Here is a 57,425-nt window from a genome sequence, read left to right as displayed (position 1 = left end):
AGCTGGGCCTTACACTTAGGAGCGGCATCCTGACACTGAAAATGTCAGCTTAGCAAGGAACAAAAAAGAAAAGCTTTGAGGAAAGGTGGAGAGAACAAAATGAAGGAGACTGGAACAGGAAAAGGCTCAGGGAAGGACAAACAAGGACAAGTCTGCTGGGAGGCAGGCTTTAAAACCGGATCAGAGGACATGATGGTTGGGCAGCACAACTAGTTAGCAAAGGGCGCTAAATGTCTGTGTGGACTCAAGGGGTGTGTGGAAGAGCATTACTGGGCAGAAACTGCGTCTGGCCGAGAAGTCCCCTGGGCAGAACGGAGTTGAGAAAGTTGTAAGGGGAAATATCAAATTTGCGTGCCCCACTCTTAGCCCTGCTGGGGCTTCTGCTTGTGGCCGCTGAGTACAGGACACTCACCTCCCACTGCACCGCTGCCCTGTGCACGGCACACTGCTGCCAAGCCACGGACACGTGAAAATGTCAGCACGGTCCCTTCCCACTGGGACATTAACAGGCTTGATTTTTAAGGAAAAAAATAAAAAATAAATTAAAAAAAAGATTGATGGTAATAAAAGAAACCGTGGTTAGATGTGATGTCTCTGTGTGTGTTTTCACAGTCTTTCCTCTCTGCCTCTGTCTTCCCTGTTTTCACAACAGCCGCTGCAGGTGGCTCTTGGGTGGAAGAACGAGAGCTTTGGGCAGCGCTGCCACACGGAAACGCGAAGCAAGAGGCAGCAGGCTGGCTGCTCCTGGAGGGGGGACAGCCGGGGATCGGGCTCAGGGCGATGGCGAGGGTTTTCTTGTGAAGCCCTGGAGTCCTGGCACGCGGGTGCACCCGTGGGGCTGGGAAACCGGGCAGCTTCACCCCGTGTGGTGGGACATGGGGGGATTCCGCCACAACTTCTGCTCAGGTTTTCGTTCCTCGCCCGTCAAAACACCTCGGTGTTGAAAGAGCAGCAATTCAGGTGCCTCCGGTTCCGGCTGCCGGGCAGGGCTGGGTCCCCTGGTGTGCAGGAGGGACAGGGGGGGACACGGCAGCCGAGCAGCACGGCGTGCGGGGAGCAGCCACGCGAGCCTGGGGCACGGCGTCCTGCAGGCACTGCTGGAGGAGGAGAAGAGCACGAAAACTGCTCTCAAGCGGTCGACGTTTTTTTTTTTTTGGGGGGGGTGGGGTGGGGAAAGGCTCTCTCCAGTGGGCTCCCGACTGCTGGCGCTCCCCGGGCCGGGGCGGGGAAGGGGCCGGGAAGGGGCCGGGGCCGCCCCGCCGCCCTGCGGCTTAAACCCCTCCTCCGGGCCGGTGCTCGGCGCTGCCGGCGGGACCATGTACGCCGGGAGGAAGAGGAAGAAGCCGGTGCCCAAGAGGTGGGGGCGCGGGGGGCCCGGGCAGGTGCCCCCGGAGGGGCTGGGGGCTGGGGAGGGGGCGTGAGGCTGCTCTGGGGTGAGCCCGTGGAAGATGGGGCTGGGGCCGGGGCTACTCTTTGTTTTAATCAGGGTTAATTGCGGCCAGTGCTTCGTAGGCTCCGGCGTGCTGGAAAAAAAAAAATCAGGCAGCCCCGCGCTGCTGCGGGGAGCTTGAGGCGCTCCGCTGTCCCGAGGTGCGGGGTGGGTGTAAATCCAGCTCGCCAGCAGCCCCCTGCTCCTCCACGCCTGGTCAGTGGTGCAGCGTAACGCCCCCCGCGCCATGCCTTGCTGGGGCTCCCGGCTTTGGGGTCCCCTGGGGTCCTGCAGCAGAGTCCTGCTGGCAGAAGCCAGGCAGGTGGAGAGGGAAGGGTGGCACTAGCGAGTTCCCCAGTCTCTTAGCTGTTTGCTCAGTGCTTTTTACTGATTTTAAAATAACGAATAAATTTGGAGACAATTTATCAGCTCGAGGAACCACGGCCGATGTTACTATCCCGCGGTACTTGCCAGGTTGCAAAAGTGCGAAGCTTCCTGCTGGGTTCCCTGTTCAAAGGGCAGGCAGGGAAAAAATACGCTGCGGCAGCGCTGCAGCCTTTGCCCCACTCAGAGCCATATCGTGAGGCTGTGTCCCACGAACAGGACAGGTGCTCAGACCTCTTCAAAATGCCTTTTCTCGCTGTTTGAGCGGGCACTGGGCTGTGTCTCTGGGTGGCAGGGCTTGGTGTGCTGTGCTCAGGTCGCAGCGCTCCCCAGGATGCCCCGTGCCGTGCCCGGGGCTTTCTTCGCAGAGAGGAAGCGTGGGCAGAGCCAGTCTTAAGGGCAGGGAGTCTGAACAGGTTAGCAGGACGCAGGTACGCATCCAGACCAAGCTCTGCTGTTTCTGTGATCAGGGGAAGCATGGTTTCCTTCAGTGCTCACCTGTGCTGGTTCTCTGGTGGCTAGTAATGTGGTTGTGCTCATGTCCGTGCCTTTCCCTCACTAAGCGTGTGCTATGGGGCTGACAGTTTTCTTGCTGTCTTGCACGGAGCCCATGAGCTGCATGGCAGAGAGTGAACAAACCTGTCACCGAAGAGCACCCAGAAGCTGTTTCACTCTGGCACCCATAAGGACGGAGAGCTGCGCAGCCTCTGGCCCTGGGAGCTCCCTGGTGCAGCATGTGCCTGTGTAAGCAGGCTGCTGAAAGAGCAGCCCAGCAGCCTTCCTGCTATTCCCTCCAGTGCTTCGGTGCTGGCTGTGCCACTCCATGTGTCCCCGAGCACTGCTGGGCTGCCCAAGAGACCCCGCTATGCCTCTGCGTTTTGCCCCTTCCCATAAAGGCAGCACTTCTTGCCCATCTCCCTTTTCTTTCCCTTTCTGGCTGCTTGTGGGCTGTACGTGGATACTGAGTATGCAGAGCACTTTTCTTTAAAGAATATCTGAAGAAACTTGGAATTAATTCACTTCTGGTTTTACTTTTTTCCTCCTCGACTCTCTCTGATAGAAAACAATATTATTTTTTCCTCCCTGATGAGTGACTGTGGTTTCAAAAGTGCTTGTTAAGCCAGTGGCTAATGGAGTACATAAAAGCACTAGTGCCAATGTGTTTTGCATGGCTTGTATGGACAAGTTTGGTGATGAGTTGCACCTAATCTGTCAGAGAAGCAGGGTATATCTCTCCTGATGCTTATCTCACAAAGCAGCATGATTGTGCTTTTCTGGAGAAATGCTGCAATTTTCTGTCCGTGCTTAGAAGAACCATCAGTAGCTCTCCACAATAAAATTTCAACAGGCACCTCACTGTATTTCATTTAATGCTCATTTCCTCTCTTGTCACACATGTGAGCAGCCCTGCCAGATGGGATTTGAGAGCAGTATTAGAGGGGAGAGCTTAAATTGCTCCTAAATACTGGCAGATCCTGTTACCCAAAGCTGCTTTATGAAGCAAGGATGCCTGCGGAGAGAGTTTGTGGTTACACAAATTACATCAAAACAATATGGGTTGCATGTTAGGGGATGCAATTTAACCAAGCACAGGATAGGGTGAGGGTTCCCTGTGAAGTCTAAAGCGCTTTTCTTCAATCTAAAAAATTTAAATCAGCATTAAAAAGCAAAAGACACAAGGTGACACCCCAGACTCATTAGTCATCAACAAACCTCTTACTGTTGTGGCTGGGGCTTCAGCTGTAGTGTGTGCAATAAGTGCAGCTGGTGGAGATGGGTCTGCAAGCCAGCTTCTGACAGACGGGAGCTGTTCTTGCAGGCTCAGCATTGCTCCTAGATCCTAAGTTAGGCATCAGATGTTGTTTTAGGTGGAAAATGCCCATTTGAAAGGATCAGAAATTAGAAGATTGGAAGAAAACAAAAAAAAATCTGCATTTTTTTTTTTTAAGAGCCTGTTTCCTAAGTGCTGTGCCCTAAGCTGCTCTGCGTAGGATCTCTTCATCCAAGTGCTGCCATTGATTTTCACGTGTGCTTTTCTTTGTGTCATCAGTTAAGGAGTAAAGCAGTGGATTCAGGCTCCAAGCACTTGCTCTGACTTCTGAGTAAGGAAAAGAGGTCTGGTTGTGGAGCTTCCTTCTGTTTAAGGTGATAAACGTGATTGTGGGAGCAGAACTTAGAGGAAACTAGCTGAAAAAAAAATGAAATAAAAATCTCTCTGGACCTTCCCACTTCCCATTCTTGCTCTTTGCTGATGTTAGTAATATCATTGCCAGTGCCTGGCCAAGGGATGATCAGTCCCTGGACAGGCAGGCAGCTGATGGGAGACCTCTGAGCTCCAGGCACCACTTGGTGTGGTGAGGATCCAGTGGGAGCACGTGGAGCGTGGCCGGGGAGGGGACCTCCTGTGTGGGATGGGCACAGAATGAGGAGGAAGAGGAGTGGGGCCAGGGGAGACAGAGCAGAGTGTGGGTGGAGGAGTCTAACTTAGACCTCTAGGAGATGCTCTGGTGGCTCAGAGGTCCCTGCCCTCAGTGTCCCTTTCCCTGCCTGGGCTCGGCGATGGGAGCAAGGCTGTAGTGCTCTGCTGAGCTGTCTCAGCCAGGCTGCATGATAAGGTTCCCAGCTGAGGCTCACTACAGCTGGAGGACATCTACCTGGGGCTGCACCAGGTGGCCAGCTGGGATGTCCCCATCTTCCCCAGCTGCTGCCTTGTGGGCTCCCTGGAGGTTGCTTTTGCTGCCGCAAGGCCTTACAGAGTTCACCTAGTGTTTTACTGTCGTGGCTGCAGTAACACCAACTCTGGGCTTGGGGAGGGTCCGTCAGACAGGCTCAGTTAATTAAACTCCTGCTTTCCCTTTTCCAGCCCCAAACCACCACCTCCTGAGGGTGTGAAGTCCAACCCCTCCAAGCGGCACCGGGACCGGCTCAACCAGGAGCTGAACAAGCTGACCGGCCTGCTGCCCTTCCCCGAAGATGTGTGCACCAGGCTTGATAAACTCTCCATCCTCCGACTGGTGGTGGGGTACCTGAAGGTGAAGAGCTACTTGACAGGCGAGTATCTTGCATAGGTGTTGCGCGGGGTGAAAAAGCTCCTGGGCTCGGTCCCTGCTGCGCTTCTGTCATCCCATCCTGAAGTGGAGTTTGCTTTGTGGTAAAAGGTGGCATCTCCTGAAGATAGGAGGATTGTTAGTCACTGTGTCAGATACTTGTATGCTAGTGCATCAGTGTTACATCTTTAGCTGTGGTACTGGCAGGAAAACATCCTGGAAAACAGGAGGAAAGTGCCACATCTCCAGAAACGTGGAGGGGCTGGCGGTGGTTGCAGGGAGGTGCTATGGCCATGTTACACCTATTCCTCAGACCATCCTTTGCTGCCATGACATGGGTTTTGTTTCTCCTCTGGAAGGAATCCCCTTCACTTCTGTATGCTGCACATCCAGACCTAATCCTCTTCAGTCAGTTATAGGTCTCTGAAAAGAAACCTCCTTGGAAAGTGAGACCATATAGCAGGATCTTGGGCACCTCCTTCTCCAGGAAGGATGTGGAGGGTGAAAGGGGAGATCTGCATGAAAATAGCTTTCTAAAAATCCTTTAAACCACTGAGGTCTGTGGGCTGCTGCATCTCTCCTGAGCTGGCATGGGTAGAAGATGCCACGCAGGGCTGCTCTGTTTGTCACACCAATGCCCTGTGGATGGCAGGTTAAGCAAAGCTGATCCTAAGGCACTTGTTCAGTTTGGCATCTCATTAGCTCATTTCTCTCCCCTTTCTTCCTTGGGGTCTTGTGTACGTTGGTGGTTTGCTGTTGTTTGTCTCCCTGGCACAGCTGGGCTCAGCTGTGGTGGATCTGTTAGGTCTGTAATGAGCATTTCTCTCAGACTGAGCATGATGCCTCATATCCGGAGACCCCAATCCAATTTTTGCTGGGTTAAGCTGATAGGCCTGGAAAGCCAATCTCCTCACAGCCTCACTAGATCCCTGCCTCCTGCTTGCAGGCTCCCCCAGCAGTGATTGCCCTCCAGATTTTCAGCAGCAGCTGATCTATCTGCAATAGCTACCACTGCTGAAAACTCCTGTGCTGGGGGCTCCCAGGTTTTTCTGCAGACCTTGGCTTTGCTCTGAGTTAACTCAGCCTTGGGCAGCAGGGCTCCCTTGTATGTGCTATGCATCAGCTGATGTGGTGCCGCCTTTACCAGCAAGAAAAATACCGAAAAGGGGAGATCTGCAGAGCTACCCTGGCTGCCCAGATCTGCTGGCCACCCTCTCACTGCAGTCATGGCACAGGGAAGTTTTGTGCCAACTGTGCTCATGCCATATGCTGCTGAGGATATGCCCGGGAGTTGTTGATGGCTCCTGAAGATGGAGCTCATCTGCTGGGATGTAGCTGTGGCATCCCTCAGGTAAGGACCAGAGCAGTTGCCCAGCTCCCTCCAGCTCCTCACTCCCACCCCCAGGTGATGGGACAGTCTTGAAGCATTGCAATGGTGCAGTGCCTCTGCAAAGGCAGGAGGGCTTTGGGACACTGGCAGACTGCGCAGTGCAGCTGTGAGCATGCTGGGCCCTCGTCCTCAACCTGGCAGTGATGGCTGGTCTGCCCCAGGTGCTGGCCTGGCCTCTCGAGGTGCTGGCTGTTCCCTGAGCACCTCAGCACATCCTCCTGAGCGTTACTGACCAGTGCAGGCTTTGCTGGGGAGGCAGCTTGCTGCACAGGGAGAGCGTGTTGCACAGGAGGGGTAATTGCTGTGTGTGTAGTATGAGATGTGTTCTGGATGCTGTTGGGCTCCTCAAAGGCCATGCTGGACTGAGAACAAGCCTTGCCAAATGTCTCTTCCTCTTGCCTGCTTTTTGCAGGACAAATCTGGGGAAGGGGATTCAATCTGTGCCCATCTGGGTGGGTAGGTCCTCGCTGACACGCGACCTAATGCTGTGACGGCAAGGTGTGATGGTTTTGGTAGGTCTGGGATGCTTCGGGTCCTTCTGTCCAAGATGGTGCTGGCACAACATTGCTTGGCTGACCTTCAAGGGGAGGCACCAGTCAGCCCTCCTTACTGGTGTGGCAGGGCCCTGTGGCTCCGGCACGCACCGGGTGATGCAGGCAGGAGGTGAGGCAGCTGTGCAGGCACTGCGCACCCGTGAGTCACCATCACTGCGTGCCCCTGCCTCTGGCAGGGCACAAACTGCAGGCTGCGGTGCAAGTAAAGCCTGAGAGGCTGCCAGGGATCGCTTTCATAACCTGGTTACAAAAGGAATTGCTCAAATGTCCTGCAGCTGGGGGAGGAATGACCCGCATTGCATGGCATGGAGCGGGGACAGGACATATGGGGCAGGGACAGGCACGTGTTTTGTCTCCAGAGCCTTCTGCTCCACAGGATGGGTGATGGACCCTGGTTGTGCTGCCTGTGGGGAGGTGAAGGCAAAGAGCATGGAGGGCAGAAAACCACCAGCATCGTGCTGCACTTAACAGCTCTTCTTGTGTCATCTTTCCTCCAGAATGAATAAGCCCAGCTCCCTTAGCTCTTGCCCCATGCCACGTCCGTGACCTGTCCCTTGGGCCCCCCAGCTGGGGATGCCTGTCCCTGTGCGGGGACCTGCCCCAAGCACTGCTCCAGCTGGGGCTCTGCCTCCGAGCAGCAGCGGTTCCTGCTGGGTCCACATTCCCAGAGCGAGAGCTGCGCTGGAAAAGCCATCATTGTGTGGATTCACGTCCAGCTGGAGACTCGTCCTCGTCTTGGAGACCCCTTCTGCCAGGCCAGTTACTCCCATTTGGTCACTCTGCCTTTGATTTCCTTTTCCCCCTGCCTTGCTTTGCCCATGTCTGCCTTGAAATTCATCTTGTTTGACTTCAGATCATTCCAACGATTCATCGAGGTCAACTTTTGTTCTGGCCCTGCCTGCTGAAGCCATGTCACTGAGAGTCATGGCAGCATGAGAGTCATCACATCGGGCGTTTTTGGGGAAGACAGCAAGCCCCCTTTTGTTGCACTCTGTGGTTCAGTTTGCGGCTGGATGCTTTCCTTCGTGCAGGCTCCCCCTTACAGCAGTGGCAGGGGAGCATGGTGTCACCTGGCGAGCACCCCTGTCACTTGCTGGCCCCTTTGCTTCAGCAGCCAGAGCCCCTCGCCTCGTCTCCAGGCTTTAACTGGTGCCATGCTGATCGGGAGCTCCTCTTTCCAAGCGCTTCTAGTCCTGGCACTTGCCCTTTCTCCTAGGCAAAGGGTTAACGTAGTCTGTGCAGAGCCAAAGTACGGGGTTATTAACCAGTTCGGCAGGGAGGCGGATGCTGGCGGGTGACCCTGAACATATGCCCCCACGGGCTGTGTCACAGGTTAAAAGTAAAAACCCCAGGTACTGCTGGAGGTGGTTCTCGCAAGGAATGTGATACCTGCCAGAAAATCTGTGTGGGGCTGAGCCCCCCGGCTTGGCTTCGTGTCTTTGGAGCAGACACTCAAAGCTCTGGGGGCAGGAGGCAGACCTGTTTGCAGGTGAATGCAGGTATGCAACAGGAATTTAGCTGATGCCCGTGTCTCTCTGCTGGAGTTCCCTCCTTGCTTTGTCAAATCTCACATGCGGCCTCCTCCTTTGTCTCCTCATTCATGACAGCAATAAGTGGGTGTCTGTGGAAAATGGGGTCCTGCACTGCCCGAGATCCCAGCCCTTGGGTACTTCAGAGCTTCTCAGTATGGCTTCTTGTTGCTGCTGGGGGCTTTCTTAATCCTTTTATTCTCAGCCCAAATGTTTGGGGGCAGACTGGTAAGGGACGAGAGATGGATGATGCTTCCTCTGAACAATCCTCTGGTCCTATCTGCATGTGTGCACCAGCTCTACTTCCCCCTGCTACCCTGATACAGCTTTTTCTGGTTTGGAAACTTTCTCAGGAAGACCCTGCAGAGGTGACAGGCCTTTGGCTGATTTCTTCTTGGTGGGGTGGAAGGATTCACGTACCTCTCAGACGGAGGGGCTAGGCTGTCCTGCAGAGCTTGCGACACCTGCTTGATTTACCAGGGAAGTTTTCCTGGAGTTTGTCCTCCGTGTGGAAGAAGTGACCACTTTCTGGTGATCCCACTGGTTGTATCTCAGACCAAGCACAGCTCTCACTTTGCGGGAACAAGCCCAGGTCCTGTTCTGCGTGTTGAACTTAGAGCTGGGTTTGCTGCACAGATTTGTGTACCTACTGTAAATGTTTACACTGACTTTTGTCAGGTTGCTTCATCTGGTGGACAAAGCAAAACAGATTTGTGATAGGTGCACGTTAAAAGCTCAGTGACCCGGAGGTGAGTACTGCTGCGTGCTAGAGCATGTCTAGACAGGGTGCTTAGCGTTGGCTGGGGTACCCCGTCCTGCTGGTGCTTGCCCTTTGCTATCAACAAACTCAAAGTAGAAAAGGAATCAATAGCAAAGCTCTCTGGGAAACTGTCTCCCAAAGCTCTGGCATCCCCATGGCTTTCTTGTTCTCACCTGGTGCCAAACTCGCATGTTCCTGCTCAGATGTCCCTGCATCGCTCCCATGTAACATCGCTTTTAGCTCATCGGCAGCTTCCTCGGGGCATGAGGAAGAGGAGGCTGCTGTACACAGTGAGGGGAGCAGCCACGGTGAGCACGTCAGGGCAGTCCTGCCTGCTCACACCTGGGGAAGGGTGACTGCTGTTGTGGCTTCTGCCTGGGATCCCAGCTGATTAAAGCAGGCAGCAGGATTGCAGCTGGAAGCTCACAAGGATTTCATTTTTGAAAGTTGAAAGAGTTTTTTGTTTTGTTTTGTTTTTGTGATTTGATCTTGGTTCTGGATCATGGGGCTGTTTGGAAAACAGAAGAAGCTATTGCAGGATAATGACTCACTGGATTGTCTTTTAAATCTGCTCTGCTTTTAAGTTTTCTCCTTCTTCCGTCTGTGCTTTAATGACAAACCAGAAAAAAATTGTAGCTTGCTGGAAATGACAAATTTCAGGCATCGAGAGGAAAGTTCTCAAAGCTCCGTGTGTCTGTAGGCTCATTTGGGGTGTGCACACATGTACTGTAACTTGTCTGTCCCTTAGTGCAAGCCTTTGAGAGCGGTTGGCTAGAATACCCTGGGCTTTCATCGAGCTCTTCTGTGATACAAAAGCCAGCAGGATCGGTCTCCCCACTCCAAGGAGAAGCGTCATGGCTGCACAAAACCAACCCTGGTGACGGCAGCACTGTCTCAGGCTTGGTGTATGGAAGATGTGTCCTGAGCCTTGGTGAGCACAGGTTTGTTGTGAGGACAGGTTTGTTCTCAAGAAGTGTGGTGCCAACACTGCTCTGCAGCTGGGAGCTGCCCTCTGGAGCTGCAATGCCAGAGCAGACCTGCAGTCCAGTTTTTAATTTCTTCCTATAGCTGGCCTGTTCTGGCTCCTTAGCAGCCTGTTAAACCATCAGAAGGGAAAGTCACTTAGAGGTCTTATCAATTCTGTAAAAGATAGATGAACGTCACTGCCAGACCTCGCACTTCTGCAAATTGCTGTTGGTGGACAGTGGTTGCCACTTGGACCTGTGTCTAACAGTCTCCTGGATAAATCTGGAGAGAGTTTGCTGATCCCCATCTTCTCGAGAGCGCATGCCCGAGGAGAAAAGCTTGGCTCTGCCTCTGCAGTGCTGCTGGATGCTCTGGGCTCTTCCTGGTGTGACGAGAGCTCCGCTTGCTGCGAACAGGGAGACCTTCTCAAAAGCTTGGATGGATTCGTTTAGTGCCGAGCGGCTTGGAAAACCTCCAGAGAGCTGGAGGTCTGTGCTGGGGTTCACTTCCTAGGGTTCACGTAACAAAAGAAGCAGATGCCGAGGGTTTCAGATCTTGGAGTGGCTGCCGATGTGGCAAAGAGCTGGCTCTGCCAAGAGGGGGAGCAGCAAGAAAATGGGGCTTGAAATGTTTTGTCGGGTGGAGAGGACATGCTCAGGGTGTGTGCTGCTCGCTTCCTGCTGTATATCTCCCCATATTAAGGTCATCCAGGTGGCAACGTCTGCAGCAGAGAAACAGTGGAAAACCCTCTCCAGGTATAAGACCACGCTCTGGAGCCTGACAAAGTTCAAGATGACAAATGGCAAATATTGGGGTACCTCCCCGTAACCCTCTGGCCCGCACCCAGCCCGGTGTCAGCCTGGCGGGGGGAATGCTGCTTTCCACATGTTTCTGAGACCACGCGGCCCAAATGTGTGCTCTTGTTCTGTTCCATCTCCTGCCAGGCCTGCCCCCAGTCTGGGCTGCTGCCTGGGAGGGCAGGATCGTGTCCTGCAGGGGCTGTGACCCCAGTGCCACACGGTAAGTCTGTCCCCGTAGCAGGCTTCATGCAACTTGTGAGCGCAGCTGGAGCCCCAGAGGTGCGTGTGGAGCTCAAGGGGCTTCTCCGAGGTTGTTGGCTATCTTGGCTTGGTGGAGAGAAGCCTGCAGGTGGGAGCTGCCCGGGTGGGACCAGCTCCGGGGGCTGTTCCTCATGCTGGTGCACCAGTGGTGTCGGGTCATGGGCTGTGGGGAGCAGTCAGTGCTGCAGCTGGCGCTGACTGATATGTGTGCGTTTATTTTTACGCTGCGCCCACGTCGTGGTTGAAACATAATTAAGATGAACTTAGGGAAAGTCTTGAAGGATGCAGCCTTTCCCTTGGGCACCCAGGGCTCTCCAGGCAGCTGTGATGGGAACTTCTGCTTGGTCTGTGCTGAGCAAGAGTTCACCTCAGTGCCAGGTCCCTGTGGTCCCGTCATAGCCGTTCAGGTTGGAAAAGACCTCTAAGATGGTGCAGTTAGGAGAGTTAGATGCAAGATCCAGGTTTGTGCTGGGGACTGACCCTGCTGGAGCAGGGGCTTGGCCTAGGAGATCTCAGGAGGTCCCTTCCAACCTCTGCTGTCGTCTGGCTCCGTGACCGCCTGCTATGGGGCATCACCAGGTAGTCGCACTGCGGTCAGCATTAACTCAGCTTTTCTATTCACCTCCTTGTTGCTTGTTATTCCCGTAGCCCGGCACTGCAGGGGTCTGGACCTGAAATAACTGATGCAATAATAGAAGTCAAGTTTGTGGCTTAAATCCCTCCCTGGGCAAAATCCTACAGGATCGTGCAGGAGCATTTGCAGCAGCAGATTGGAGAGGCTGACGTGGGCTCTGGGGCTGCCAACGCTCCCCTGGGCATTTCTGTGCTCCCTGGAAGAACGCTGGGTGACTTCTTGCAATAGGTTTGTGATCTGCGGGTTTGGCGTTTGCCCGCGGAAGGCTGTTTTACTTGGATGGCGTGAGCCTGATCTGCTTGGCACTGTGCCTTTGTTAAACAGCCGAGGCAAAGGTCGGTGCTAATTTGATGGGGTTTGGGATCGGGTCCAAGAGGAACACAGTTGCGCACGGCGTGGTGTTACTGGAAGAGCTGGGAGCTCCTGGTTTTATGGTGCCAAGCATCTCTGGAGTCTGTTCAAAGAGAAACATCTGCTACAGGTGAAGTCTGTCATCTCCCACTGGTGAAACTCAGCCCGTGAGAGCAGAACTGACCCCAGGATCTTTTGCTGATAACTTTTTCTTTTCCATTGATGAAACTATGCCAGAGGCAAGGGACGTGTTAGTTTCCATGGTTGCACTGCAGTGTTTGTTTTCACAAATGTGATGAGATAAAGGTGAAGGGATCAGATTGCTTCGCTCCTATTTCTTTTTCTCATGCTTGAGGTCTTCCTGCACACTGCAGGGCTTAGGAACCTCCTTTTGAAGGCAAGGATCACCAACCCAGCAGGATGCCACTGGGGATGTACGCCTGGTTCTCAGGGACCAGGAGCTTCTTTCCCTGCTGTTCTTGCCGGATCCATTAATGCTGGTTTATTTATTTATTTTACTGTTCAAAATGTTATTGATCCTGGCTGACATCTCAGCTGGTGTTTTGAATGAAAAGCTTCTGGTCTTTGGGGATCACATCGGCAGCAGGAAGCCTCCTCCAGCACGCTGTCTGGTTGGCATATGAGTTCAGGACAGAAGTGGGTTTCTTCCACTCTTCTTAGACAAGACACACCAGTAGCCTCTGTCCCAGAGCTTTGAAAACACGGATGATCAACAAATGGCTTCAGCAAGGATTTATTTATCCAGTAGCTGCAGATCAGTTGTGTGTCATGCTATTTTTTTTTTATGTTGCATTAATTAGCAAAGATTTTCCTGGAGACCCTTACTATGAAATTCACAGGGCTGCTGGGATTTTCTGATTTTAGCCTTTAAAAACTTACCTTATGTTCAATTTTTGTCTTGGTGGGCATGCGGCAGGGCATGGGCTGACAGGAGACAAACTCCCTTCAGCTTTGGAAAAAGAGTTCCCAAGGAACTGTCTAACGAAGGAAAGGAGGAAAAGCACAAAAGGTGTCAGTGGTGGCTTCTGTGCTCCTGGCTGCAGGAGATACAGCCTTGGGAGGGTGTGCAAGGGAAAGAAGTACAGCAAAGAACTTAAAATGTTGTTTTAAATGGTTTTCAGGCAGACCTGGGTTTTGCTTTAACCCCCTTAACTGCTGGCTCTGCACAGCCTTATGGCGGGCTCTGCTCCAGCGGGGACAGTCTGCGTGTCACCTTCAGCCAGCAGGAGAGAGGGGGGCTCTGAGCCACCAGCACGCACCAGCGGCGTGCGGGGCCAGCAGCCGGCATGCTCAGGGGAAGGCTGCCTTTGTGGGGCCGTGATTCTGCAAGTTGTTTCTGGTGAGGGCAGATCGATGCGCTGGTGGAGTCCCCCAGAAGATAACGTGGCTCAAGCAGGTGTTTTGGGAGCACTCCCTCCCTCTCTTGGGGTTACTCATGTTGCAGATGGGCTGGTTTTGCTGCTCTTTGATTAAAAGGATTATTTTTTTCCATTCCAAGGCAAAAAGCAGCTGGGAATAGCCTCCACCCCCCCGGTTGGTATGTGGACCTGGAGTCCTCTATCTGGCTGCACTCAGGCGTCTCTTGGGACTGCTCTCAGCCCCCGTGGTTCTTGGCAATGGGGGCATGGATGAGTTCAGAAATTGGTTTGGAGAGGGGAGAGCCACAGGGATGCTTTGCTTCAGGTGCTAGGGGAAGACACCAGTCATGACATGGCTGAAGGTGGGTGGCTGCTTCCCATACAGAAGGTTTCCAGACGGCTGTGGTTTCTGAGAGCAGCCTCAGCCCTGCACGTCTGCTGGCTTTGTGCTCCACTGGCCATCCCCAGCAGGGCAGCAAAGTCTCCTGCGGCACCAAGACCTGACCACAGGTGTTAAAATGATGATGGAAATAAGGAGAGCCAATGCCACATGCTCCTGGATTGCTTTGGTGGCGGAGCCCCATGTGTTTTGCAGACTGGCCTCAGCATCTCTTTGGCTGTGGATGGTGAGGACTGGGCTGGGTGTGAACACCAGCTGCCCTACACCACTGATACATAGAAGCTCCACTCACAATCCGTGCCCTGCAGGTAGAGCCGTGTGACCCTGGTGCAGTGATGCTTGGTGGCGAGGCTGTTGGAAACGTCAGCTCTTTAGGTTTTCCCCCATCTCTTTGGGCTTCCCAGGCCTCCTCCCCAAGCCATGCCATCCTAACGTGAACTAATTTTGCTGGAAACAACAAAATGAACAAGCGGGTGTTGGAAGTTGCAAGCCCGCAGCTGTGCTGCTCTCCCTGCTGACACCGCTGGTGGATGTGGGGAGAAAGCTGGGGACCATGTGCATCTTCTCAAAGTGCTCACTGTCCTTTTGGAGCTTTGTTTTGGAAGAACTTGGTTTCTTTTTGAATTTCCCTGCCAACCTTCCCCAGCTCAATGCTTCAGAGAGGAGTCGGCCCTTCAAAAGAGTTTTAAAAAAAGACTCGATGCTTCACTCCGAAACTATTCCGCTCCATCGTGTGCAAATTGGAGCCATACCCATAATACAGATGGGCTTTGGATATTTTTCCTTGTAGATCACTTGGCAGTCATGAGAGGAGGCTTTTTGCTTGGTTTGACTTTTTTTGTCCTGATTTGTAAGGGTGTTGATTTTTGAAAGCCTTTGCAAAATGGGGTTGTGGTCCCCCACAGTCTGGCTGGGGCTTCGGCTTCATCGCTGCCTTGCACTTGCCTCTCGAAGCTCCCGTGGACGTGCCTTTCTTTGGGCAAGCAGAGCATCACCTGGCTTCAAACCTCGTCTTTCCTAACCCTTCCCAGAAGGCTCACGTCCCCTGGCCTGGCCGATCAACCTCTCGCTAATTTTGGAAGCGTCTGCACAGGGCAGCTGCCCCTTGCGGAAACAAAAACGTGAGCACGGGGAAAGGCAAATCTGTGGCACGGGCTAAAGTGACCCACAGAGGAGCTGCCGGGGACAGGAAGGCACTTGCTGTGGGAGCAGCCACGAGCTGGGCTCCCCTCGGGACCGGGGGCTCAGGATGGGGATGGCAGAAGACATGGGAGCTGCCTGAGCACCTCCGAGCATCACCCCGTGGTCTGGCTGTGTCAGCAGTGGAGACCGAGGCTAACTCTGCTTCACGGCCTCACAGCATCCTCTCCCCTTTTTAATTAAGTCTGCGTGACTGCAACAGTCAGTGCGGCTCCTCTGCGTCACCTTGTGCAAGACGTTGAGCTAATTATCTTTAACCTGGTTTCTGAGAGCCTGTGTGGGTGGCTTGTGGCTCTCACTCAGGCTCCGTATGTGCATAGGTCTGGGCAATGCTTTGACCTCAGACTATTTTTTTTGTACAGAAACGTCAGTCTGTCAGGGAAAACGCTTGTGTGTTGATGGTTTGATAAAAAGCAAAATTTCTAAAACTGCAGTTAGCAGATTTTTTTTTTTAGATCTGGATTGATTTGGGGTTTGAGCTTGATGCTACTGAAGGGGAGCAAACCTTTCAGTGTGAGGTGGAAGCTTGTGCCGTGGAGTGGACTCAAAGTGCGGTCAGACTCGGGATGGTTTGGGATTTTTCCTTGTTTCCTCCGATTTAGGAAGACCTTTTCCAGCCAAGGCTGTGCGGCGCCGCAGGAACCCAGCGCTCGCACCGAGGGGCAGCGTGTGGGGTGGCTGTGCAGAGCCGTGTCCTGCAGACCTGGGGCAAGCCTTGGGTCCCCCTTTCACAGCTCTGCTCTGCTAAAACACCACGGTGCCCAGCTCACGGGGCACGCCGGTGCTGCTGACCCTGGGCTCTGCAGGAGCTTGTGGTGATGGGGAGACGAGGGAGAGGTTCCTACACAGGGCCTGCTCTGAGGTTTCCATGCATGCTTGTGTTTGAGTCGGCAAAATAAAAGCTGCCTGTGGTTGGAAGCGGAGTTCAGGCTCGTGCTGCCAAGTGGTTTTTCAGGGATGACTCCCCAGCAGAGGAGGTGCTGTGCTGGGGCTGTCCCCAGGCCCCCGTGCTGTTCCTGGAACAACCAGTTTTCTGCCTGTCCCGCGGTACGTGAGGCCCTGTGAGCAGGGCAGGAGGTTTCACGTCGGCTGCACCCACGGGTGTTGCCTCGAAGGCACGGAGCGAGGAAGCGTGAGGCAGCACGTGAATCAGCCCGGGGAGGTCACGGCAGCGAGTCCCGGGGCTGCTCCGGTGCCGTGCTGGGAGAGCTGCAGCCGCTGATGCTCGGATCTCTGCTCCTGGGCAGAAGGAAACCTGGAAGGCTTCCCAGGGATGGGACTGAGCAGGGAAGAGGATATCCTAGAGGAAGCGTTGGGCGAGCGGGGATGGCTTTGTAAGGGGGCTCTGCTCCAGCCCGCCCAGTCTCATCTCCTCCCTCTGAGCTGGCTGCACGTGCACCAAGTAGCCCGGTGCAGCCGTGCATCAGCAGCACTGGGGAGGAGGAGGAGGGAGAAGCTCCAGATTTGCCCCTTCTGCACTGATTTCTTGCTGTCTTGCTTGCAGCCGCAGGTACGGGTGTTGGTGACTGCGTGCGGGATCAGCCCCGAGCCCCAGGAGGGAACAGATGGACACATCTGCAGGTCAACAGGGAGCTGTTTCCAGAGGGGGACCTGCTGCTCCAGGTATGGTGCCCTGGTTTGGCTCTTTGGGGGTTTTCTCTTGGCTCCTGCTATCTGCTAGGCACGACGGCTCATCCCTGCACACTGAACGGCACCGGCAGCTATGGGATGTGTGCTGCATCCACAAAGAGACGGGGCTCGGAGTTGTGTCCTTCTGGCAAAGGCACCGGGTGCTGCCTGCACTCCTGGCATGCAGGTGTTAGTGGCCACTGAGCTCAAACCAGGCATTTTTCCTTGGGGACCCCAGAGCTCATGGGCCCAACACGCACAGGCTCATCCCTCCTCACGGGGAGGGTGCAGGGGCATCGTGCAGCGGTGCAGGGGATGGTCCCAGTGAGTCTCCAAGGCGGTGCCTTCCCTGTGCTCTCATAAACGCCAGGAGGAGAGCGGTGATAGCTGTGTGGTGACACATCCACTAGGAATTGCTTGTCCTACCTGGAGCTCCCTGCCTTGAGCTCCCTAGCATGAGTTCTGGGATGGAAAAAGCCCAGGTTTGGTTTGGAAGCTGCGGGGGGGGAAAGAAGGGAAGGTGGATCTATGAAACTATTGTGGACAAAATCAATGGGCAGTGCAAGCTTTGCTTTGTGAAAAGGCCAGGGTACGCCTACTGAAATAGCTCTCACTGTACATCAGAGGACAAGGAGCTGATTCACCTGGTCAGAATGCTGCTAGCCTGGGCTGCAGTTTGTGCGTGTAAGCCAGAAGGAAGCGAGACAGAGGCTCCATGGAAAGTCTGGTGGCTGAATAAATATCTAGGCATTTCAGCTTAAAACGTGCTGCTCCTTGTGGATGCAGGGCAAGTCTTTGGGAGAGCTTTGATCTTTACATGGCTTTATTCCTGACATCATGTGTCTGCTTTTTGTGCCTTGAGTCCTCTTCTCCCTTCTTCCACCCCTCCAGAGGAAAGCAGCAGATACTTTGCTCTTCTTAAAGACCTGCCTTTGTCTTACGTGAACGGCCCCCATTACAGACAAACAGGCTGATGGGAGAGCTCCTGGGAGTGGAGCCCCCATGGGGTTTTTGGTGAGGTGGTGGCTCCTGGGAGCTCTGTGGGACTTTGGTGATGAAACTTGGGCCACGTGAAGTCTCCCGGGTGGGCTCTGCTCCCAAGATCAGACTCAGCCGGCTGCAGGCGTGATAGTCACGTAGGGACTGGCGGAGTAACACAATAGCCAGAAGGGAGCCAGCGATTGCCCCAGTCCCACAATGGAGCCTCTCCCAAGTGCTCTCCAGGGGGCTGAGCCATGGCGTTGGCAGCTGTGGGTGTTTGAAGGCATCTGGAGAGCATTTGGGGTGTTAATGTGACTGAAATCCTTCAGCTGAGCTGCCCAAATTTTTCCCCAAGAACATTTTAATCAGACACTGTACTTAGCAGAAAGCTCTGACTTGGGGCCCTCGGGGGGCTGCAGTGCACACAGGGAAGGGACCGGTCCCCCTGCAAGGTGCATGCGTACAGTGTAAACCAATGTGTTCAAACCAATGGCATTTAAATTAATCCAAGTTACAAGGAAGCCTGTGAGCTGGTACAGTTGGGTTAGGGAACTGGGTCAGAGGAGAAAATAAAACTGGTGCTGCTTGGAAGAAAGAAATGGAGTCCTGAGCTTTTAATCGTTCAACTGCTAAATGAAAGCAGACCCTTGGAAGTTATTTGGAGAGTGGAGGGTGAACCTGAGATGCTCCACTGCAAAGCATCAGGAGGAGAGCTCACATCACTGATGTTCTGCCAGAAAGCTCAGGTGCACATCCGTTGTCTTGTAGCCTGGGTGAATAGACTGAATGAAAACTTAACCTCCTGAAATTTTCCCATGTGCCCTACAGCGTTTTTTCAGAGCTCTGTGGGTGCTGCCATGCAGAGCACAGCTCACAGGGCAGGTGACGATGGTGGCTGAGCCACCTGGCTGGGCTGAGCACACAGCAATGTGAGTTGCAGAACTGGAAGCCAACGCTAAATCCATTTGACCGAAGAGGATGGATTATTTTATTTTTTTCTTTCCTTGGGACCTTAGCAAAGTGTGAAGAGCTATGTGCTGTGCTGAATGAGCTAAAAGCAAATTGTTTGTAGGAAGGCAACCGTGACTCAAAGCAGTGCTTTTTAACTTGTGAGCATTTTTTTTTAATATCAGAAAAAAGCAAACAGTAATTTATCAAAATGTTTTCCAGTGATGCTTTTTCTTAGCATGGAGTCAGATCTTGTTCTTCCCCCTCTCTTCCTGGACAAGGAAGGAAATTATTTTCTTTAAATTAAATAGGAGCTCTAAAATCCCTCCTGGAACAGAGGGTGTACTGCTCTTTGCCATCACTTGCAGAGAAAGAATAACCAAATCTCACAAGGCAATTATACTGTTAGATATATATATATATATATATAGATAGATAGATAGATATTTTGCCCAGACTGTACTTTCATTTTGCTAAATACATTGCAAATGGGAGCAGAGGGAGTTGCCCAGGCGCACAGGGAGCCTGCCAACTTACTGAAGATTGTGCCCATGTCAGAATTGCAAGGTTGGGGGAAAGCATTTTTGAGCCTCTGCGTTCTCCTACAGATGTTTACAAAGTGTACATGGTTTTGTGATTTGTTCTGCTGCTGTCCAAGGATGCAATACGAACGGTCAAAAAGGCACGTTCACTGCTTCTTTCTGACTCGATGCCTTGGTAGAGGAAGCCTGGCCGTATTGGGGAACGAATACATAATTGTGTGGCTGCTCCAGGCCCCACGCTTACCAGACCTGCTGAGTCTTCTGCCCACGTCTTGGTTAAACCCAGATTTCCACTTAAGGCTTTCTTTCCCTAGTTTCTCTTCTTCACTAATAGATTTAACAACGTTTATTCCAGACAAGAGCAGAGGGCAAGAATTATTGTCTAGTGCAGTACTTTCCTTTCGGAGAAAACCAGCTGAAATGGTTACCAGATATCTGGATCTTGACTTTCTTAATGGGTATGCACTTGATCCATGAGCTCCCTAGCCACAATCTCTAGTTTTGAAACAGTTTCCTTAATTTGGCATGGGTTTGGCCTTCTCCAAGCAAAGAGCTACCAGTTGGATACGTATTTAACTGCCAGCCATGTGTATGGAATTGTAGAGTAAAAGATGAAGTTGGCAGATGGTACGAACACAAAGATGTTTTTGTAGATGTTGGATTTTTTGTTTCTTTCTTTCTTTTTTTGGGGGCTGTTGTGGGTGTTTTTTGTGTTGGTTTTTTTGGTTGTTTTTTGGGGGGGGGGCAGGGGTCATGTAGAGGGGACTTCTGCCATCTACAACATAGGCAAGAGCAGAGAACTTCCTCAGCGTGGTGTCCTGTAGTAGAAATTCAATACCAGGACAGGTTTGGGGGCCTTTTAAAAGTATGGATCTTCTTGAGACGTTTGTGAGGAACAAGATTAAAATCAGATGGGAAGGGCTTGTGGTCCCATATAATCAGAAACAGATGAGAACGGGATGCCATTGTCTCCTTGAAGACGTGTCAAACAGTCTGCACGCTTAGGATAAAGGGTATACCACTTCAGGCATCGCAAATACAATGCCAGGGCCTCAGAAATGTGGGACGGGAGTCTCCAGAGTTAGCCACCTCTCTACTTTCATGGTGGGTGCTGTTTTTAGATGCTTTGCCATCTCTGAAGGCTTCTCAGTGCTTGAGCTGCTGATGGGCTCCTCCTGGAGTCACCAGGCTCTTGCGTGGCTCAGGGCTCTCTGTGTGCAGTCCTTCCCTGCCTGTATGTCAACACGAACGATGGCTCTACAGAAATGGCCAGGCTGCCTTCGATCACTGCTTATGCTAACAGTGAGAACCCCACGCCAACAAACTGAGGTTAAAAGCCTCGCATGGTCGCAAGGTGCTTTCCTTTTAGTGGGTTCCCTACAGGAGAAGGAGGTGTCTTCCTATCCCTGGATGTTTCAGAAGCACCTGAAGGTGGTCCGTACATCCAGCAGCTGGACTGAAGCTAGGGAGAATAACTCCAGGCTCGATTTATGCTTTCAGGCACTCAATGGATTTGTCATCACTGTGACTGGAGATGGCTACATCTTCTACGTCTCCCCTACCGTGCAGAACTACCTGGGCTTCCACCAGGTGGGTACCGTTTGTTCCTGGGTGCTGCGGAGGCCTGGGGAGGAGGTGCTGACAGCCAGTACCCAGGCTTCCCTCTCCCAGCGCGCCCTGGTCACTTTTGATGTATGGTTTCAAGTGAGTCATGTTCTTCTGGGGGCTGTGAAAGCCAACAAATGTACTTGTGACTTTAGTGGTAACAGATGCAAGCTGAGCAATAGCAGGCTTTTTGTCCCTTCCTCTTTGTGAGCGGGGTGTGAGCTTTTCCCCCTGTGGTTTAAATCAATAAATCAAGATGCTGGGCACGTCTGCCTTCAGTGGAATCATGGTGCTGAGCGGTGTCAGCGCCCTGAAGTACTGTGGGTTACGTGGGATGCCAAGGGAAAGCAGGGCACTACCCACATCCACCCCATTACTTCCGATTCCCCTGAAGTTTAAAGGACCAAGTAAACGGGCGCGTGGCAAGGCTGCCAAACCCGCTCTCTGCTACCTCTTCGTCCTTCCCAAGCCACCCTCCCAAAAGCAGCCAGCCTCTGCCCTTGCTCTCCATACCACATTCAAAACCCTTTTTTTCCTTCCTGTTTCTTTATTCTCAATCACCGTACTTTTACTACCCACAAAGGAAAGCCTCTGCTGTGTCCTTCTCCAGATATCCCTGCTAGACAGGGCAGGGGTTGGTCCCTGCCAGGTGCCCCAAGCTCTCCTCCCCGTTATGTCGTTCCAGTCGGATCTCATCTACCAGAGCATCTTCGAGCTGATCCACACGGACGACAGAGCCGCCTTCCGCTGCCAGCTGCACCAGGGTGAGTGCCGGGCTGGGAAGCAGGGTCCCAGCCCTGCCTGCCTCAGGGAGCCCGCAGAGGCTGCCCCTGGCCACAAACCCCACATCAGGCCACCGGTGACCATCAGGCACGTGGCTTCCTCCAGCTCCGCAGCATCCCTGCAGGCCTGCAAGGCGTGCAGCTTCGTTTTCCCTGTGTTTTCTCAGCCGTTCCCGATGAATGCAGCACCGCGGGCAGCCCCCAGCACTGCCGCCCTGAGCACCTCTGCTTTATGGAGAGGAGCTTCACCTGCCGCCTCCGCTGCCTGCTGGACAACTCCTCGGGGTTTCTGGTAATGCCAGGACTTCCCCAAACGGCCCTGGTGTCACCTACAGGGAAAGTGGCTCTGAGCCTGGCGTCCTGGGGAGGGATGGGATGGGAGGGGATGGAGTCTGCCTGGTGCACTGCTCCACCACTCACACCATTACGGTGGGACCCAGCAGGGGTCAGGATGTTCAGCCTGGAGATATCTCCGTTATGTGGGTTATCAGATATCCCTGATAACTGATGTCACACCTGCAACAGCAGTTGGTAGCGTGCTCCGTGTGCTGCAGCACGGGGACAGGTCCCATGCCCAGCGAATGCGTTTGGTGCATGCAGGTGGCCACGCACCCCGTGCGGGTGTGAGCTGGGGCAGCCTGGCACAGCCAGTTCCCATTTCCTCACTGTTTGCCCTGTTTTCTAATCCCCTGCAAGGCCTTGAATTTCCATGGACGCTTAAAACTCCTTCTGGGGCAGCAGAAGAGGGCATCCGTGGTGCCTCCCCCGCTCGCCCTCTTTGCCATTGCGACTCCCCTCCAGCCGCTCTCCATCCTGGAGCTTCGGACCAAGACGCTGATGTTCCAGACGAAGCACAAGCTGGACTTCACTCCCATGGCCTGCGATTCCCGGTATGGCATCTCCCACCTTTGCCATGGCAAAACCTGGCCTCCATCCAACCCTGGTGCCACGGGGTGCCTGTGCCGTGTGCTCTGCCTGCAGGGGGAAGGTCATCCTGGGGTACACGGAGACGGAGCTGTGTAGGAGGGGGTCCGGGTACCAGTTTGTGCATGCAGCTGACATGATGTACTGCGCAGAGAACCACGTGAAAAGTGAGTGCCAAGGGGAGCAGCCTGGGGGAGGCCATCGGGGCTGTGGTGTGTCCATGGGGGTGATGCTGGTGCAGCCCTTGCCGAGCTGCTACTGTCGGGACATTTGTCCGGGGTCTGGAGTGGCTGTGGTGAAGGTTTTCTGGGTGAAATCTGCACAGGCAGCTGGTCCCCCTGTACAGGGACACCTCGCAGCCACGCAGCAACGCGTGCTGGCTGTGTCCTGTGCCTTCTGCCTCCGCAGCATGGGTGCAAGGGGATGCTCTGCGTGGTGCCGCACGTGTGACATACCTGCACCCCAGAGCGACCAGCTGACCGCCTCCGTGCCGCCTCTGTTTTCTCCCTGCCCCAGTGATGAAGACAGGGGAGAGCGGGCTGACGGTCTTCAGGCTGCTGACCAAGAAGGGTGTCTGGGTGTGGGTCCAGGCCAATGCCCGGCTGGTGTACAAAGGGGGTCAGCCCGACTTCATCATCGCCCGGCAGCGAGCCCTCTCGTGAGTATGGCTGGGTTCCCAGCCGCCTTCGTCTGCCCTTGGCACAGGAGGTGGTGGGGCTGCAGCAGGGGGCAGGAGTCAAACGGCTCCAGGGAGGCTGTCACAGCCTCGTGTCTGCCCGGGGTGGGCTGTGGGCACGCAGCCCTTCCCTGAGCTGTGCCAAAGCTGCCTCTGGGCTCTCTGGAGCCCCAGTGCTCTGCCAGCAGCAATGTAGCCAGCCCAGGGCAGGTCTGTGAGCTCACGTCTTGCTGTTCGGATGCTGGCCTGGAGAAGGTACTCATGCTGTTTCTGTCTCTCCTTCCTCCACCCTGAAGAAATGAAGAAGGGGAAGAACATCTGCGGAAGCGGAACCTGCAGCTGCCTTTCAGCTTTGCCACGGGGGAAGCAGTCTTATACGGGAACGACCTTCCTGATTTCCTGGACTCCCTCCAGGCTGAGGAGGAGTTTCAGACAAAGACAGACTCCCAGGTGGAGCAGCACGCGGTAGATCCCAACTCTATTCTCGGGGCCATGATGAAGCAGGATGCATCCATATACATCTCCCACACCGATGATGTGCCTCAGTTCTCCCTGCCAGATCTCGACGCTGAGCCTGGTGGACCAAGTCGGGATGACAAAGCCAGCGATGCCAAGGAGGACAGCAACTCCCTCCTGGTTGTTATTGAAACCCTCTTTGAGAAGAGCAAGGTGGATGGAAACATCTGCCAGACCCTCCAGAGCATCAGCATGGACAACGTGGAGCTGCAGCAGTGGGAGGACACTCTGCTAAGCCTGGGTGCAGAGGATTCACCGTCCCAGGACGTCGGTGAGAGCGTGGGCAACGAGGTGGGCTCCTACGTGGAGCAGATGCTCTCTAGGGAGGGTGCTGGGAGGAGCACGGACCTCCCGTGCTGCAGTGCATCATCCTGCAGCGAGCAAGGCAGTTCTGCGGCTCGCTTCCAGCACCGCTGGGCAACGAACTTGGCAGCTCCCCTGGCATTTCAAGACCTTCCGCAGCCCCAGGCAGCCGGTGCTCAGGGCCAAGGTGCTGCAGTCTCTCTGGCCTCTGTTATGCCAGAGGGCAGCTCCGCTCGACCGGGAGAGCCCATCCTGTTCCACCCGGCCAGCCTTGGGGGCAGGACTGTTCTGGATGCCTTGGGCTCCAGCAGCGAGCCCTCTGCATCACTTCGGCTGGCAAACCCAGGAAAAGTGTTTCAGGCAGGACTTAGCACCTCTGTTCCCACAGACAGCGTTCCTCCTAAAGGTCAGAGCCAGTCCAGGTGTGCGCTGATGGCCTCGAGCTGCCCACCTCCCTTGGACTCAAGTGCATTGGTGACTCGGTGGCACGACATCCCAGTCTGGGCAAACCCGGCCCTTGCTTTGGGTCAGAGCATGTCCCCAGGAGGCTGCCCCTCGGATGCTTGGGTGGCTGCAGCTCCGAAACAGCTGGAAATGGCTGGAGCGCCCCTGGAATCACAAGCTCCAATGGCGAGTAGCACCCAGAGCCCCCCAGGGGCTGGGTTGTGGTTGCTGCCCCCCGGCCCTGCTCCTTGCCCCGCACAGGGTGTGTGTGAGCACCTCCAGGATCAGGACACCGCCTTCCCAGCACCGCCCGGAGCCAGCCAGCTGCCGGTGGGTGGCGGCTTCCCCGAACAGCCCCCGGTGATGCCGCCCGCACAGCTCGGTGCTCGCTGGGGCGGGGAGCAGGCAGTACTCGGCGAGGACGCGTGGTCCCAGCACCAGGGACTTGTGCTGGGGACCAGCCCGGGTCCTGGTACCCATCAGATGGACCACGCCATGCCGCATCACTGCGGGTACGGAAACAGCGAAGGGGTCTTCAGACACGAGGGTGTTTTTCTCAAGGATGCCACTGAAACATCAGCGTCCCAGCCTGTGCCTTGTCACCCTGGGGCACCAGCAGGATTGGGTTTGAGGTGCTCAGCATCTCTTCCCGGGGAGCTGGGTGCGACAGCAGCCTCCTGCGAGCCGCGCACCAGCTTCCCCCCGGCCTCCTCGGTGGGCAGGCGGCCGCCCTGTGCGTGCCACGTCCAGCTGAAGGTGCGGTGCGAGGGCTGCGGGACCTGAAGGGCACCGCGTGGCACGTCTCGGTGGCCATGGGGTGAGGCCCAGCCTTGTTTGGGGGCGGCTGTAGCTGTCTGCCCGCCCGGCAGCACGCACAGCGACTGAGCCCCCTGGCTTCCAGGCTCCTGCGTGCGCAAAGGACCCAGAAACGCTTCAAACCACAGGGGTGGCTCCAAGCAGCAGACGTTTCTTCTGGTTATAACATTTTCCTGGCCCCACCCCCAGCCAGCTCTGTAAAACAGGATTGGAAAAGCCCATTTTGAAGCCTCACGGTGAGCTAGGAGCCACAGTTGGGAACGTTGTTCTGAGCAGCCACCAGCAGCCAGGCACATCCACGAGCGATGCTCCGTGCCTCCTGACCGCCCAGCGCTCTGACCTCCCGTGCCTGAAATGAGGTGCCCTCGCAGAGCTCTCAGGCAGGCACAAAGGAAGGGTTTGGTGGCTTTTCCATCAGCAGTCTTTCAGGAAAATGCAGTCCTGTCACAGCAGGGAGGTTTGTCAGGCTCTTGGGGTCCAAAGAAGGACCTCTTCATCACCGGGGCAGGGTTCTGGGAGGTGGATTTGGCCTCTAGCAGAGGCTGTGACCTTCCCCGGGAAGTAGCTCCTGTTGCTGACCGTGGGTTTGTCACCGCCCTGCAGTGCCATCAGATGGAGGGACAGTGGAGCACTGCTGGGGCTGGTAAGGATGGTGTGGCTTTGCCAGAGCAGTGAGGAGAAGGCAGCAAGGAGGGGAGCGACTGCCCTCTCTCCCATGTGGACCAACTTTGTGGCCTTAACTATTCTGGAGACTGGCACAACCACTGTTAAATTCCTTTTTTTCTGTGTGTGTTTTGTTTGTTTGTTTTAAGCCAAAGGCATGAATCTTTTCCCCCTGCCTGCCACGGGGAAAATTCTCCCAGGCTTTGTCAGGCAAAGCCCCCAGAAGACCAGGCTCAACCAGAGCACTGAGTTTGAGACCAGGCAGGGCCAGCTGGGCTGGTTGTAGAGGTCGGCATGGTTGGTGGACCTCCAGATCCTGCCCTTGCACCCATCACCCTGAGCTGCATGCCTGTCCCTCAGCCTCTTAGACCAGTACTCAGCACGTGCTGCACCCATCCGCAGCAGCCTGGAGGAGCACCCAGGGGTGGGCAAGGAGCTGAGGTGCTGTGATACACAGCCTTACGCATCAACTGGCCCCAAAACCTTGCTGCTGGGGGCTGACGCAGACCCCCTGCTGCTCTGTTACTTGTGTCTTAATTCTTTACGAGTTATATGTGTGCATCTACAGTCTGTTTTCGTGGCGGTGTCTCATTTTCCACTCTGTGATCTCTTTGTATGCCATTTGCCGACGGATGATGTCGGGGGGAGGGCGAAGAAAAGATGTACTGAAACTCACCCGCTGCATTTTGTTGTGTATTAAAAGTCAATTTGCTTTGTATCAGCGTGATGGTTTGTTTGACCTAGAACAGTGTCTCTCCATTTCCCTCTTGACTGAGCAAGCATTTGGAAAAAGCCTGCTGCTGGCTTGGCCGCAAGTCGCCTTTCTCTGGGCTCTGGCTGAAGGAGGGGACGGTCCCCACTCGCCCCCTCCCCTGTATATGCTCGGGCATAGACGCACGGCCGTACCCTCGCACCACCATGCACACACAGCCCCGTGCTACAACATGCACGCGCGGTCACACGGATGGTCCCTCACCCCGACCGGCCAACCTGACGGTGCTGGCACAAGTGCTAGTACATGCAGTGGTGGGAGGGCTCCCTGCCCCGTTTCCCCCCTTTAGGCACCGCATCCCCTTCTTTAATAAAGGGTCCCTCCCCAGCTCTCCTGTATCCCCTTTAAGCCCTGAAAGGCCGCTACAAGGTGTCCCCGGAGCCTTCTCCTCCCCGGGCTGACCCCCCCAGCTCCCTCAGCCTGGCTCTGTAGGAGAGGTGCTCCAGCCTCTGGCCATCCTCGTGGCCTCCTCTGGCCCCGCTCCCACAGCCCCACGTCCTGCTGGTGCTGGGGCCCCGGGGGGGTCTCACAGAGCAGAAGGGGAGAATCCCCTCCCTCGCCCTGCTGCCTGCGCTGGTGTGGGTGCAGCCAGGACACGGGCACTCACGTTTGGGACTGCCCGGGCCCCGAGCGCCCCATTACCCCACCCCTCGCCCCCTCCCCACCCCCAGACCCCCCCTTTTCCCTTCCCCTCCCCTCCCCGGGCAGAGGCGGGGCCGCTCCCGCCGGGGTCGCTCCGGGTCCCGCTGCGCTCCGGGGCCGGCAGAGCCGGGCAGAGCCGAGCCGGGCAGGGCAGGACCGGGCCGGGCCATGTACGCGGGGCGCAAGCGGCGGAAGCCGGCGCCCCGAGCGTGAGTGCGGGCGGGGAGCGGGGCCGGGGCCGGGAACGGGAACGGGATCGGGGCCGGGAGCGGTGCCGGTGCCCGCGGTGACACGGGCGGGTGGCTGTGCCGGCAGGGCGCGGGCTGCGGCGGCCGACGGCGGCAGGTCCAACCCGTCCAAGCGGCACCGGGAGCGGCTGAACCGGGAGCTGGAGCGGCTGGCGGCGCTGCTGCCCTTCCCCGCCGAGGTGGTGGCCGGCCTGGACAAGCTGTCGGTCCTGCGCCTCAGCGCCGGCTTCCTCCGAGCCAGGAGCTTCTTCAGCGGTGAGTGCCCGGCCGGAGCATCCCCGGGGCCCGTGGGCGTCTGTCCGTCCGTGGGCTTCTGTCCGTCCGTGGGCTGTCTGTCCGTCCGTGGGCTGTCTGTCCCTGGACGTCTGTGCCGGTTCTTGTCACTTCACCCCGGCCGCAGCCACCCCGGGGCATGTGAGCGACCCTACAGGTAGCCCCAAGCGGCAGCGCTGCACAACGCCCGCCGTTCTCCCCGTTTTTATTTTTTTATTTTTTTTTATTTTTTTTCCCCTATCACTGGATTTTCTTGCTCCGACATTGCAAGAGTGTCAGCTGCAAGGCTCCGGGAGATGTGCGCACGCCTCGCGCTTCGACAAAAGCGGAGCCGGTGCGCGTTTGGAATTAGAGGGATCTCTAAAGATTACGTTGATTTTGTTTGTGGGTTCCACTGAAGTAGAAAATTGAAGTCCAGGCTGGAGGGTTTCTGCAAGATCCCGGGCTCAGGCTCTGGCAGGCACAGCCGCGAGGGTAGCGGCACGTTAGGCAGCACAGTTGGGAAGTTTCTCAGCGCAAGTGACAATTTTCCCCCGTTGCAACAGACTGGAGAAATGCTCACTGTGCTGACAATGAATAATTACCTGTGATGTGGTTAGAGTTTATTTGGGAACCTTTTAAAATACGCCGTGTTAAAGGCATTTTCTGCGTTCCACTGGGCTGTTATTGTTGTAATTTGTAGGAGCCCACCGGAGGGGTATTTGGGCAGCACTGGATTTTCCTGTTGAAATACAAGTGGCTTAAAACACCACATGTGACCTCAGAAACATTTTTTTTTTTAACTCCAAATCACTGAATATATTGAATGTTCTTTTTTTTTTTTTTCCCTTTTCCATTCTCTTTTAAACATTGCTTGTAGGATTGGCAGGCGGGCAAAATGAAAAATTAATGGCCTGGGAGAGCAGTTGTTTGCCTTGCAGCACCGGGTCGATTTGTTTGCTTGACCGTATCGCCTGCATTCTGCGCGCTGGTTGTGCCCTGGCAGGGAGCTGTGCTGCGAGGCTGAAGGCACTGCCCGGACCCCTCTGCACGGTGCCCGCTGGGGCACCTCGGACCCCCGGGAGCTTGTCCTGCCTGCGAGGGTGCCTCCGAAGGGGCCGAGACAGCAGGGCAGTGCTGGCAATCCCGGGGGCTGCAGAAGCACGCTTGTTCCCTCAGGCTGCTGTGGGGTGGAGGTTCGTGGCGCAGTGCGGGCCTTGCCGGTCTCCTGAAACATGAATGATTTAAAAGCCTGAAGAATTTATAAAATGGAGGGGTGGCAGAGCATTTCCTTAAAACAGCAGTTTTGAAATGGACGGTCTCGTTGCAAAGCATCATGTCAGAAGTTGTGGGGTGCTTTGGAGTTGTCCTCCTTCCTAGGGACGCTGTGCTGGGACGGGGAAAGCACAGGGTGACCCTGGGGGAGGATGGTCCTCCTGCCCCGTGAGGGGCCACCCCTGGCCAGGGCTACGCACCCTGGGGTCTGACAACCCTGTGTCCCCAGCTCAGTGGGTCTGACATCATGTTATCCCAGCAGCTGAGCTGTGAGTGTGTCTGGAGCTATGGGACGGGCTTCTCTGGTTTAAGTCAGGTCACAGTGATTCACGTGTGAGAGGGAGGGGGTAAAGCCCCATCCTTTTTGATGCAAATGGTGATTGGGCATCGAGGTAAGTCTCTTCTGCTTCTTAAAAAAAGTCTTCTTTTTTTTTTTAAAAAAAAAAAAAGACTTTTGAATTAAGTAGTTTATCTTTAAAAACAGCTCTGGGCAAGCCCATCTACAATATCAAGTGATTTTAAATGAGTTTAGTCCACTTTGGTGTGAACGCTAGAGTGATGCTACTCTCAGAGGTGCTGTGCTGGAGCTGAAATAAAACCTTAGGAAGGCTTCTGCAGCATTCAAAATACATTGCTTTTTCTTTCCTTGACTTTTTTTTTCTTTTTTTTTCTTTTTGGTCTCCCTTATGTTTCATTTTTTTTCCCTCGGTCTGGCAGGGAAAAGAGTTAGAGGGGGCTGGCACAGCCGGGGTCTGTCTGTCTGACTGCTCGGTGCTGAGCTGTGCGAGCTCACGTGCTCCGACTGCCGTGCAGCATCCTTGGGAATGCAAAGCGGGATCCCGAGGAAACGGCCTTAGCTGCTGAGTGCTGACAAGTCCGGTGTGAGATCAGATGAGGAAACACAAGTGTTTTGGGGTCTCTTCTGGTTTATGGAGAGCCGCCAGGCTGTCCCACAGGTGAATCAATCAATTCACCAGGCAGGTTTATGCCAGCTGCCGTTTCTCCAGCCCCCTTCTTAAATAATTCATTGCAAGCCAGAAGTGCTCTCGCCTCCAGGCTGTTGTTTCTCCCAACCTATTTGAAAATCAGTGACTTTTTAATTTTATTTGAATATACTGATCCATGTGTAGATGGTGTATGGGGAAGCTTATATGGGCTGAAGGGATTAGAAAACAGATGATGGATTCTGGATCACGGTCACCGGTAAAATTTTGGGAATTTCTCTCATTTTGTTTCTGGTTCCCAATCATCTTCTGGACGTGTGACAAATTGTTCAAAATGCAGAGCAGGTTTCATAGGCTCTCATGAAGTACATACCTGCGTTTGCATTGCACCGGTCGGGATGGATTGTGTGATTTTGCTGTGGAAGCGACCTGTTGTTCAGCTGTCAGACACACCGTGTGCAAGAAGCATCTGTGCTTTTACCTGAACGGTGCAGTTCTCAGCATGGGTTTGGGGAGATATTGCTAAAAGGAGCCCCAGTCGGCACCACGTGTGGCTGTGCAGCCCCAGCTTGGCTGCACCGCTCCGGGACGGCCTCAGCCCGCACGCGATGCCGGCAGCTCGGCCTGGCGGTGCCTGGCTCCCCCTAATCCCTCCCCGCGGGCCCAGCACGTGCCGCCGGCATGAGGGGAGCTGGCAGCACTTCTTCCTCCCTGGCCCCGGGAGGATCGGCCATGGGGGTCCCGTGTGTTGCTTGGCCCGCTTGAAAGCCTGGTGGGTAGACCCCAAAATATTCCGGGGCCTGGTTTGGAGGAGGGTCTCTTGCAGCACGCTTCTGCTGTGTGCTGGGAGGCTTGTCCACACTGTGCTTCTTGCAGTGCCTCGTCCAGCGGCGAGCCCGGCCGGCCAGGGGTGCAAGAACTGACACCCCCCATACCCCAAGCACTCGTCTGCCCTCTGGGGGTAATTAGCTGTGCCCCTGAAACCTCTGTTGTCAACAGTGTGCTCTTCAAAGAAGAGCAGCCCACATGTGCTTGTTCGTTCACTTCATCGGCTCTCCACCATCTGTGCGGTTCAGTCACCTACTGTGGGCAGCCAAAGCCCGAAAACCTAGGAGGCAGTGTAAGAAAAATAAAGCCTAGTCCTGTGATCACCCGGCTCCCTTGACTGCTAGGTAACGAGCTGGCTTCCAGGGGCGCTTTGAGCTGGGAGAGTCTTGTGACTTTCCTTAGGTAGGCCATTTCCCCGCTGCGTGCCTTCCTTGCCAAATCCTTTTCCCTGGGCCCCATGAGAATGTCTCGCAGGAGGCTGCGGTGCGGCAGGAGCAGCGGGTGTCGCAGGCAGGACCTGGAGGACCTGGTGCTCCCCCTGAGAGCTGGGGGGGGAATGCCAGGCCCTGGGGTACAGGCCCATGGTGGTCCCTGGGACAGGACACGTGTGGTGGAGGGCCCACAGGGGGTGCAGAGAGGTTCTGCAGAGCCATCAGCACTCCTGGAAACAGCTGGAAGCTCAGCTTCAAATCCAGCTCCTGAACTTGCTGGAGTTCAGGGAATCAGCATGGTTTGGGCTCAAAGGGACCTTAAAGATCACCTCACCCAATGTCCTGCCATGGGCAGGGACGTCTTTCACCAGGTTGCCCAAAGCCCCGTCCAGACTGGTTTTGAACACTCTAGTGGTGGGGCACCCACAGCTTCTCTGGGCAGCCTGTTCCAGGGCCTCACCACCCTCATTGTGAAAAATTTCTTCCTCGCATCTTATTTGAACCTGCCCTTGTTTAGTTTAAAACCATTTCCCCTTCTCTTGTCACAGTTTGTGGATTATCATCAAGGATTGTCATCACTTGAAGGACTGTGGCTTGCCAGCGTTAGGAGGTTTCAAACCCTCCTAAGTGCTGGAAAAAGAAGGAAAAGCCTGGCACATCTTTGTCCTCTTTGTCCTTGTTTAAACCTCCGCTTGTGCTTCTCCCTTTGAGACCCATGTGTCTTCAGTGATGCAACAGGGACGTGTAGTTGAGGCCTCCTTGCTTTTAAAAGTGCAATTAGATCTTTTAACAGGATATTCATTATTCACCATGCGCTGTCACAGAACTGGCTGTGTCTGTACCGTTCAGACAAGGGATAAATAATTAATCCATTTAATGAAATTTGTGACAGTGGGGAGCTGTGGCAGGTATTATGAAACAGTAAGTAAAACTGTAGTATACATTAAGCATAAGCAAGGGGAAGTTTGGGAAGTATTTGCCAGTTGCTAGAAAATGGGCTCCACGCAGCACAATGGTGAGAAATGAAGTGCTGTGTCAGCAAGCCAGGGAGGAGATGGCTCTGCTGCCCAGGGTCAGCAAATCGCTGCCTGCTTCTCTTGCCATTTCCTTGATGCTCTTTCCTTCTAGCGCATTTCAAACACTCCACATCGGGGGACCTGCTCACTACTGCCGCTAAGTCACTTGGCATCCTTGCCTGAGGAATTTGCGTCGGCTAGGGAGAGCTCAGATCATGACAAATCATAAAAAAATAAATAATAATAATCCAGAACAGGATACACTTTACTGAGTGCATGTTCCTGTTCTTTGCTTCTCAAAGTAGCTGGCGACATGTCAGCTTGTTGTAAAACGTGTGCATTAAATCAGAGAGCACTGATCAGGCTTGGCGTGCTGACAGTGTAGCGATGAGAGAAGCTGGAGAGGCAGGTAGCGGTGCTCCGCCTGGCGCTACAGCTGCGCTTCAGCTTTTCACCACTTAGTAATAATAACTCCCATCTCTGCTGCAAAATCACAGAACCTCAAGAGCTTTTGTTTCTCTGTTGTTGTTGTGTGTTTGTTTGTTGTTGTTTTTTTTTTTTTTTTAACTTACAATATTCTGTTTCTTCTTCGCAAGCCAGTGCAGGAAAACAATTTTGAGGTGTTATTTAATGCATGGGTGTGTGAGCAGAGCTGTGGGTCTTGCTGCCCGTGAGCTTCTCAAGGGGTGGGTATAAAAGGAAGATCGGGAAATTTGTCCTGATGAGGTTTTACTCCTATGTGAGTAAAAATCCTGCATTTGGGGAATTGGCAAAAGGAAGAAGGAAAGAGGCAGCTAGAAGGCAATTTTATTTAAAAGAACATCTCTCCTTCTCCCAAAATCTGCTGAAACTAATAATTGGCATGCAGGTGTCCCTACCATCGCTTGCAGATGGCTTCGGTGTTTTCTTGCCTTGTTTGAATGATGCCAGCAGCAGTGGTAAGACACAATCTGTCACTGCTCTTGAAGAGCTGTGAAGTGGTTGAGTTCTCTTCTGCCTCTCCTGCACCAACCCCTGGGTTACATTTCAGAGACTTCTTGCTTTCCTCCTCAGGCCATGGCTGATGCAAAATCCTGTTCCCACTTGGAGGTTTTGCCTGTGTGGAGGGAAGGGAAGGGGGCTGGGAGATATCCTCTCAAAAATGTTAATACCAGCTTGTTGGTGCAGAGATTCCTCAGGTCCGCAAAGCCCTTGCAGGTTCAGGAGTTCACCGGCAAACCTGTTAGGTGGCGAGGTGTGCCTTCAGCCTCACGTGAAGCAGCTTCCCAAGGCTGGGACCCCCGGCTCCCAATCTACTGCTCCTGGGGGTGACAGCACGAGACCTGGTGAGCCGGGTGGCAGCTCTGCATGAGGACCGCCGTGCCAGGTGCCTCGTCCTTCCTGGCAGGGCCATCATGGGATGCTCCCGGAGCCCCGGGGGCTGTGGGGTGACCAAAGCACCCTTGGGGATGGCAGTAGCCTGCCAGGTTGCGTGCGGCGCGGTGGGGCCCTGCTTGCTGTGAGCAGAAGTGGTTGAAATGCAATGCCCAGCCTGCCTGGGGAAGGGAGATTTTTTCTTCCTCTACAATAAAAGGCTTTTTGTGGCAAAACAGCCTGCAGATCCTGGCAGAAGCTATTTGTTCTTTGGAGAAATATCAGGAAAAATGTGTAAGCCTTTCCTCGCCTTCCTCCTCCTTCAGCTGCCAGCAGCAAAGGTGATGCCAGTGGCCGGAGTGGCACCATGCCAGCCGATGTCCTCAGAAAAAGCCGCTTCTCTCCCTTTTTTCTTTCCTGCAAAGGCCTTTCTGGGGTCATGCAGCAAGGGCGAAGCTCGCGTCCTGTCTCCCCGCCGGACGCAGCTGGCGTGAGGGCAGGCGCTCCCCTGGGAATGAGCTTTCCCCGCTCCTGCCCTGCTCGCCCGGGGTAGCGGGGAGGGAGCCGGGGCAGGATGCGGTGGTGGCTCTCCGCTCGTCAGCCTGATGTGCCACGACAGCCCTGCTGAATTGCTGACCCACGGGGCTATTTATGGGGAGACAAAGCCTGGGGGCACCGAGCGGGAGGCCTGCCCACGATGTCCACAGCCAAGAGCAGGTCTATGTGGGGTTCCGTGGGTGGCTTGATGGAAAACGTGCTGTTTGGTGAAGGTCGGGGAAACCCTCGTGGGGAATGTGGTTTGGTGGCTGGGTTCGGTGGCAGATGTTGGCACAGAGATGTTGTGTCGTCCTCTGATTTTAACTGGTGTCTCCTCTGGCCCTGTAGCTCAGGGGCAGCCCAGATGCTGATAGTGAAGTCTATTTTTAGTCAGTGCTTGTGATCCAAGTCCATTACTCGCAAGTTTTCCTTTTGAAGGCAAACATCAAACCATTAAACCAGACCTCTTCAACCCTTTAGTCACTCTTTTATCAACCAGGTTTATTTTTGTCATGCAACTCCAGCGCAGCTGTCTGGGAGCTGGCAGGGGAGGAGGAAGACCTTTAATAATTCATAATCCCTGCGTCTTACTCACAGGGATCAGGAGGGCGAGTGGCTCTGCTTCCTGGGGCTGCTGGAAGGTGCTGCTGAGCCCTGCTCTGCCCGTGGTGCCCGGGATGCTGGCACAGCCTTGCAGGGAGAGGCGGCTCTTGGTGCCCGGCACCAACCTACTGCAAACCTAATCCTGGGCTGCTGGCCCCTCGGTGTTCAGACAGCTCCTGGAATAAGTGGTGTGTGCTGTGCCCGAGGGGAGTGTCCTGGACCTCCCAGTGCTAGCAGCCAGTTTATTTGCCAGCCAAATGCCTTCCCCTGTCCTGATGGTGCTCACAAGAAGCTTTCCAGCTTTGCTGCTTTCTCCATCTTTTAGTGAAAGGAGAGCTGGATTTCCTCATCTGTATTTATGGCACATCGGACGCTATTAGGTTGCCTGCAATTTCAGGTGTCTCTGTTCTTGTATGTGTGTGCGTGTTGTTTCTCTCCTGCTGTGAGCTACGGCTTGTCTTAATTTGATTGCATAAACCCTCTTTAACAAGACAAATGATGAGAGATCTTTTTTCCCAGCCCATGAGCTCACTAAACATGTCCTTTTGCAGTATGGGGGTGCAGGCAGTTGCTGGCAGACACAGCACCTCGTAGTTATTCTGCTGGTGCACGTCTGTTTTAGTGATCTCTGGCTTTAACTGCTCTTTACTTGGGGGTTGTTAAAGGTCTGGGAATAAGGTAAAAAAAAAAAAAGGATAAAAGAGGAATTTTGAGGTTATGGAGGGGTGGGGGAAAATGTCCTGTTAAAGTCAGCTCTGGAGGGGCAAAGCAAAGGGCTGGCAGAACTTCGCAGCTTCCCCGGGCAGCAGTGCCCAGCTTTGCGGCCAGGTCTGCCTTTCGGGCTCTCATGGCAGTGACTTGGGAGCGTTACTGCAGCACTGACATCCCTTCCCTCTGCTTTGCTGCAGTTGCTCTGAAAAACCACGGTGCCAACGAAGCAGAGAGAGATGGAGACCATGACGGCAGCCCCGCTCCAGGCGCAGCAGTGGCAGCAGTACCGGAGGGCGAGCTGCTCCTGCAGGTTAGTGGTCCTTTCCAGCCACCTCTCCCTGGCAGATGCCTTCAAGGGCATTTTCCTCTTGTCCCCTTTCCAGCTCCTTCGAGCTTTCCCAAAAAGCAGGTTGCTCTGTCATTTATTCCAGGACATTTTGGTGAAGCTTGTGGTGAGGTGGGAGGGAGAGAGCTGTCAGGTTCTTGATCTCCGTTCATGTATTTGTTCATCAGGACAACCTTTTGCCATGGTTGCAAAACTCTTTTTCTACCTGCTGTAATTTCACCTGTAGCGGTTGCGATTGAGCTTCTGCTCAAAAGCATTTAAGAACTCTTCAGATCCCTGGGGCAGAAACTGTGTGTCGTTTCCCCTTTCCTTTTCCATCCTCCTGGGAGACAACTGCCACCTGTAAATCAAAGGTGCCAGAGCCCCTTCACCTCAGTGGAGGTAGCACTGAATGTCTGGGCGAGGACAGTCAGCTCTTCTCCTCCTCTGCTTTGGTGTGCGAAGGGGCCGTATGTGTAACGCAGGAGCCAAGCACAGCAAGGTGTCTTGAGAACGGTTTTCAAAACGGGGGTGTTCTCCGAACTCTGGTGAAAACAGGGAAGGAAATGCTGTGGAAGCTTTCTCAGGCAGTGAGGCATAACACAGAACACATCAATAGGTGCAGGTGACCGCTGTGCTCAGGGTATTCTCACACACGTGCCCCTATATACACAGGGTGCATCGTAGCATCCCGGGAGCTCTGCGAGAAGCACGTGGCTGGCTCCTTTGGAGATGCTGGAGGCACCCCACATCCGTGCTTCTCTGTTTGCAAGCTGGGTCGGGGGGATGAGTGGGTTTGTCCCCCCGTGGAGCTCCTCCGCTCCCTCTGAGCCCGAAGGCCTCTCTCTGTGAGCTGGGCAGCCCCAGCGCCTGTCCAGAAGCTCACTCAGCAGTAATTATAATTACTGTCTTGCCTGGTTGCTGGGGAGCCGGGATCTCAGTGCCTAGTGAGAGAAACGCTGGTTAATAACCAAAACCCCGAGGGGTTTCTGCTGTCAAAGCACAGAGCTGTGGACATAGCTAAACCGCGCTCAGTGGGGCTGGCCAGGGATTGATGCCCTGCTCATCACACTCCTCCCAGAGCTTGGTGCCGCCCTTGCAGAGGCACCAAGCGAGGGGCTAAAAGCTCTGGCTTTAGGTTTGGCTCTCGCAGGGGCTCTCCTGTGGGATGCTGGATGTGGCACGTGGCCAGGACTTGCGTCCATGCCATGGGGAAAAGCTCCTCCAGTTTAAAAACCTACATCTGCTCTGTCTGCCACCTTAGATGCCTGATATTCCTTTCTCTCATCTCCTGGTCCACCCCGTTCCTCCCCTTCTGCTCCTAAAGTTTTCCAGCCTTATGTTTTTGGTCTGTTCTTGTCAGCAAGGCTGCCTTCAGCAGGCTCAGTCTGCCTGTTGGTTGGTGTGACAAGGAAGGATGGGGCGCTGCAAGACCTTGCTTGCTGCCACCGCGGCGGGACAGTGCCTCCAGAGCTGCTCAAAGGATTAAAGTGCATTTGGCAGCACTAATTAACCTCTGCAGCAGATTCCCACACACTGAGATCAACCCCGTAAATAGAGAGAGCGTTTGTGCCTGGGATAAAGGGAAGGAGAGGGGGGAGAAACGCGGACCTGGACAATGAAGCAGGAATTCGCAGCAACAATAGCCGGACTTGGCTGAGACGACACGCTAGACCCTAATTAATCCTGATGTCTGTACATGACGAAGCGAGGGAAGCAGGACGGGGCTGGCTGCCCCGGCTGCAGCCAGGTTAGTGGTACGGGATGGGTTTTGGCTGTGCACTGCCACCGGTTTGGGGGAACAGGAGGGCCCTGCCTTCTGGTGGGTTCCTGCTTGGGGCTGGCAGCAGTGTCCCTGGAGGGACCTCTTGTCCTTAGGAGGGGTGGCAGGGCGGCGGTGCCAGCCCTGTGAAAGCTCTGTAGCTTCTGGAGGCTACAACCAACTGGGACAACTGGGACAACTCCCAGACTGGTGGGGCAGCTCCTCTGCACCTCATAGTCCTCACGGATCTCCAGGGGCCAAGGACACTGTCCCTGGTCCCTTTTACCATGTCCCTTCCTGCCAGGGCAACACCCAAATTACCACCCAGGTTTGTGAGCCTGGTAGGAATGAGCCTTTCTGGGGGAGGACAGGAGCTCTGACCGGCTCAGCCCCTTCCTGCCAGGGAATGCAGTGCTCCCTTGGATGTTGGCTTTGCGGTCCTGGAGCTCGAGGAGAGGACAGAAGAGCCACTGAACTGTAAAATGTGTTACAAAACAAAACAAAACAAAAACAAAACCACACAAAGTTGTGTAGCATTAAAAATGCATCAGAAACTTAGGGTTGGTGGCTGTGTTTGCTGTTTTCTGTGGGGAGGGTGTAGTTCTTCAGGCCTGCAGGGGCAGAGGAGCCTGAGCATTTATTTTATACGAGCAGACCACAGCATTCAGCGAGCGCCTCCAGCCTCCTTGGGCGGAGGATATGCACACACTCTTTCGGCACCGGGGGAGGACAGCAGGGATGCAAATGCAGCTGGAGCTGGGTGGCTGTCCCCAAAGTGCACTCCTCTCTGCTGCCAGCACTGCAGGAGCAACTCCACCCGCAAGGGCCAAGTGTCAGCAAGAGGTACGTGGCCAACGGTGGCACAGCGGCTATGGAGTGGGCTTGCTCCCACTGAATATCCCCCGGCTTTTCCAGCCCCACGCCGTCCTTGGCCACACGTGGCTGCCAGGAGCGTCCCCGGGCCGCAGGGAGGACAGGAACTACGCAGGAGGAGCCACCCGGGCAGACACAGGTTAACCTTAAGTGCAGCCCATGTGAAGTGCTGCTTTGATTCCCCATTGTCAAAGAGGCTTCTTTCCGCCAGAGTACCAGAACGGACCAGCTCCCGATGGTGTCTGGTTTCATTCTGCAAGTGGTTCTCAGATTTGTGCTCACTCTTCGCTTAGGATGAGGATAAATGTCCAAATCTGAATCCGAGTGAGGATGGAAGCAAAGTTTTCCATCAGTTCCAATTAGGGTACGCTCGGGCAGCTGTATGGAAGAGAGCTACGTGACCTCAGAGAAACCCAGCAGAAGGTACTGTCTGCTTTCTCAGTGAGCGCAGCTCCGCTGGCGTTGATCCCACTTCTCTCCAGTCAGCCTTCAGTTGGCAGGATTTAACCAAGCGAGGCAGAACAGAGGAAATCTAAGAATAAGCTCTGGGCTTGACCTCTGCTAGGTAAAGCAGGATCTCACCAGGTGGGCCAGAGTAGCAGAGATCGGGAGTCTCCTGCGTCCTTATTGCCCTCACTGTGTGTTTCTGCAAGGGGGAAAAATAAATGCAGAGGATCAGCTGGCACTGCCCAGGGCTGCTGTGCCACCAAGCAGGACCTTGAGATGTTTCTTTGCTCACAGCTGCTGGTGGGCCCAGCAGTGAGATGCGGTTGGAAGGGCTTCCTCTTCTTCCAGGGCTTCTGTGCTTTGTCTTGCGCTTTGTCTTCTGGCACGCACCTCTCCCTTCGTGGGGCAGTGGACCGGCCAGGACTGGGGCGAGCAGTGTCTGAGCAGAATGAAACGTGCGGTCCTGCTACAAAAGGGTGACGTGAGCGTGGCACATGCCTGCGGACCTCCTCTCTCTCCTAGGCACTCAACGGCTTCGTGCTGGTGGTAACGTCAGAAGGGCTGATATTTTACTCCTCGCACACAATCCAGGACTATCTGGGATTTCATCAGGTTGGTGGAACACCTCTGGCTGGCAGCGATGGGTTTGCAGGCTGGATTTTTCCTTGGCAGTGGAGAATTAGCCTCAAGTTTCCTGCAGGGAGGCAGCCCTGTGGGGATTGCAGGGTCTTTGGAGGGTTGCATGTACAGGGAAGAAGGCAAGACATTGTCTGTGGCTGCTGGGTGGCCTGAACCATTACCGTGACCCCAGGCTATCCCTTCTTTCTAGGGGCTCAGAAATCATCACAGAGGGGAGCAGGGACTGAGACCTGCAATATACGAAGCCCTTTACCCTCCCTTTGAGTTCAGTGGCTTGGGAATTGGAGATGTGAAGTGCCCTTGCTTCACTGAGCTTGAGAGATGAGAGAGTTAAGTGTCTGAAGAGGGTCTTCGCTGTGTTTTTTGTGCCCCAACCCAGCCCTGGGGACGGAGCAGGCACACTAGCAAAGCCTCATCTGGAAGAAAAACCTCATCTCAGTGGAATGGGGAGTTTCTTATCTTCTAAAAATGTGAAGTTTCCCGGTGCCCAAGAGACTGCAGGCTCCTGGGAGCATGCACAGAGGCTAGGCTACAGACAGGGCTGTAATTCCTCCAGGGCAGAAAGGCTGGGAACTGACTTGTTTGCTTGTTGAGCATTCGCACAGGGTTGTGTGAGTAGGCTGCAGAAAGCCAGCAGCCTGAGAGTTACACATCCAGATGGCTGGGAAGGGAAAATTCCCCTTTCTCACCATCCCAGTGCTGCAGGGTCAGGGAAGACAAGAAGCATCACAATATCCTTTGGAAGGACAGCTCCCTAGGGCCACTGCTCACCCCTGCTTCCTCTCCACACTTCTGCAGCAGGCAGAATTTGCCACGTAAGGCACCAAACACTGTGTTGGCTCAGTGTAGCATCCCCTCTGCATTCGTGTCCCTACACGAGCGACAGCGGGGATTTTCGCAGTGGTCTTGCGAATTTGGACCCCGTGTTGTCAGACGTGGTCGTGGGGAGGTGTCAAAGCAACTTTGTTAGCCCAGAGATGCTTTCCAACAGCCACGCTGACAGGCTGACATTCATCGCTCTGCTGTGTAATGCTGTGGGGGATGCCTGGGGCTCCCTGCCCAGTCTGCCTTTGGGCACCCGCTCACCTGGGTGACCCGCAGTAAATCCTGTAAGGCTCCAATGCTTTGTGGTTATCTGAGCACCCAAATAATCTGGAAGCAACCGGGTCAAATTTACGAGGAAATTGGGCTTCCCATCAAGCTTTTAGTTACCGTAGGCGTGGTGTTGCTCGCACGCAGCTGGCTTTCCCCAGCCCATGCTGGGTAGATGAGAGCCCTCCACCCAGGCAGAGGGAGCAAGTCCTGGAGCTCTTGGGAACAGTGTAGAGATGTGGCAGCTTTGCTTTCGTAACTCAGCACCAGGATTTTGAAGGAAACCATGCGAAGGGGATGCACTGAGGAAACTGGGTGGGATATGGCCAACAGAGCAGGATTTGGGACTGACAGGCTCTTTCAAGATGAAAATCGGCAGCCGGGGGCAGGCCACGTCGCTCACGCGTTGCGTTTTCCTCTAGACAGATGTCATGCACCAGAGCGTCTTCGAGCTGATCCACACTGAGGACCAGCAGGAGTTCAGGCGCAACCTCCACTGGGCTCTCAACCCGCCCCACGCTCCCGACGGGGAGCCCTCTCCTGAAGGTAGGCGCAGGCTGGGAAGCAGGCATGGCCAGCACGAGCTGCTCTGTTCCCCCTCTACGCTGTGGAACCAGCTACCAGCCGCATGGGGTTTGTGTCCTTGTGGCTCATCCAACACGCCGTGGCTCTGCCGAGACTTCTGTTGCCATGCTCTGCAGATGCTTCAGTCCCCGGTGCTGCTGGGGACTGGGACCACCAGCCTATGGCTCCTCTCTCAGCTCCTATCTCCTGCAGGGAGGAAGAGTCTTGGCTCTTCTGCTGCTGCCTACAAGCCCGATCAGCTGCCCCCAGAAAACTCTTCCTTTCTGGAAAGGAGCTTCGTGTGCCGGTTTCGCTGCCTCCTGGATAATTCCTCTGGCTTCCTGGTGAGTACAGGGCTGCACTGAAAGCTCTGCAGCAGGCTCCCCCTAAGGGCTTCATGCTGCTGTTGGAGCTTAAAAGTTGGCCTTGAAAGACCTGGTACTCTTTTCTGTCATGTGTAGTATCTGCCTACCTCAAGAAAGAGATTTTTTCTGTGTCTTTTCTTATGTTTAGTCTCTATGTACAACCTCTTCCTGAGGGACATGTTCGTCTCCTCTCAGAGGTACTGAATCTTAAACAAAATTGCTTTTTCTCCACAGGGATTGCCAGGGTTTTGTGTTAAATGCATGTCTTAAGACCAAATAGATGCTGTTCATCTCTCCTCTCTGCTGCAAGTTAATGGGGTTCTTAGCTTCATAATCACGGGTGTAACGAGCCTCTTTCTCTCTTCCTCTCTCATACCAATTCAGTTTGGAAACTGAACATGAAGAAAGAGTCCTGGTTGTCCATCACTTAGAAGCAGTGGTGCTCAGTGGGGTTGTGACATGGCTCGCTTAAAATGAAGAGCAGCTTATGCATGACATGATGCACTGATGCAACTGCAGGCTGCTGTGCAGCTGAGCCCTGGGCCAGCAGTGGGGAGCTGCTGGGGGAGAAAGCAATGGGGAGCTGCTGCCCTGGGGAGCTGAGTGTAGCATCCCTTTTAAACCTCGTCTTATTTTAGAGGGGAGTACTGTCTGTGCTCACCTGGGAGTGGGCAAGTTGCGAGGGACAACGCTCCAGGAGCACCAGTTGGTGGGACCTGTGGCGTTGCCCTGGCTGGGGCTGTGGGATGTTCCCATGCAGAACACGTGAACCTCCTCAGTTTGGAGGTTCACCCAAACTGAGTTCACCCAGCTCTTCGTGGTACTGACCTTTTCTTCTCTTTCTAGGCTTTAAACCTTCAAGGCAGGCTGAAATTCCTTCATGGGCAGAACAAAAGATCTGAAGATGGGTCTGCACTCCCCCCCCAGCTTGCTCTTTTTGCCATCTCCACCCCCTTGCAGCCCCCATCCATCCTGGAGATCAGAACCAAGAACATGATCTTCAGGACAAAGCACAAGCTGGACTTCACCCCCTTGGCGTGTGATGCCAAGTAAGTGTTAGAGCTAAGCCGAGGGGTGATGCTGCGTGCTCACTGCACGTTAGTTCGTGTTGTGCCTGGTGATTTCTGCCTCTCAGCTGGGTGCATTCTTCCTCTTCGGCAGGGGGAAGATCGTTTTGGGCTACACCGAGGCAGAGCTGCGGATGTGTGGCACAGGCTACCAGTTCGTCCATGCTGCCGACATGCTGTACTGTGCCGAGAACCACGTCAGAAGTAAGAGTCCTTTTCCCTGGTCCCTTGGTGCCCACCTCTGAGGCTGGGACTATGGGCAGCTCCTTTAGCACTGTGTCAAGCCAGGCAGCTCTTTGCCCGTAGGACGCTTTGCCTTATGCCTTGCTGTGATGCTCTTGTCACTGTAGGGAGCTCGGGGTGGTGAGCAGTGAGGTGTATCTAGCCAGGGTGGTGTCCCCTGCATGTGCCAGCCAGGACATCCTTCAGCTGTGACCCTTCCGCTTATCCCTGCGGGAAACGGCAGCGTTGCTGGAGGCAGCCCTGCCTCGGGTGACGTGCTGACGGGCCCCTGCACACGTGCTTCCTCCCGGCAGTGATGAGAACGGGGGAGAGCGGCCTGACGGTCTTCCGCCTGCTGACCAAGGACAAGCGCTGGAAGTGGGTGCAGGCCAACGCGCGGCTCGTCTACAAGCACGGCAAGCCCGAGTACATCATTGTCACACAGAGACCCCTCGTGTGAGTGCCTCGTGTGATGCTCATATCCCTGCTCTGGTGTCCTGAGCACCAGCCTGAGCTTACCCTGGCGGCTGCTCTCCAGCTGCTGTGGGGACACGTGGGTGCGGGAGCAGCAGGGACCTCCAATGTGCCTGCAGGAGGGCAGCAGCCCAACACCCCTGTCCTCGGGGTCCACAGCACAGAGGAGCAATGCAAAGGCCTGGCTTCTGTCTGGCTCCACTACTCTCTGCATTTTAAGTATCTGTTGTTTTTGCTACAGATGTGTTTTTTTTTATGCACGTATATATTTAAATATATATATATATGCGTGCATTCATTTGCACATAAATGCATGTGTGTGTGTGTGTACACATGGAACCATATGTCCCATCAGTGCACATGGGCCGGTTGTAGCAAAGGGGCCTTGGGTTTCAGGATTCACAGTTCTGCACTGTAGAGAGTTTACAGAGTGCGTACACATACAGACCGCACTCTCCTCTTCCTGCTCTGCAGAGATGAAGAAGGAGGAGAGCACCTTCGAAAACGGTCCATGCATCTTCCCTTTACCTTTGCTACCGGAGAAGCACTCTTATACCAAAGCGCTTACCCTCTCCCAGGCTTCTCTGATGCTTTCCAGAGCAAAGGGAGGAGCAGCAAGTCCAAGAAGACCTCCCACGGCAATGGAGGGCACTCCCAGAAGGACAGCATTGCCCCCAGTTCTTTGCTGGGTGCCGTGCTGCAGCAGGACAAGGCAGTGTACATCTCTCACCCATCTCCTGCGCCTAGCCACTCGTTCAGCAGCAGTTTCTTGGACGACCTTGAGGACATGTCCTCGCTGGGTGCAGAAGGAGAGGCCTGGAGCATGGACACTGCTCCAGTTTCCTCAAGGGAAGACAGCTTCAAAAAGGAGCTGGTGGATTTGCAGCAGGAGGACCCTCTCTTGGCCACCCTGGACTCTCTGTCAATTAACAGCAATGAGAGCTGCTCCAACAACGAGTTTTTCAGTGCGCTGGAGAGTCTGGGGCTGAACACTGAAGACCTGGAGCTCCTGCTGCTGGATGAGAAAATGGTGATGGTCAATATGGACCCTGATCACACCCCGTCCCTGAGCGACCTCCTCACCAACAACGAGACCCTCTCCCACATCCATGCCATGCTGGTGAACAAGTCCGAGGGAGACCACCAGGCCTGCCCCCTGCCAGGTGCTACCTCGAGCCCACCTGGAGGCTCAGCTGCGTACCCAGCCCAGCAAACACAGCAGCCTGGTATTGTCCCAGGCCAGGCCGCCGCTCTGCTGTGGGAACAGTCCCTCCATGAGGCACCAGGGCAGCCATCCCCGCTGCCCCTGAGGCCGGCGGAGGCAGGGAAGGAACCGTCTGGAGGCTTGCAGTGGAGGCCCGGTGGGGAGGAGGGCCTGTTCCGCTTCTTCCACCTGACGCAGGGCACCCCGTGGGCCAAAGCTGCTGGCTCGCCCCTGGGAGCCCCATACCCACAGGAGGTTCAGCAGCCGGAGGGTGACTTCCCGGCCGTGCATCCCACCCAAGGGGACATTCTCCAGACCTTCTCCTTGCCCAGCCAGTGCCAGGGGCATGGGGCACCGCCAAGTCAGCCAAAATGCAAGGCTGGCCGGCGCCTGCTGATGAACAGGTTGTGTGACCACCATTCCCCCTCTTCTCCACACTTCCTTCCCACTAGCAGCAATAGCCCATGGCAGGACTATGTCTCCCCGCTCCTGACAGCCCCAGCTCAGTCTGATTTTTATGGCATCAGCCAAGACTTGATCTCCCAGCACCAGGGCTGCTTGGGTCCAGCACCTGGGCCTGGCGCGCCAGCAGTGGACTTTAACCTAAACGGATTGTGCAGCATGGAAACCCTGGGCAGTGGAGGGTCCCAGGAGGAGATGGTTCCATACTCTGGGTTTTTCCCCCCTTCCTCATACCAGCTTATTCCCGAGAAGCAGCCGAGCCCCGTCCCCTCCATGTCCCAGTACCCTTTCCTGAGCTCACCTGCAGAGCGCTTTGGCAGCATCAGCAGCACGCTGGAGGCGCCCGTGAATTCCTGCGGGGTGTACACCTCCATGCTGAGCCAGGACGCCAGACGTGAGGTAAGGGCCTCTCTGCTCTTGAGCTCAGTGTTTTCTATGCTGGGATTTCCTGGGGATCTTAGCACAGAAAAGGGACATGCTGCCTGTTGGGTAGACAGGAATCACCTTGCTCTGCCGGTGCGTGGCCAGAAAGACTTCAGAGGCTTTTCTTTGCACCAGGAGTTGCAGAGCAAGAGATCAGAACATGGGTTCTTCCCTTTAGAAGGTGTCTGGCTGTGGGTCTGGTTTCCACATGGTTTGGTTTTTTTTGCCCTTTTTGTGTAGGGAATAATTCCAGCCATGCACTGGTAAGCTTTGATGGGTGGTGCGTGTCAGATGATGATCTGCTGTCCTGTTTTACAGGCACAGAGATGAGATCTGTCAGGGGATTTCAGGTGCCTTATATGTCCCCAGACAAGATCCACCAAGACTCTGCTAAATTCTTTAGGTAGCTTCTTTACAGCTCTGCCAGTAAAACCCTGCCAAGTGCCTCAGCACTCTCTTTCCTCTCTCTTCTCGTAGCCTGACAGCAGCTGCGTTTTGCCTGGTGCTCGGATGGGGCTCCCCGGAGACGTGCCAAAGGGCAGCCCCGCTCCCTCCTGCAAGCTGCGCCCTCGTGCAGAAGTGCTGCCGGATCACCCCCACGCCTCCAGCAGTGACTTCTGTCTCTAGGAGAGCAAGACCAGACCCAGCAAAGTGGGGTTATTCACTGGGGATGGAGCTGCCTTCCAGCTGTGGACAGCAAACCTTCCCCCTACCACGTGTGTCCTGTCCTGGCTCTTGATGCTTTGGCTTGGCTGTTTCCTGTGTTTTATCAGCTTCCCCCCATCCTGCCTCTGCAGAGGCTCCACGTGCCGGTGCTGGTCCCCTGGGGGCACCCAGGGCTTTGGGAAGGGAGGTGGCTGCTGTGGCAGGAGGGCAGTTATCTCCAGGGCACGGTGAGGCGGGTCAGCTGGCGTGCATAGCATCATCTTTATCTTGCATCATCTGAGAGTACTGTCAGTCTTGGTCAGCTGGAGGATCTCAAATTTTGAGGCACGTTGGTTGTTTGCTTGTGTCCCACCCCCTGACCTTCTTGCTCCTGTTTCCCCGGCAGGGTGAGCATCTGCCCATGTTGTCCACACACCTTACTGAGAGTCACATTTGAAATGTTTTAGCCTTCTATGGTTGCTGTTGTTTTTAAATGGCATTCAGACTAGCTGTTGCTCTAGAAAGAGAAAGGATTGCTCTCAAACGGCAGCCAGGTTGGTGCATTGGAGGATGCATTTCTGGTGCATTTTGCTGGGCTTTTGGAAATCCACGCTGTTTCCGTGGCTGTCACCTGGCTGCCACGGTTCGGTACTCCCTGTCTGTGCAAGCACCCTCACCTCTGAGGACGGGTGGGTTTCTGCTCCATGCTGATGGCCAGGCAAGGCTGTCGTTCTCCAGCTTCACCAAAGCTTTGCAGTTACATGCATCATTCAACAACGATGGAAGAGTTGTGTGTAGAAAAAAAAAGATGGGAAAGGTTTTCACCTGCGCTATTAAATTTCCTGCCATCCCAGCCAGGCACCTGTGGCAGCAGCCGCGTTGTATGGATATTGCCTGTTTCGTAAAGAAAGCTGAAGCCTGTCTTGTGTTCTTGTGTTGCACTGGTCCTTCCCCAGTGCCAGATTTCTGTGTGTCCCAGGCATTCCCATGTTAGGGTCTAGATTAGATGTCCTGTACAGAACACCCTGGATGACGGTTTTGCTGTATTGTGTGTGACATGCCCAGGCTGGCTGATAACCAGTTTGTCTTCTGGCTGACTGGGTCTGATCCTCTCCGCCTGTTCATTCTCAAGCATCAGGAGCAGGCTGGCGTATAAGCCATACCTTGTGTTTGTGCCTCAAAAGATCGCAGGTAAGTAGCGGAACTGACTAACCTAAGGAAAAGATTTCAGATTTACTGTACAAAAAAAAAAAGTTTTCAAAAAAATAAAGAAAATAAGTGTAATGATGCTTAATTTTAAGTACTGATATAGTGATATTTTCCCACAGAAAAGAAATGCAGCCCACATGTATGTATATAGCATGAGTTGACAGATATATTTTTATGTCATTCCAGTGGAGAAAAAAAAAGTCTCTTAGCTTCCAGCTTCCCAAAGCATTGAAGTAGCATCTTGTGGGATGGGACAAACAGACTGTTCAAAAGATCAGAAACACTGCAACTCTTTAAGAAATCTGACAAAGCATCATCCCTCCCCTCCTCCTGTGTGTCCAGCTTTGGTTTTGTGTTAACTTCCAATCCCTTTTCTTTCAATAAATGGTTTTGGACCTCAGCCTTTGGCATCTCCCTTGCTGGTTGCATGTCTGTCTCCATTTTGAGTGTGTCAGGGTCCTGCAGCAGACAACGCAGAGCTGGGGCTACATGTGAGGGAAGAAGACAGAGCTCACCATGGTGCGAATGATGAGGTTGCAGCCTGTGCAGCTGAGGTGGTTAAAAAGCCCTGTCTGTTGTATATTTTCCCCCACAAGAAGAAGATAGAGGTTCTCAAAGGCTCCTACAAAGGAGCTTTCCCAGCTTGCACTTGCTTTTCGTTGTTCCTGGATCCCTCACATACTCTTAACAGCTGCTGTCCAGAGATGGATTTTCTGCATGGAAGCATGCCCAGGTTGTGCAGCGGATAGATCCCAGCCCGTGGCACCGGCTGGGACCTTGGCCCACTGCCTTTGGTGAAGAACTGAGGTTTACAGGGCCTGAGAAGGGTTGCTGAGCTTCCATGAGTGTGCCCGAGGAGGAGTCTTGAACTGAAGTGCTGTTAGGCAATGATGAAGAGAAACCACTAATGCTGCTGCAAGCAGACCTCATGGACCCCTTCTGTCCTTTGGGAATCTGCAGGCACATGGAGGGGGCAAAGGGGTGGGATGATGAGCCTTGCCAGGGAGCGGGGCTCTCTAGGAAACAAAGCAGGAGGCCAAAAGCAGCTGGCGACCTGAATATTCAAATCTCAGCAGGTTTGGAGAGATGGTACCCAGTAGTCGAAAAATAATCACCTGAGCCTCTGAGCTGATGATCTGAGTGTCTGATGATTTAAAGGATTGGGGAAAAAGCAAATATTCTGCCCATATTCAGAAGAACTAGGTGGGATAACTGGAGGCAGGTGGGTTAGGCGGACTTGCAGAGCCTGCAGCAAATTCTTTAGAAGGGCAGTTGGTCACTGTGAAGTGAAGAGTTTGCTCTTACTATTGTGTGGTATTTATACAAAATAAGGTGGTTTTTTTTTTCCATTTAAAAAAAATCACAAACAGTTTTGAAATGAACTTAGAAATTTGATTGAGAAGCATAAGTGTGTGGTCATGACATATTTCTGCAAAAGTCTTTTTTTGTTTTATCCTCCTGCGTGATATTCTGACTTAAGAAGAATGCCTGGACCAGGCAATGTGCAGGACCATCAGCTTCCTCCAGGCTGGGACATCTCTGTTATACACAGGATTCTGAAATGTGAGCTTTTCTCAAAAGATGAGTGAAAATACTGTTTTCTATGAGATCGGTCATGCAGCCCTATGTGTATGTATATGTATGTGTGTCTATATATATATATTTCCTTGTGTTATCTTTTCAATCTGCAAATTAGAAAACAGTGTTGTTTTTGGTTTTCTGTATATTAGATTTTAGAGCATTCCCACTCTCACCCAGCATCTGCTTTTCCATAACAAAATGAGGCAGTACAGTAAGATTCCTTGAGTGATGGAGACGTGCTGGTAAAATTAGTATTTTTACAGTGTATTGCCCCACTCTGCTTTTTCTCTCTTTCTTCCCAAGGATCAGGCTGCGGACTACACCACGTGCCCTGATGGGACAGAGGGACATCACCATGGTGTCTGCTACCCGACGTCATCCCATGCTGTGTTTCTGTGAGGTCTGCTGAGCAAAAGCCATCATCTCTGCAGTGGGAGGTGCCCTGCAGCCCACCATGAGCTCTCCAAGGAGGCTGGTACATCCATAATTCATCCCCAGCCCCATGCCAGCTGCTGCTCCTCATCTCCTCGGCCTTACGACACCTATTTGCAAGCCCTGAGACCCCAGCTGGAGTGAAATCTCCCTCCTGAGCTGCAGCGAAGAAGAAGACACTGTCTGGCATCTGGGCACCTGTGGCCTGCCCTGTGCTGCACCCGAGGAGGCTGTGCCGTTGCTCTCTTGTTCTCACATCTAGAGGTAGGAGGAGATAGGAGGTGAGGGAGGACTGAGCCTGGATGTGTCCTGTGTCCTCTCAAGCAACAGCCCTTGCTTTGGGGGAGCAAACACCTGAGGGGAGGGCACAGAGCACGGAGCCGGGCTCCATCCAGCGGTGCCCAGCGCCAGGCCGAGAGGCCCTGGGCACAGCCTGGAGCCCAGGAGGCTCCCTCTGAGCACCAGGCAGCACTTCTGTGCTGGGCGGGTGCCGCAGCCCTGGCACAGGCTGCCCAGAGCCTGTGGGGTCTCCTCCTTGGGGAGCTTCGGGAGGCGGGGTCCCTCCCCACCTCAGCCAGTCTGGGATTCCCCCACTGGCAGCAGGGAATGCAGCTGACCTGGGAGTAATGGCGAGAGTGTCAAGACTGTCTTGTCCTGCTGGGTCACTGCTTCTTGGTGAGCAGGGGGCAGGCCATGGGCCCAGCACCCTGCCCACTCGCTATTAGTGCTGCTGCAGGCTTTCAGCAGGCAGGGACAGGGAAAGGCCACTTTGCTCTCTCCAGAGGCACAGGCAGAACTGCCAGCCTGCCCCTCCTGCCTGCTTGCTTCCCACCCAGGGCTTTTTTGTCTGCTCTTTCCGTTGCCGCCACTCCCTATAGATAGACAAGACAGTGGGTTTCAAACTGAGCATCCTCAGGAAGAGCCCCAAGATGGGAGGGAGGCTGGTTTTAGCTCTCAGCTTGTGGCTGTGTGGCAGTCACCAGCAGAGGGACCTTGGGCGCAGGATGTGCCCTTGGCTCACCCCGATCTGCAGGCAGCTGCAGCAGAGGATCTCTGGTGGAGGGAGGCCAGCAGGGCCATCCTGAACCAGGGAAGGTAACACTGTAGCACTTCTAAATACCTGCATGCCTCTGCATCTTTATCTTTTCCCCTTGTGCCCACTGTTTTCCCAAGCTGCAGTGAATGCAGCAAAAGGAGCTCCCTGGCTCGAGCCACCTGCGAGTGGTGATGCCCTCTGCCACACGTGGCCGTGCAGCTGGAAGCATCAGTCCCCAGGTGGCATCACGGAGGCCAGGAGCAGGTGTCTCCCAGGGTCCCAAGGCAGTGGAAAACAAGGTAAATATTTCTATAAGATCTCAGCTTGGTGTTTGCCCACACCACCTACGTGCATCATCCATTATCCATGGGGGGCTGGAACCGTGGGCAGTAGAGCAGAAAGCTTTCTGATGGTCCGTGCATGAGAGATGAAGCCAGGAGTGGGAAGGCACCACTCGTCCATGCCTGGCGCGAGTCCTCCTTGCTTCCTGCTTTCTAATTAAAAAACACCAGCTTAGATGAAGTTTTAAATCTTGTCTAATATGCAGGCACCTCAGAACACCGGGGATTTACTATGCTTTGTACCCAACAGTGAGTCGAGCAGTCAGTTTTCTACACAACTTTCTATGCCTACAATCTGCACGTACAATGTGTTAGCTGCCAATCATCTCCCCAGAGAAATATATTTGTGTATCCTTTTGATAGGACCAAAGACTTACCAAGCTTGGCCAGTGACATAAAGAAGCATATCAGTCATCGTCCTGGAAGGAATCTCCAGCTCACAGCTAGGAGGTACTTTTTAATAATGGGATTATTATTATTTATTATATTATCATTATCAACCTCATTATTTATTATTATTTTCTGGAAATAGAAAAGTCAGATTTGGATTGGCTGAAAGTTTTTGTGCTGTTTGTAACAAACGTGTGTGTCACAAAATACAATCTGGAAGCTAATGAGAAGTCTTTCTATAGGAAATGTTTTCAGATACCCTGTTTAATTATTACATAGTGAAACTTACTTGAGTTTTCCTGGTGGGTTTTAGAAAGCTACTCTCAAAACAACACTGTGTTTAACCCTCACTGAAACATTTTTTCAACCCAGAGCATGCTTGTTTTTCTTTCATATTTCTTAGCTTCTGCAAAGTTTGAGGACACTTCAATTTTAGTTGGACATGAGGAACTATTTTTCCTCCTGGCATTACAAGTAGGTCAAAACTATCACTACATGGGATCTCCACGTTACATTAGGAGTGACCTAAATCATCAGAGGTGCCTGGGGACCAGCAACAGCGTGTTTGAGATGGGTGAGGACCCAAGCTACTGACATAACCATAAGCACAGATGGTAAGACAGCAAAGTCAGCCTCTCCTCTGCCCGTCTTGCAGGACACTGACACAGTGCCAGCAGACTAGGGAGGCAAGAAGGAGTGTCCATCCTTCTCCGGCATGGGGTCACAGATGTGCACAGCTGCATTTTGCCAGGTCAGCTTTAGCTCTGAATAGGAGCCTCTGCAGAAATAGGCCTTTCCTGCTTCACCAGGGGCAGGAGAGGGTTTCTCAGTTTGATCCTGGGGTTTGTAGATTTGGTCCTGCCCCTGAAGTATTTACCTGCAGTTAATTTTGGAATCATTCTGCAAGGTGTCCGTATGCTCACCAGTTGTTGACTTGGGTGTGTGCTCCTCTTCCCCATGCAGGCAGAAAAGGAGCATTCCCAGGAGCCCGGTGGGATATAGGTGGTGCGCAGGGATGGGGCTCTCCAGCAGCTGCCTGCAAAGCACCACCAGTGGCACCCAGCACCCATGGGAGAGCAGGAGGAGGACAACGGGGTGCGGGGGGAGCTCAGCCCTCACTTTCCCCTCGGCAGGAATGAAGCTCCTGCAGTGAAGGAGGCTTTGAAGAAAGGTGGAATGGAAGCCAGGCAAGACCATGGCAAGCTGTGAAAGGAACAGGCCAAACATTATATGTGCTGGCTGTGCCCCTGTGGAGGTAATCTAGTAGTTATTTTAGACTCCAGCTGGGAAACAGCTCTGATCCCAGCTTTTGCAATATCCTGTCAAGCCTGTGCTCCAAATCTGCTCCTGCTGGCTCTGAGCGACGCAGACCACGTGGTGAGAAGCTGCCAGCATCAATCGAGGTGAAGGACCTTTGTGCTGCTCCGTGCTGCTGGGTGAGCGTCTGTGCCTTGCTGTCCATCTCAGACCTCCCCAGGGCAGCACACACAGCTCTTGGCTGCGCTTGCTTGCATCCCTGGCTCAGGAGAATTGTGCCACATCCTGTCCTGCTCTTGCTCCTTCTTTGCTCTTGCAGCAAAGTGCTCCGCTCTTTTGTTATTTCCCCAATGCTCCTCTGATAACACAAGGGTGTTGATCCAAAATGAGCGGAGTGACAGCTCTCTGCCCTGCACCCCTTCAGATCAGCTGAATCACAGCCCTGCAGTCAGTGGAAACTCATCAGCATCACCAAGAGAGTGATTAAACCCCTGAGAGCACTGAGTGAGCAGCCCCAGTTCAGGGTCACACTGATACACATGCTGCTTTAGGTATCCTTGCTTTCTCTTGTTTTTTTTTTTTTCTGCAGGGTGGGAGTTCAAAGGCAAAAACGGAGCAACTGAAAACTTCCGATGATGAGGAGTTTCTTGTTCCCCAAAACTGTCCGGCACAACTCTGGGAAATCCTACACATGGGAGATGTTTCTCCCCAGGACTGACACCAAAAATAGGCAACACTTCAAGGCTTTCTTGTGCTGATGGGGCATGTGGCAGATGTCTCTGATTGACAGGACTAAGAGGGCTTGGATAAAGATCCTGGCAGGGTCAGGAGGATCCACGCTGCGAGCCAGCCAGGTCTGGCTCTGGACAGGTTTGAAGACAGCACTAACTCCAGCTGCAGCTCCTTGGTATCTGACTTTCACAGACGTGACCATATTATTATTTCTGTCTTAATGCTGTGTTCAGATGTGGATACACCAAACCTTTCTTCTTCCCAGCACACTGTATTGGGCTTATATGGAGAGGTTTTGGTAGCAGGGGGCTGCAGGGTGGTCTCTGTACACAGAGCCCAGGAGCTGTCCCAACTCCTGATGCCAAGGTCAGTGCAGCAGGAGGGCAGGAGGCGCTCCAGGCACGCAGCAGAAGCTCCCCTGCGGCGTGTGGAGAGGCCCCTGGTGGAGCAGGCTGTCCCCCTGCAGCCCATGGGTCCCACACGGAGCAGATCTCCACGCTGCAGCCCGTGGAGGAGCCCCTGCCGGAGCAGGTGGATGCGGCCTGGAGGAGGCTGCATGGTGGTGCCAAGCTACCTACTGGTGTGAAACCACCATATCAGCCTGGCTGTCAGGACATGTATCTCTCGGCGTGTACAGTTTGATGGCATCCAGATTTTTGCTGTCTCAAGTTCCGATAGTAATTTGGTCTAGGCCATGATTGCCTGCAAATGACCAAGAAAGGTCATGAAGCAGACCCCAGACTGGTAAAACCATCAGAGATAGCATCACTGCAGTAAAATCTGAGGTTTTGACTCCACTGTCGTGAATCAGAGCTAGTATATCATTGCTGGTTCACTTTTTAAATCTGAGAACATGAGCAAAATCTAGTCTGCTTGTGTCTATGTTGCACTGAGTTCCTTCACACCCACACTGTTCAGAGGGGTCTGGTATCACTAAAGTGATGCAGATGGAGAGCATTTGAGCCCCTTTCCTTGCTTTTGGCCCGTGTCCTGGAAATACATGGGAAAGATGCTCGAAGCTGAGATCTTCCACATTCATCAGCAGCAATGGCTGCTCCTTCAGCAGTATTTCTGTTCTGTCATTAGGTCTGGAGTTAATTAAGAGCCTGTAGCTGGACTTCAGTGTTGGAGAACGTATCCCCTGGGTACCCTGGCCACTTGCTTGAAGCATGCTTTGGCAGCGAGATCAACCTCACTGATTTCTCAGCAATGTTCCTCAAGCACCAAGACCAGGTTGAAACAAGGCTGCAAGGCAGCAAGGGCTGCAGGTCCTCAGATCCCACATGGACCTAAAACCTTACACCTCTTGCCCTGTTTCACCTGGGTCATGCTTTGATTTGGTGGGTTCTCAGAGCTGGATCAAGAAGTTCTTTTTGGAGTTTGGCTTTCTTCTTTGTTTTCAGTATGAAAAAAAGCAACATTCAGCTATTTTATTTTGTTTTGTTTTGTTTTCTGGGAGAAGGGATGGAAAGAAATTGGATTAAAGCAACCTTAGCTTTTCTAGCCAAGTTGTTTAAGCAAGATAAGTCTTTACATCCCTTGAAATACATTAAGTGTGGCTCCAGGGGCCATTGTGAAGACTCAGCACTGCAAAAATGCAGATTTCAGGAAAAGCTTTATGCACTGTGACAGATTAAAGTACCCCCGAAGGGCGTTCACTCAGGCAGAAGCACATTTTATTTGAAGTATATTATGAATGAGACAGGAGAATGTTTTTTTTGTTGTTTGTTTTTGTTTTTGTTTCTTCCTGGAGATGGGCAGCGGATCAATTAAGCAGAGCAGAGGGCACAGAGCAGCTCAGTTTGCAAAAGGGCAAAGCACAGAGAAGGCACCCAAATCCCATCTGGCTTCTGGGCTGTCCTTCTCCTCTGCCGAGACAGAGTTGAGGTATTAGGCTTCATGATCTCAAGCACCTGTGGTTGTGGCATCCCAGGATGCATGTGGAGACTTGCCTGTTCTGAGGAAGGGACTCACTGTTGTGTGAGCATTGGGCATACCATTAGCTGCATGTAAACACTGGGAAAACAAACCCTGTTAATCTATGGAGAAAGAAAAAGGAATGGTGCAAGTCTTTTTTTTTTTTGGGGGGGGGGGGGGAGGAGGGGAGGGACATGGGGCAGAAAGGAGGTGAAAGGGTAAGCTGACTGCATGGGATGTTAATTTCTCTTCTTTTGGAGGGGAAGAGGCCTTTCCTTTGAAAAAAAAAAGGCAAAAGGAAAAGGAAAAAGAAAAAGTGCTCAGAACTACAAAATCCTATTTGACACCAAAAACAAATTTTTGAATAGAAAATGAATATCTGAAATTCTCCACATGAAAAAGAAGAGGATTTCTTTTTTTTTATGTCCTACCTGTAATTGGCTAGAAAAAAGCAAGATGATGGTCCGTCTGTCCAGCTGCTTAAAAATCAGTGTGTGCGTGTGCTGTTCTGCTGTCTCCCTGCATGAAATAAATGGGATCGGCATGAAATAACAACTTCATTAGTTTGCGTATGGAGCATTCCCAGTTTACATCTCTCCTGACTGCATCCTTCTGAATTTCAGGACACAACACATCCAGCTGAGTGCTCTAACCTAAACAGATGATGAGAATAGATGGAAAAACATTTTGCAGTCCAGTAGGTGGTGTGCAACCTGGGATGGCCTTGGAGCAGTTCACGTATGGACAGCCTGAACACTGCTGCTCAGTCAGGGGCAGCTGACCCAAACTGGCCAAAGGGATATCCCACGCTGTATGACACTGTATTCAGCAATAGAAGACCAGGGAAGGAGAAGGAAGGGAGGACATTAGTGGTTATAGCATTTGTCTTCCCAATTAACCACCGCACTGGGGCCCGGGCAGTGGCTGCTGATCAGAAGTAGGAATTGAGTTCCCGTTTGCTTTGCTTGCCCAGCTGCTGTGGTTCAGCCCCAGCTGGCGGTGCTTAAAGGTACCCTTTCTGGCTGGGATCTTAAAGATCCAGCAGAGGCATATGCAGCCTATTTCCCATATGAGGCCTTTGACTAATAGCTCCTATGCTTCAGGGAGCGCTATGTTTTATTCATGAGTTTGCCAAAGTATTCAAGGATCTTCCAGAACAACCTCAGGGAGAATGTGGCTACTTTCAAACAGATGGCCAGAGAGGGGGAGACACATTTAGTGAGATTTTCATGCCAAGCCAAATTTCTGGCATCTAACCCTGGAGATTTGACCACAATCCCAGGGAGATGGCTGGTTTGTGACCTGAAAGAGCCCTGAGGCAAGGCACTCCATTCCATGGATGAGCTTGAGAAGCCTTGCTCCTCATGGCAGTTAACATCTGAATAGACCTTTGAGGTCCACCTGAAATTGCTAGGGATGTTTCTGAAGGCAGATCCTGCATGCACATCTTCAGTGTAAAAAATGCAAGCAGCTCACCCTGGATCTCATGTGTGTGCTGGATATGGCTGGTGTCTGAGAAGATAGCTGGCTTGTCAACATACATCCTGCTGCCCAGGATCTTCCAGTGAGGTGGGCTTTAGGAAAAAGCATCAGTTGTGTTTATACCTCCATCATCCAAACAGTTGTGTTTGGAGAGCTGCTGAGTTTAACTTATCTATGTGCTCCCTGGAGGAAAGTGAAGCTTAGCAAGGAAGCAACACAGGCCTAATTCTCTGAGAGAAATGGGCATTCCACTCAGTGTGCTCTGCTCTTTCCCAGGGAGGGCAATGGGAGGGCAATAAAAATAAAGAGGTGCTCAATAGAAATCTGAGCCCCACCCAGGCCACTGCAAAGTTACTACAAAGCCCAGTCCATTTGGGTCAGCTCTGGGTGCATTTGCCTTCTTTTACACAGAATCACAGAATGGTTGAGGTTGGAAGGGAGCTCCAGAGGTCATCTGGTCCAAACCCCCTGCTTAAGCAGGGCCACCCAGAGAGGGTTGCCTACTACCATATTTCAGCTACATGTTTTGCAGTGAAACAATCTGTTTCAGATGAGTAGACAAGTATTTGCTGTGTGCATTTTACTGATGGGCTGCAGCTCCCTCCTGCTACAGCTTCTTCTCCATTTTCCCTTCCATGTGGCTTTTTCTCCCTCTCCTTCATACTCTGCAAGGCTGGGCTCTACCTTCAGCAGGCTGAATCTAATTCTGACTTCGCAGTGTTGATCCACCTCACCATGCTCTCTGAGAGGGTCTAAGACCACAGAGGAGCTGGTAATGAGGTAGCTCGTTGCTGTTGGACAGCCCATCTTCTTCGTTGTGGTTCTTGAGCTGACCTGAGCCAGAGGCATTGCACAGAGAGGTACAAGACAGAGTAATATGGGGCACAAAGAGGAGACTCCCCACGACATTCCCATGTCCCTGGCCAGGCAGGGAGCATGATGGCTGTAGGCATCCTGCG

General features: G+C 53.6%; 2 protein-coding genes across 4 annotated transcripts; both read left to right on the top strand.

Annotated features, from left to right (window-relative positions):
* The first annotated feature begins 1,199 nt into the window (after window positions 1-1,199).
* LOC310901649 (uncharacterized protein) lies at window positions 1,200-26,631 on the top strand. Of its 2 annotated transcripts, XM_083841611.1 has the most exons (10): window positions 1,200-1,357; window positions 4,677-4,864; window positions 16,589-16,707; window positions 20,685-20,774; window positions 21,475-21,553; window positions 21,739-21,863; window positions 22,268-22,461; window positions 22,553-22,662; window positions 23,012-23,153; window positions 23,468-26,631. In XM_083841611.1, exons 1-10 carry the CDS (start codon window positions 1,317-1,319, stop codon window positions 25,215-25,217), a joined length of 2,838 nt encoding a protein of 945 aa, XP_083697737.1. In that variant the 5' UTR covers window positions 1,200-1,316; the 3' UTR covers window positions 25,218-26,631. The 2 variants fall into 2 exon arrangements, with proteins under 2 accessions (XP_083697737.1, XP_083697738.1); XM_083841612.1 differs by lacking the exons at window positions 1,200-1,357; window positions 4,677-4,864 and adding an exon at window positions 11,272-16,418.
* A 754-nt stretch (window positions 26,632-27,385) lies between these two features.
* On the top strand, window positions 27,386-55,109 carry LOC310901648 (aryl hydrocarbon receptor-like). Of its 2 annotated transcripts, XR_014585975.1 has the most exons (14): window positions 27,386-27,536; window positions 27,643-27,830; window positions 35,723-35,835; window positions 39,455-39,544; window positions 41,086-41,209; window positions 41,441-41,571; window positions 42,439-42,641; window positions 42,754-42,863; window positions 43,196-43,337; window positions 43,830-45,420; window positions 45,922-49,575; window positions 50,485-50,646; window positions 51,052-51,138; window positions 51,482-55,109. XR_014585975.1 is itself a non-coding variant. In XM_083841610.1 (11 exons), the coding sequence occupies exons 1-11, from the start codon at window positions 27,496-27,498 to the stop codon at window positions 46,069-46,071; spliced, it is 2,883 nt and encodes a 960-aa protein (XP_083697736.1). In that variant the 5' UTR covers window positions 27,386-27,495; the 3' UTR covers window positions 46,072-50,282. The 2 variants fall into 2 exon arrangements, 1 of the variants encoding a protein (XP_083697736.1); XM_083841610.1 differs by lacking the exons at window positions 50,485-50,646; window positions 51,052-51,138; window positions 51,482-55,109 and having other exon boundaries at window positions 45,922-50,282.
* The last annotated feature ends 2,316 nt before the right edge of the window (window positions 55,110-57,425 follow it).

Source organism: Anser anser, assembly GCF_964211835.1.
Source record: "Anser anser genome assembly, chromosome: 6".
NCBI classification, from domain to species: Eukaryota; Metazoa; Chordata; class Aves; order Anseriformes; family Anatidae; genus Anser; species Anser anser.
This window is presented reverse-complemented; position numbering and strand designations above follow the sequence as displayed.

Excerpts from the sequence above, each read along its gene's own strand:
- LOC310901649 (XM_083841611.1), top strand. The coding sequence starts at position 1,317 with ATGTACGCCGGGAGGAAGAGGAAGAAGCCGGTGCCCAAGAG. Across the intron at positions 4,865-16,588 it reads GGTGAAGAGCTACTTGACAG|CCGCAGGTACGGGTGTTGGT; the intron begins GCGAGTATCTTG and ends TCTTGCTTGCAG. Across the intron at positions 21,554-21,738 it reads CCGCTGCCAGCTGCACCAGG|CCGTTCCCGATGAATGCAGC; the intron begins GTGAGTGCCGGG and ends GTGTTTTCTCAG.
- LOC310901648 (XM_083841610.1), top strand. The coding sequence starts at position 27,496 with ATGTACGCGGGGCGCAAGCGGCGGAAGCCGGCGCCCCGAGC. Across the intron at positions 35,836-39,454 it reads AGGGCGAGCTGCTCCTGCAG|GCACTCAACGGCTTCGTGCT; the intron begins GTTAGTGGTCCT and ends TCTCTCTCCTAG. Across the intron at positions 41,210-41,440 it reads CGGGGAGCCCTCTCCTGAAG|GGAGGAAGAGTCTTGGCTCT; the intron begins GTAGGCGCAGGC and ends TATCTCCTGCAG.